Here is a 72,089-nt window from a genome sequence, read left to right on the forward strand (position 1 = left end):
GAGGTTAAATGAGCACATTGATTTTCAAACTATCCCAGCATGTGACTCATGTATTATCCAAACAAAATAGAAATGAGCACATTGATTAGAAGATTTATAATCTCTTAACTTTCAAGCTATTATTGCATAAAAGATTTGTAAAAGAATTTAATCATACCCTTAACCTGTCTATAAAGTGGAGGAGTAATGAACTTGAACTTTGGAGCTTTAGCATGAAGCTTATCATTTTCTCCTTTTGCTCCACTTCATTAATTCAGACATACATATATTGCCATTACCTTTGTTCTTGAAGGATGTTGTTGAAGGAGTAATGAACTAGAACTTTGGAGCTTTAGCATGAAGCTTATCATTTTCTCCTTTTGCTCCACTTCATTAATTCAGACATACATATATTGCCATTACCTTTGTTCTTGAAGGATGTTGTTGAAGCTGTAACAGTTGTTGTTGAAGCCCTCTTTCCCTAAATTAGGTATCCAATTAGCCCTACTTTCGTCAACAGAGATCGAAACCAAATTCACACAAATCAATCGCGCAATATATCATACTGTAAAAAAACTAACAAACAAAAACTAAACCTATAACACCTAAACTGTAAGGCCCCGTTACCGGTAGCCCTACTTTCGTGATGGATTTACTCATAAACGCAGTTCTAAATATCAGAGTTAATTAAAACATTCGCGGAATATAAAATCTTTCATAAAACATTTCATAACAAAACACCTCTTGTCTTAAAACAACATCTTGTCTTTCAAAATAAACAAAACATTAAACTTAAACGTCTTGAGTCTTCCGATGCCAGCCCCTTATTCAGTGCCACGTGTCTCCTCAAGTGAGCTGCCTCATCCTACTCACCTGCGTGCATACTAAAAGTCAGCTACGCTGAGTGAGTTCTAGTTAATCACATAATCATACAATACCTTCTTACATTTCATACTTAACCTCTTAACTTTCTTACATACACACGTAAGTGCATATACTTTCATTCTTACCTTCATACTTCCTTTACATACATAATCATACGTTTTAAAGAGCCTTTCGCCCTATAACCTCATAGATATTATAAGGGTCTGGTCCATAACATCACAGATATTATAAGGGTCTGGTCCCTAACATCACCGATATTATTAGGGTCTGGTCCCTAACATCATAGATATTATAAGGGTCTGGTTCCTAACATCACAGATATTATTAGGGTCTGGTCCCTAACATCACAGATATTATTAGGGTATGGTCCCTTTGTTTCGTGTAACTGTACCGTACCTGTTCATACATACTTTCCTTGACAATACGTGCAATCTCCGAAGTGCGTTCACGTACCATCATCATAACATACATACATTATGCATACATCATATATTCATACATACATCCTATCTTTCATCATACTTATCAATCATATCTTAACTACCACCTGACGGTACATGCAATATCCGAAGATCGTTCACGCACCGTCAAACAATCATCATACATAAATCATACAAGGCATACACTTACCACTTAAGATAAGTGTATTAACTATCACATCGAGTATGCACACAGCCCCGAAAACATAACAAGGAAGTGGGGCTAGAAACTCACCTCAATGCGGTTGCGTTCACCGTTTACGGTTATTCCCTTCTTGAGCTGTGCACGACTAACTGTATAATAATTATACGTTTCAGTAAACTATCACTACACATATCGCCTTTCTAGTTTAATCATTACCCTCAACGAACGGGGGTCCGGGGGCAGCGCCCCTGGCAGCGGGGTTCTAGGGGCGGCAGCCCCTAGCGGGGTCCAAGGGGCAGAGCCCCTGGCTGGGGTTAAGCTGTCTTAACACATTTTCCATTAGCGTTTTGAATCATTGAATAATATGTTACTTAAAAGTTCAAGGGCTTATTTGTAATTAAATCATTCTTTTTCTAAGTCCAGTGACTGTTATGTCATTATGTTAAACTTCTAATTCGTTACTTATCCTTAACGAACTGACTTACCATGACGAACTGGTTCTTGTAAAGAATTGGAACCTTTAACGAACTGGACTCTTAACGAATCAGTCCATGTAGCGAACCGGTCCAAGTAGCGAATTGGACCTTCTAATTCGTTATCTACTTTAACGAACTGGTCATAACGAATCAAGGGTGATTCGTCACCCCTTTCCCTTAACGAATTGAACACGAACTGTAATCAGTTCGCTATGTTCCCATGGACGAACTAGCTAGCGAATCACCTTTAATTCGCTATATTCCTGTAGCGAACTAGAGTTAGGTCAGGAATGTCAGAACATTCCCTGACATTCCCCCTTAACCTCGTACCGCTTTCCGGCGCCGCCTTTCCGGCGCCGTCATTGCCGGAAAGCCGCCGGAAAAACGCGATTTCGCCGGAAAAACGGGTTTTAGCTCGTTTTTCACCGTTTTTCGTCCCGTTCAATCCAGATCTGAGCTAGGGTGACTCTTAAGCTCATCATAGGTTCGGTTTATACCCGAATCCAACCGGATCTCGTGACTTAAACGATTTAACGGTGTCGGCTCGTCGTTTCATGATTATATCTAACGGATTTAAGCTCAAACAATAAAATACTATCATTACCTCGGGTCGGTTCTCGGTTTCCTTCTTGATATCGGTTTAGAGAGAGAGAAAACTAGAGAGAGAATCTTAAGTGTGTGTTTTGGATGGTGTAAGGGATATGTGTAAATGAATTAAATGGAGGATTAAGGGTATATATATTTTTGATCATGGGCTTAAGCCCATGGTCTTTCCTTCATTCCTCCATAACCCAAGTCCATAACCCATATCCATTTACCCAACACAAGTCCATCTCGTATTCTATTCAACTAAACCGATAACGACCCGCTATAAAATAAACGAACTTTATTTTATTAATATAACCGAAAGTAGGATGTTACATAAACCAAAATATGAATTGTTATCTGAACACCCTATAAAAGTCAGGCGTCTAAATGTTATCAGATTATTACACAAGAACCTTTTTATTTTATGGATTAAAATCATAAACTATTAGATGAAAACCATGAAATATTTAGAGAAATTGATCTACGAACACACGATATATGGCGTATGATACCTATACACGTCGATTATGGATTCAAAGAAGTGAATCGAGCAAGTCACCGGTAAAAATGCTTGAGTCCCTTGCTTCATTACCACATATTCTTCCACCATATTTGCTTTTCCCTTCAATTAGTAACTCGACTTATCAAAAATTATGAATAACACAGATATAGCAACAAATACGCAATGCTTATGAAGAGAAGAATTGAATATGATTATATGAGATCCTAACAATATTAACAACTTCAACTCACAATTACAACTAGATAATCAGTAAATTTTAGAAACTAATCAGCTAATTTAAAATAAAATCAATGAAAATTACCAACTACTAATCATTCTTGAATCTATGAATAACTTACAATCAAATTAATATAGAAAATCTCACCTACACATTTTCACAAACACTTGGTGGGCAGACTTTTTAAAACCAAATATATATTAAATTCTATGCATAACTCAACTTCCCGTTTACAAAATCAAAAACCCTCTATTAAGATTTAATCGAGCAGAAAAAAGTAATGTGTGGCTATGAATCAACAGATTTTTAACAATACCTTGGTTTTGAACAGATGGTTCCAGAGTCATATGGTTTGGTGGTGGTTCTGCCAATTCATGTAGGGTTGTTTGTGTTGTCGAATTCCATTGATCTTAATTGTGTTTGTTGATAGTGTGCATATCGTGAATTGGATTTTCTTGATAATCCGAAAATCAGACATTGATGGAAGAAAATTATCCAATGATATATGAACTGACCATACCAATAATCATAACTGCAGGAGCGTACGTGGGAGGGTAGAAACTGACAGGAGCCTACGTGGGAGGGTAAAATTGGACCAGGTAACCACCATGAAAACCGTTACATCAATATCAATGGTTAGGATTACATCAGGTATTTTCTATGGCTCAAATTGAAGTTCACTCTTCTCTGGCCATATAATATATAATTCCACATACACTAATTAATAACATGTGATTGAATATATTTTCCAGCTGCTCTGAATCGGGGTCCTGACACCCGTGTACCGTCCAACCCGCTGACCCGTCACCCGTGACACGAAAACGAACCGATTAACCCAACATCGTCAAACCGATCTCAACATTTCCGAACCTGTTTCATTGGCTTTAAACACGATACGGTTATAAACCGGCGGATATGATCGGTTTCAACCGGTTTCAATGAAACAGGTTTCACTATCAGTTTTGATCATTTTCAAACATGTTTCAAATCAAACCATTATTTTTGTGCATATCTACTAGTAGGACGTACCGTTTGATGCTCTATGTAACCTTTATTGTAAGTCCCGAATCTGGATCACTACAATATGATATCAACCAAACGAGTATTGGTGCGGAATACCAATGCACGATGATTCAAGAACACTAGAAATAACAAGTAAACGAACACAAAGTTGCTTCAAAACACACGTATATCATTGAATACGTCGGGTGCTTAAGCACTTACAATACTTAATAATACTAATAATGAACAACCTCTCTAGTTCTGCTCACTTTCTGCTCTCGTGAACCCCTTCAAACCCTATACAATAAGATCTATTTATAGGGAAACTAACAACCAAGCCCAAGTAAAGCCCAAAGCCCACAGAGAACACCTTAGTGTTCTCGGTTTACATAACAACCTTAACCCAAGCCCAATACTAAAACCAATAAACATATAATATAACTAAGTACAAACCACCAAATATGAACCCAACATTTATAATGTTTTCTAAAACTGAACTTAACAAGAAGATTGAAGAGTTAGTATAAGAGTTGGTATTGTTTTAATAAATAACATTCACTTTTGTCTTTTTTTAGTTATTTAGTTTCGTTTTAGTCCCATTCTCATCCAGTCACTTAAACCCAGGGTCGGCTTTGAAAATTCACATGCCCCAGCCAAACCGGAAAAAAATTATGCCCCTTAAACCTTAACGCACTAAATAGTGTAAACATTTATTTTTAACCCCGAACCTATAGTACGAGAATAACCTTTTGTAAATAATAGATCAATGATCTACCTTCAAACATTTAATCTCTTTTGCAAGTTGTAACATTGATATATCACTTGTTGGTGCAAAACATTTGGACCTTTAGATTCTTTATTGATTTACCATTTATGTGTTACGTTTCTTCTTCATGAAGAAATGTCAATGCTAGGTTTCTTCTTCAAGAAGAAACGTTACTTTGACTATACATATTGTATGTAAAACTTATATTGTTTCTTAATCACAAAGAAACATTATTCTAACTATAATCATTTGTATATAAAATCTTATGTTTTTTAATCCTAAATATAAAAACTGGAGTACATTCTAAACTTTGAATTGTAATAAGTTTGCTTATTTTTTTATAAAAAAGATAAAGGGATAGATATGTAATTAAGTGAAACATGAAATTGTAAATTTCATCCTTTAGAAATTTGTACATTCATGCATAATTTAATGCAGTAGTGGCTTGTACATTTTAAACCGTCCATCTGTTTTGAAAATAATTTATATTGAAACGTCAACAAAAATAAACACGTTTAAATAGGTATGTTCAAAAAAATTTTAATCTTATTTTTGTGAGACATATATGAAGAAAACCAAAAGAAATGAAGTTGAGTAAAAAGTGGGTAATCATGAGGGATCAAAGTTGTAACTATTTTCTTAATTAACAAAATTTAAGTATAGTTAAGGTACCATACTTGTAATTATTTTGATAAAAATCAAATGAACGTGGATTCTATGTGTGTAAAAGACAAGTGTATCCCTACTTAGACATGAACCTCATGCATTGACTGTTGTAAATTATTTAAAATTGAGTGTCTTAATTTGCCCTTGTTTGGTGTATTATATATTGTCTTAATTAACAAAATTTAAGTAAAGTTAAGGTACCATACTTGTAATTATTTTGATAAAAATCAAATGAACATGGGTTTTATGTGTGTAAAAGACAAGTGTATCCCTACTTAGACATGTAACTCATGCATTGAATGTTGTAAATTACTTAAAATTGAGTGTCTTAATTTATCCATGTTTGGTGTATTATATATAGTAAAGATAAAAAGGGGCAGATGGCAATTGGGTTTTCATCCCCGTAATTGGATAGCATAAAGGTTTTATTAGTTGGACAAGAGACTACTGTCGTCAAGGATCAAAAAGGAAAGATAGAAATCTTAAGAAAGAAAGCACTATGGTTCGAGTTGAGATTATTTGGGTTCAACACCTACTCCTTCAAGTATCATCATTATTCGGTTTGAATTTATTATTCTAATCATGAACTTGGCTGTTGAACTTATTTATTTTCGTTTCTTTGATTTTAAGATGCTATGCTAAACTTTATAGACTTCCTAGGCTTATGTTGAACCATTGTTGAATTTTGATTTTATTTGGAATTTGCTTTTCGTTATGGGTTTATGAATCAGAAAAAGTTTAATATTATTTAATCGATGTATATGTGTGCTTGGTTTTATTTGATAAGTTTTATTGTTTCACAGTTTCTTTGGTAAATGTCTTTCATATAATATGATTCTGTTAGTTTATTTACCATGTGTTCTAAACTAGTTTGTGATTGATTTATAATAAAATCATAGAAACAATATTGTTAATCAAATAAATAAAAGTGTGCTGCTAATATAAAAAGTTGTAAGGTGATAGATTATTTGATAGGTCTTTGTTGATTAGGATTGTTAGATATAGTTCTTTGTAAGAAGTTCGTTAAGGTTTGATTTATCAACTTTGTCTATTGAGTCGAATGAATTTATTAAACTACCTTTGATTTCCCCGCTGCAATGCAGGATTTCGTTTAAAGGTATTCGTTCATAATTAGTTAGATAACCGTAAGGAAGTCAAATCTTAAAACTGGTGTTTTTATGAACTTAATAAAAACCTTCTTGAGAATGGTCAGGGTCCTGTTCGGGTTTTCTTTTAAGTGATTATTTTATGATCCCAGATCTATAACAAGTATTTCCGATTAATTGATAACTGAAACTTTGGGGATTCTAGCCTAGATGGTTTTCATCTTCATCTGATTTAAATAAATTAAAGTGTCTTTGTTTATTTTACTTGTTTTTTTCTTAATTAGTTTAAATTTAGTTTTTAATTAAACCCCCCTTATAATAATAATTAATAGTCGTGTCAGTTAGTCGAGTTTTGTTAGTTAATTTACGTAATTTAAAGAGTCTCGTGGGTTCGATATATGGACTTACATAGCTTTACTATAGTCAATTGGTTCACTTGTCGGTTAGTAGTTTAGTCATGTTGTAGAGAGTCTAGAGTATTACTTAGTGTTTAGATTAGTGTAATTTAGTTAATAATTATTAAACTACTTTTAGCACATCATCGCCTTTCTGAACACCGCTCTGATTGAAATAAGAACATGATGATGATGATGATGATGATGATATACAAACAAATTCTAAATATTAATACTGAATTAAAAATTGTAGATTATAGAATGTGTTTGACATCTGCCTTATTTATGGAGCCTGAATTGGTGCCTTCAAACATTAGACCATGTGTAGTCATAACTCTCCACATCCAGGCATTATGCGCCACGTGGCGCTCAGTCAAAGTTATGGTTTTTTACAAATACAGACTGTAGTCATAACTCTCCACCCCAGGCATTATGCGCCACATGGCGCCCGGTCACTTTTACACTTTTTGTTTTTTTTTTTTAATTTTTAATAAGAATAATCAAATAACAATAATATTTTATTAAATAAATATTGCATGAAAATTAAAAAAAAAACTATTCGTCGTTGTTGTCGTCATCGTCATCGTCTTCTCCCTCGTCGTCTTCGCCCTCTTCGTCGTCGTCGTCCTCATCGTTTTCATCGTCGTTTTCATCATCTTCACCATCGTCGTCGTTGTCTTCATCATCGTCTTCATTGTTGCCCTCGTTTTGATCATCGTTTTCACCAGGCAGAGGCCGATACATCCAAAGATGTTGGACCAAATCCTCTTTTAGTGCGTTATGTATCTCTCTTGACCGCACGGAATCCGAGTTTTCGAGTCGTTGCTCCATACTTGCCGGAGTCCGTAGTGGATCCGGGTCCGGTATGAAAGTTGGACATATTGCTCTTCCCTCGTCCTCGATGATCATGTTATGCATTATGATACACGCATACATAGCACATCTCATTCTTTCTAAAGACCACAGACGACAAGGATTTTTAACATAATGTCATCGTTGTTGAAGAGCACCAAAACACCTCTCGATATCCTTTCTCGCAGACTCTTGCACTTTCTTAAAATACTGTCTTTTTTCATCCATCGGGTCTCTGAATGTTTTTAACGGTTATCGCGAACTCTGGATATATTCCATCACCCAGATAGTACCCATGATGGTAGAAGTTATCGTTAGCCCAAAATGAAGCGACGGGAACGGTCCCAGATATGTAACTCTCCATCACAGGAGACTGTTCTAAGACGGTTATGTCATTGTTGGAACCGGGAACACCAAAGAATGCCGACCAAATCCAAAGGTCATATGAAGCGATCGCTTGAAGGCTGACCGTTGGTCCCCTTTGGTCACCTCGTGTGAATTGACCTCGCCATGCAGTTGGACAATTAGCCCATTCCCAATGCATGCAATCTACACTCCCTATCATGCCGGGGAAACCATGCACCCTTGTATGTGCCTCGTAAAGACGTTGTAGATCGTTAACGTTGGGCTCTCTCAGATAATGTGGTCCATATAGTTTAAATATTCCTATATTTTACAAAACTTTTATAAAATAAATGATCACAGTAAACAAGTGATAAACTATTTAAAAACAAAAACAAAACGTACCGTAACAAAAAGACTCCAAGGTGTCCCGAGTTGTTTTTTCGGCCATCTTTAAATACTCGTCGTTGATGTCGGTCCTGTTGCCGTAGGCGAGCACGCGTACGGCTGACGTAACCTTCTGAATAGCCGTGAATCCTAGCGTCCCTCGAGCGTCAGGCTTTTGCTGAAAGTAATCAAACTCACGCTCCAAATCATTGGTGATGCCCATAAATAAATTTTTAGACATCCGAAAAAGACGCCTAAAGGTCTTCGGGTTCTTGTATCTCGACGAGTCGCGGAAGTAATCCGCCAACAACCGGTTGTTGGCTCTGGCACGATCTCGTTCGATATATGCTCTTTTTGAAACGGGGGGTGGAGAGCTAATCGCACTCGTAACGAAACTCATATACTTTGTCGCTAGCATAATCGCACTCGTAACCGCATGTTCCTCCTCCACGTCCTCGGCTTGTTGGTCGGGCCCGAAAAACTGTTTATATATAGATGGAGGATCCATATATAGTGAATTTTGTGTAAGGAATTATAGAGTTGAAAGAGAATTTTTATAAATATGATGAGGTTTGATTGGAGATGAAATGGTTTAATATATAGGAAATAATTGTTTTTTTATTCTCCAACAGTAAACAAGCAACGGTCAACTTTTGATTTTTGTGCCTTTTGTAGCGTTTTATATAAAACGCGTCCAAAAAAAATTTACAAAACGCAGGGGGGGCGGTGTACCCCCCGCGTTATCCATCACAAAGCAATCCAAAACGCGCCCAGTACGGGTGGTCTTACAACGTTTGGTAAAACACCAATCAAACTAATTCCTCAACATAATAACCTATACAAATTAGACTAAGCATAGCTTACAATAATGACACTTAAACCCTTAACATTATAATTATAACTAATAATAAATTTTAGTTTAACTCACTTTATTTAAATTTGACATGTCCTTGTAAGTAAAAAATTTAGGCGGATGTGATTGTGTTTTGGCTAGGCCCCACGTCAATCACCTTCTTAATTACTGGTGGGCTCCTAGCCAAATCGATATCACATTCGTCGGAATCGTTCTCTTACAAAGTGAGGCCAATTTGATAAACAAAATTGGGCTTTAGGCTTATTCTTTTACTTAAAGCACAATGTACTAAAGAGTTATTAAATGGGCTATAAAAAATGAATATAAGTCTGCCAATGAGAGGAGGTGTGAGAGATCTAATGATTGTTTCCCTAAATTGTGACTCTACCATAGAGGACGTGGCACCCGTATGACTTTTAAATCACATGGTAACATCGTCGTCACCTTATATAGGTAAGGTTCGTTGCTTTATTTTATAGCAAATTAATATTTGCCTCATAAAATTAATTTCATGGCAAAGGCTGGAGAATTAATATGAACTGATAATTAATTTAGTACACATGGTATGTGTTGGCAGTAATTTTGTAGGTTGCGGATACTTACAAGAAGAAATGATATGGCAATACAGAATTAGCCGATACATAGGTAGTAACCATAAGTGCCCCTTTTCTATCATGGTCATGTGTAGCTTTGATTATTTATTAAAAGTCATATAATAGCAACAATGGCTAGAGCTTGAATTTGGTCCATTCATAAACAACATTGATGATATAATACTATTCATCTGATGATAATATTATATGGGAAAGATTAAAATGCAAATGGAGATAAAAATGAGACGTGTGAGAAAAAAATATTGTCACACAAAAAACCTCTTAAAAATTCAAGAAAACTAATAAAAAAATTAAACTCAAAATATAGATAAAAAACGAAAAAAAAAACCAACATGTTTTCACCGTCTTTCGAGTTAACCCCCCTCCCAAGAAAAGACACAATGTCGAAGAAAAGATTTTTGTAGAATGTACTCCAGTTTTTATATTCTTTAATTTCTTTTGAATTAGTTTTATAATATTTTATTCAGTTAAGAAACTAATTTATTATCTAATTTCTTTACTTCGATACTAAATATATTCAATAAATATACGATATATAATCATTTGCAAACATTCATTACTTGATATTTTAGATTTTAAATTTTCATATAGTATGGACAGAAAGTATGATATATAACTCTTGTTTTAGAAGAAGCTGATCCTTAAGCATCGTCTGAACTCGAGAGCATTATCACACAAAAAGGAGATGGTACAAGTGAACTGAAGAGGAGACGGTCTTGTGACTAACACGAGTACCATCGGTAGTGATATAAAGTAGGGTTTGGAGTGAGATGATTGCCGTGAATGATACTATACAAGTCTAACCCACTTCAATATGAGTTTTCCACCCTAGAAAATTGGTGGATGTGAGTTTGAGGGCTGTAGGAAAGGTGACCACAATTAGGTCTTTCATCAATTGGTTGATGATAAAGGGTGAGTTTTCGTCGCTGCCCATGGTGGTGTGCCGTGTGCGGCTAGTGTGAGGTGAAGACGTATATAAACCAAGTTGTGATACCATATAAAGAATTCATAACAACAAATGGAAAATGATGAATTTGATTGATTATATTGATTCAAGGTTACAACAAATAGTTGAAAACAACATAAAGAACATGTTACATTCTCGGGCTTAACCAAAATTGACTAGCTAAATACATGTGGTATATTAGTTCTCAGGTTCATTCCGTAACACAAATGATGTATAAAGGAGTGGTACTGCAAGATAAAAGATGGTGAAAACGGTAATTGTGTATACTAGTAAGCCCTACACACTGATTTGAAAGGGTTTACGAGTAATGGAAGGGAACATAAGATTTAAAAAGTTGTTTAGGTATATAACATACATACGTAGTATAGTTTATACACATATACATGTTACAACCCTCTCTAGGGATAAACACATTTTTTTTAACATTTTGGTACCACTAGGCCACATGCCTTTTGACGATTTCTATATAAATGACATGTCATATCTAATAGTGTTAGATCTACGGTTTATGACATTTTTTAATTCTTGTTTTGAAAGCTATGAGACCATTACGAAACCTCCGCATTTGAGCGGGCTATGAGCTTCTGTGGCATGGCATTTAGGTGGACTACAATGGGGAGGGTTATTTGTTGAATGTTAGCTATAAAGTGCATCATATATTTTGATAACTTATACATAATCTTTATTTTTTTAATGTAAAATATCAAATTTAGTAATTTGATAAAATAACAAAGATATGTTATATTTTAACACTTTTATTAATTTATTTTTATTATTTAATTATTTTTCGTGCAATAGTTTTGCTAACAATATATTGGGCTTTATAAATATTTATTTTTAAAATAATTTCATTTGGAAGAAATAAATGCAACACACGCGATGATAACATGTAAATGTTAAAATATTTTGGAGTAACGGAGAAAGAACGAGCGTGTTGAAAGATTAGTACATATATGGTATGATATATGAGATTGAAATATTTGTTTCCTATTCTGATTGATGTTGTTTCACTTTTTTTGTTATTAACTTTACTTCTCTTGTGAACCGTCACAACCATTGTGGTCCTCTTCGGTCTAAAGGTTCATAAAAGTACCCATTTTTGTCATATAGATAAGTTAGTTGGTTTGATAATTAATGCTCACTTTATAATTTCATTTAATTCGACCAATCATAGATGTTATGCCAGTTATACATGTGTTATTTTTTCTTTTTCCTTTTGTTTGGCAAGCTGTTGTAAGTTTTCGAAAAGATCTATAATAGTATCTCATAGAATTCATGATTTATTCGAGAAGAATGATAACGATCAAATAAGTCTGACAGTATGAACCTTCAATTTAAACATTGAAATGATCGAATAGCCGTGAGAAATTCGGCTTGCCCCATTTCCCGATTTTAATCCCTTTTCCTTTCCGGCGAAATACCTTATTAGCTTAGAGTCGCTTACAATGTCTTATTGGGGGTATGAAAGTGATTTATGCTAAACAAATACTCTTTTTAAAAATGACAACTTCACAACTTCATTTGAATTTATGATCATTGTTTTCTATTTTAGAATTTACTTCTTGGTGTCAAAATAAGATATGTGATATAAAAATGGAGGATCTATTATCTTCTTTTATCTCGTTTCTGTTTTTCAAAAAATGATCTTAGAGGTTGTGTAATGCTTACTCTCAAACTTTTCGTTTACATAGTAGTAATATTCTTTGTTTCTCTCTTCATCTTAGGATTTGATGTGTGTCTAATGAGTGCTCTTTTTATGGGACGCACAACTAAGCATTAAATATAAAACGGAAACTCCTAATGACTCCACACACAACCGGCAAGTGTACCGATCACAAGTAGTATAGACCTAAGAAGTCCGAGTATCGAACACAAAGACACGTGAGAACGCTTATGATCACTAAACCCTAGACAAGACCTTCCTAAGAATAATATTTTTTAATAAATTAAACTACTTGACCTAAATTATTTTGACTAAATTAATTAACTGGACTGGCGGAGCTGACATACAAAACTTTCCTAGCTTAGAGACTTAACTGACAATGGAGAAAACGTCTACCTAGGTAAGAATCAAATTGACGGTCTAACAAACTAATGGATTGAATGACCTCACGACACCGGTATCTAAAGATGACACAACTAAGGTTCGCTCAAGAAAGCTAGATCACCTCTCGGTTTCACTAACAAACCCTAACTTACGCTTAATTGATTTTAAGAACAAACCGGGAAACAATGCTAAGGTGTTCTAATGTCGACTCTCCTCTCGGACTCATTGACACACGACCCTAATGGAAACGAATACTACGCAACCAAGGATAGAGGAACAATTTGATTTAATATAAACTAGACCAACGAATCACTCACGAACCCAAACCCGACAAGAACCAAACCCGCTCTCGCGCAATCCTAATCCTAACAAGCAACGACTATGAGACGACTTTACTTCCTATCAATTCTCGGTCTCTAAGAAGATGCTTAAACGCTGAATTATATCAATCAATAATCTCAACAAAACCCTATGGTTGTACCTACCGCAAACAAACTCTAAACACAAAGTAAAGAATTGAACATGCAACTATCAATCAAAACCAATTCAATTAATCGAAGCACGAGATTATGAGATAAAACCAATAAATCAAAACCATAAATCACAACCTAATTCATCATTAAACCAAAATTTCAATAGCAATTCAAGTCATATTAATCAAACAATCCATTTAGTTCACCAAAACTGAACAATAATCATCTAACCTAGGTAGAACAAAGAAATTTAGCCAATCATAATCAATGAACAGTAGATAAAATAGACATAAATGATAAACATGTTCATATAAATCTGATTACAAAAGGTTAGAATGATTAAAAACCAAAAACGAACTCACAAACGTTAAAATAGTCAAAACCGACAACCGAAGGATAAAAGATAGAAACGTAAGCTTGTCCTCCTTGGTTTCTCCTCTGGAGCAGGTGTGGTGGCTGGAAAATATTATCTAAATTCGTTCATAGGGTATTAGCCCTTTATATATATGTTTATACACCTCATTCCTAATATAAAATAGGTTAAAACAAGCCCACAAGGCCCACTAGAAGACAAAATAGATGGGGTAGCTGATTCCTGAACATTCTTGGCAATCTTTGGGACATGTGGGACGTCTCATAGCGCCGCATGGATGCCTCACCTGGTCGCGTAGCGCGGCCAGGTCCTGGGTGCTTGTTTATGTATTTTCTGACTCGTTTATCTTCAAACGCGCATACTGGCTTCATCCGAATCCCGTTTGATCTGATTCTTTCTTCATTAAACTCGTTTTTTTTGCTCTCTTCAACATGGACCTATCATATACACAAACATTTAATTTCATGCAAGAAAAAGTTATATTCGTTAACGGTTTACGCACAAAACAACACAGAATCGAGATAAAACGCTGTGTGTTTTGCAACACATTAGGATTCCTATCCAACGATCTAGACATAATCTTGGGCGTGAAGAATATATTGTCTTTCTTACTTTATTTATAATTTTCTTCATATTTTTATTTTCTTTTAGCTATTTCACACACTTAACTAGAAAAAAAATAGAAAATCATCAACGGAAAGGGAGGGATTCAGACCCTCGGTACGAATAACTCGTACAACAGATTAGCAATCCGCCGCTTTCGTCCACTCAACCATCTCTCCCAATTGAAAAAGATAACTACTATGTTACATTACACATCAAGTAAGGATTAAATTATGTATTTCTTTCACATTCTTTATCGTTTTCGGACTATCAATTCCTGACACAACTTGTAATCCTGACACGAAAAATACAAGTTTTGGATCGGCTGACACGACTCGTTCGCTTAAACATGTCAACCCGAACCCGACCTGTATAAAAAATACGTCAACTCGAACCTGACCCATTAAAAAGTATGTTGACCAATTAACCTGTTTAAGAATTTTTGAGAATATAATATTTTGATTTTAGAGATAAAAAGTGTCAAATTTCAAAGTTAAAGACTTTGATTTATACTTTTTTATATATCTAAAGTTTAACTTTTAAAAGTTGGGTCTACAGGACACAAATAAAATTATGGGTTGCGTTAGGGTTGAAAAATCTCAACACGCCAACCCTAAACCTATCTACCCGCCAACCCGACACGATTGACACCCCTACATTTAATACATGTATAACTTTCGCTTTATGACACTTTTCTAAAAAAACTTGAAAAACTATAACGGTGAAGGAAGCGACCATCTCTTTTTCGATAATAATTATCCACGCTCTCTTTCATCTACGTCATTGTTATTGTGACATTCGTTATTTTCGATTTGCACTTGTATTCGTATGTGTATTGTAAATCCGATCCGTTTAACTTTTAAAAAACTAATTACATTTTAAAATATTTTTATTCACTACTCACTTGCAACATTTTTATTTTATTAGTCTCAACCATCCATTCTCTTATTATTTTCATTCTTTTGTTCTTATCTTGAACCAAATATGTGAACCTAAATTTGTTAATCAGGAATGAGAGAAAAATACACAAAAAACAGTTAGATCTATCACAAGTTATTAGAATCTATGTTTTATATGAAAAAAGAGTAATTGATTGTTATGTTATTATTAAGTCATTAGGTAATTACTCATATTCGTAAATGAACGTAAAATGAGTTGACTCGAAACATGATCCGAACACAACACGAATTTAAATGGGTAGACACGACACAAATAAAAATAGGAAAATTGGATTTTAATAATCCCAACTTAATGCAGTTGGCCAATAATAATCCAAACTTTGAAAATAGCTGTCACTGGTCCTAACTTTCACACTATTTGTTTTCATTGATACTTCGTTAAAAAAAACTTAACGGCGTTAAGTTTTTTTTCAAATTTCAAACTGATATTTTAGGGCTTTTGATCGGAATGAGAATACGAGTCGATTGATGTAAAACTTACCTCCAAACTGTGGTCCAAACAACTAAAGGATGCTTCAATTCGGGTGTGAAAGTTGGGACCAGTGACAGCTATTTTCAAAGTTGGGATTATTATTGGTCAACTGCATTAAGTTGGGATTATGAAAATCCAATTTTCCATAAAAATATGGGTTGGGTTAGGGTTAAAGAATATCAACATGAATTTAAAAGTCAACGGAAATGAATTTCGCATTTCAATCCGTTTCAAGTAAATGGTTTTAATGTTTTTCAGTGGTTCTGTGTTATTTTATCTCAATAAAACCATTTTCATCTTTATTAAAGGTTTTTGACATTCAAACACATATTTATATATTTTAGGTTTGTTTGGTTGTTTTTGGGAAAATTTACTTATTTAACCTTCTATTTTAGTTTGGATATGGAAATTTTACTTTATTTTAGTTATATGGCATTCGACATGTGGTGACCATCCTCAATCTCATACCAAGTCAAGGACTAAACCAAATCTGAACACTCGTTTAAGCACTTTAATTAACGTTTGAGCAACCGAGTTGCATGAAACACGTTATATATGAGTTTTCCTTTGCATTTTAATTCCTATATGGTTTATATGGAAGTGTGAAAACAAACATTGGCTTGAACCAGGTTTTAGATCAAAACCGAGTAAAATCAAACACTTGTCTTAATGAGCTAGTCAACGTTCAAAACCACCAAATGTTCAACCTATATTTTTAGTTATGTTTTAATTTATATTACTTATATTACTTAGGATTGTGGAAGTATTGGAACAAATTTTAGCTTGAACCAAATTTTGGATAAAAACCGAGTAAAATCAAACTTTTCATTTTAACGAGCTAATCAATGTTCAAACCAACAAAAATCATCCTAACTTCTTAGCTTGTGTTTCATTTTGTATTATTAATATTTCTTATGATTATGGTGAACCAAATTCGGTCTAATACCAAGATCGGGTTTATTTACACCAAATACTCGTTTTTAAACCCAAGTTTGGGACTTTAATTCTCTAACTTGTTTAAGTTACTGAGTTTTATTGAAGTAATTCATATATTTTAATATTACGGTAAGCTGGATTTAGAATTGGTACTTTATCAAGTCTCGAACTGACTAAATCGAACAAACCGTTAAAAGTTGGATCTTGATGCAAACATTAGCGGGATCGTGCACATGTACACTAAACCAACTTTCCTATGTAAAACTTAACAAAGGTTGAGTAAAACTAAGCATCAAAGACCCGGTTTCATGTAAATCTCATTTTATTTTATCCTTGCTTTATTTATCAACATTTTGTAAAATATAATTTAAAATCCCGAAAACCAAAGCCTTGGTTTTATGAACTATTATATCATTTATATTCCATCCTTACTCGATATTAACTCAAGGTCTTTCAATCTAGGACATGCGCGCTAAACCGAACCATCGGGCTAGCTTACTTGACAATTTATTCTAAGTTTTTATTCATCAACGTCACCTTTTTCAAGTGAGTAGTTTCATCCATGTTTTCTCTTTTATACTTCGGGGGTAGCTTGCATACTTACTCAAAGAAAAATAATTTAAGACTCAGATCCTCAAACCACAAACTCTGGGTTATGTGTTGCTTAAATAAATTGTCCGATTGTATGTTATATGCCTCATATGATTAATTGCAAAATGTTTATTGCTTTTGTTGGTTGGCCATTATCCTCATCCTCAATAAATATGATCAAACACTCCTCCTTAGAATTTGGTAGTTTACCTATTAGAAATGAGCCTCATTTACTCATGATTTATATACCTCAATTAATTGTCGTTTTTAATTATGGTTTCATATATGAGTTATGGACTTTTGACTTATATTATATATTTAAAATAGTGAAATTGCTCATTAACATATGTGTTGACAAAATATATTTTATTCAATGCTACATGTTTGATAATTGGTTGATTGAAGATTTGAAGACGTTATCTTATTTTGGACCTTTTAGGTTATTAGTTAAATGAACTATTTATTTTTTTGTATTTTTTTATTTGAATGAACAAGTTTTATTGTTATTTGACGTTGAATGAAATGGATGAGTTGTTAAAATAATGTCAATCTAATAGTGTTGTGTGCATTGAACAATCATAGTCGCGCCCCGACATGTTCCGCCGATTTAATCAGGATGTGATAGTTATGTTATTCTATCACTAACCATCATTCAACAATGAAAATATCCATCATTCAACTATTTTATAGTTTTAGTTAACTATATTATTTAATATATAATATAAAATAAAAATAACATTCTATTAAATAAAGATAAAAAATACACGACATGCATAAATTTAACTTAAAAAAACTAAATTAACATTTATATTTCAACATTAAAAATTATTAGTATGCATTTATATGATTTTTGCATATTAATAATCAATTTGAGCCACTTTGAAGCATCTCAAAACTTAGTATGGGCCATTAAAAATAAAAACTTGCGTCCCCAATTTATGTATACATCAAAACTTGCATCTCATCTCTCCATCGGCCATCTAGTGCGCAACCACCAGGGTTGGTCGAAAAAAATTTGCACCGACACTAGCATCTACCCCGGAATCATCGGGATAGCCATGTTGTGCTGGATGATTTTCACTCAGCAGCACCGCACCCATTCCGTGGGCCCTTCGTCCCCCCTAGGAAGTACAATATGATGGTGAATTACTTTATCATAGGGCACTTGCTTTTGTTACTTTAAATACCTACTCATAATGAAGTGTGTGACGAAATGCGTTCACAAAGGTGAAGGGATTGTGGTGGAATTCCTGACACCCACACACTTATTAATTTTTTTTCCATATTTTCTGTTCTGTTTGATAATTCAACAAGACAAAAACAATGTTATTAGATGTTGTTATCTTGTATTATATATGGTAGTTTAAGAGGGTGTTTGGCTGAGCTTATTTTTTTTTTTGCTTATTGCTTTTTGGAGGTGCAAAATGTCCAAAATGCCCATTCAAAAGCACCTAAAAGCACCAAATTGAAGCTTTTTTGCTTTTTGGAGGGGCATTTTGGACATTTTGCCCCTCCAAAAAGCAATAAGCAAAAAAATAAGCTTAGCCAAACACCCCCGAATTCTGTGGTCGGTGCCACTAAGGATTTTTTAATATTTTATTGGAGTTTATTAATTTCGTTCTTTTTTTAATGGTCAATTCAGATCACTAATGGACCACTGACCTACCCGATTATCTCCATTCCACTCTTAGGAGAAAAACACTTAGGTTATACGGTGTGGAAACCGTTTTGATGCCGAATTGTTGAGGTGGCGGGCGGTGCCGCCGGCAAACACCACCCCGTTATTGTCGGGGCCTCCTAAATTCACAAGTCGGTAAAATTTTGGTGGAGATTTCCCCGATGAAATTGCCGCCCAACTTCAACATCTTCTCCCTTTTCAAATAGGTGTTAATTTGTTGAATCCACATATATAAAAACATGGAATATTGAAATTTGAAGATGAGATCGGAACTTACAAGCCATGGTGCCATGGGGGTGGGGTTATGCAAAAGAAAGTGTACTTTTTTAATACTATATGTTTCAATTTAATATTTTAATTATAATTTTTTTTAAACTTTTATAATTATTTAAATAAGTTAAATAACTTTTAGTTAATAACTTTTTTTTGATAATTTTCTTAAAAAAACTAAATACATAGGTCTGTATAATATTTTTTTATGAACATCTTGATATAAATTTAACGAAAACATATTTGTTTTAGAAAGAAAAAAAGTAAAAAAAAAAATTTGGTCTTATAAACAACCTTGACATGTGTTTTGACCGATGTTATTTTAATAATTATTTTATTGAAAATAGAGGAAAGTAGTGAATTGGTAACAATTTCCTTGATGTTGTGAAAGAAAGTAGAGTTAAGTGATGTGATGTAGCGCTAACTTGACACTATAAAGTGAGAAGCAAAGTGATATCTACACCTTATAGTCTTATAGGTGAGAAAACTTACTGGCTCAACAACCCCCTCTTTTTTGTCTCAAGTGATACTTGAACCTAAAACACCCACATTTTAAATATAATTATTTACCTTTTAAATAAGTTTATTAAATAAATTAGCTTCGACTAGCCGTAGCAACGCCCGATTTTTATCAAGTTTTGTTTTAAAAATGTTTTTTGGGTTTTGTTCTAGATCTAGTGCTGTAATAAAGTCGATGTTTGATGGCGGTCTCACTACATTCTTACTAAGAAGTCTATAAACAATTTGTACATGCCTAAAACACATATGATAATAGTTATATATTTTAATTAGATGCGATACAAGTCTTATATTAAAAAAGAGAAAAGAAGGAGACAATCAAGCAAACAAATGAACATTATTAACGATCATATCAATCAACATTTCGTCGCTAAAATAACATCCAGTCTGAAGTAAAAGTCAGATATGTGGAGAGTATTTGCGAAGGAAGGGAAAACACACCAGATCCACAACCCTCGGAGCAGTGAGTCCACCTCGTTCATCCATACTTAACATTTGTTTATCATTTACGTTCCATTCAAAGCATTGTATGAGTGCGGAAATCATCACCGGGAGTTGTCTCATAGTCATATTAATACCGGGACAACTTCTCCTCCCACTTCCAAAAAGCAAAAGTTGAAAGTTTTGGCCCCTAACATCTAAAGAGGTTTTAAGAACGCCATCTTCTAGAAACCTCTCTGGCTTAAACTCTAAAGGATTCTCCCAGTACTTGTGGTTTCTTCCAATTGACCAATTGTTAACAAACAATATGGATCCAGCAGGAATGTCATATCCAGCTTTAACACTCACATTTTTGTTTGTCTTCCCTATCAACATCGGAATTGGTGGATGAAGTCGGAAGGCTTCTTTTATGATTGCTTGAATGTAATGCAGGTTTGGCGCATCTGACTCCTTAACTAACCTCATGTTTCCCACGAGTGCATCGATCTCTTGTTTTGCTCTTTCCATGACTTTAGGGTTATTGATAAGTTCTACTAACGTCCATTCCATGATTACAGGAGATGTATCTGTTCCAGCTGTAATAAAATCCTACAAAAATAATTTTATTTAAATATTTTTAACATAACATACTTTAACATAATTATTTACACAAAATTTCGGGTTCTTGTTAGGTTTAACATGTAAACCCGTAAAAACGACTCGTTTAACAGCTTAATAGTGACAAGAACAACTACGATTATAAACGAGATGATCACATGATAGAGAAACATAAATAAAACCTAATAAGCTCCCATATATGACTAAACATCTGGTTGATATGCTTTAAAACATCAAGGATAATTAAATTTACCAAAATCAAGGCTTTGATGTGGTTTCTAGTAATCTTAATCTCAGTTTTCTCATCCTCCAAAACATCCAGCAACAAGTCTAGAAAATCCTTCCCTTTGCCATATTTACCCTTCCCTTCTTTTCTTCTCATTTGCTCCCTTTGAGATATGATCTTTTCAACCAAAGCATCATACCTTGTACGTATATCCTCGTACCTCTTCTTAAACCCTTGCAAATCTAACTTCCTGCAAAACCATATAAAATCCGAAACATTAAACTCTCCGAATATCGTTGTCACTTCCCGTACAAGGTTTTTAACTTCTTCCGCTTCACTTTTGTTCGCGGAACATCGAATACCCATCATCATTTGACATATAACATTGTTTGATATCTTTAACAACTCGTTTGTCATATTCACACTCTCGTTTTGTTTCGCTTTCACCGTTAACGTTCGTAGAACCTCGTGTATTTCACTAGTTCGGATAGGGAGAAAATGGCCAAGATTCTGGATTCCCAGAAGCTCGACAGTTGATATTTTCTTTATAAATTTCCAGTAAGGTCCGTACGGTGCAAACGCAAAGGCGACACCGTACGTGACATGATCAACTGCTAAAGTGTGTTTTCTATTAGAGAAAGCTAGGTCGTTTTTCTGGAGCAATTCTTGGGCTAGTTCGGGAGTGTCCGCAATGACACACGACACCGAACCGAGGCGGATGTGGATTAGGGGGCCGTAGCGGGCAGAGAGGCGTTGGAATGACTGGTGGATGAGAGGACCGAGGTGGTGTAGGTGGCCGATAATCGGCAAAGATGGGGGGCTTGGTGGGAGACGATGGTTTGGTTTCCTTTTGGAGAATAATAATACGAACAATGAGGATATGATCAAGACTAAAGCTATTACTACGGGAGTAACATGTTGCAACATTTGGAATGTATTCATGGTACGATGTATTGATTGTACTAGGGATGTTGATCTATGTGATTTATTTATAAGATGAAAACTTGTGTGTTAGGTACATGCAGGATACCACCTTCCTTCACCTAAAACGTACGTAGACGTAAAAAATGAATTCAATGAAGAGGTAGATAATGTGAAGGGTGATTTGACTATCCACGTTCTACAAAAATTAGTTTCAAATATAAATTAATTTTCTTATAAGGCTATATATGGTATGCACTGAATGAGCTATAAAATGGGGTGTTTTATGCCTTGTGACGCTCAGCAAGCGAAGAAAAGGTTTTTATTTTACGGGTGTAATGGTGTTGTAGTCTAATATGTTTGTGTGTGTATATATATATATAACACACACATAATAATATAATAATAATATTTCAAACAAACAAGTTGGCGACAAAAACATCTCGCCCAGCCCAAATTCGCCGCTGTTGTCGCCCCGGGGGCAGTGTTCTCGCCCAATTTCGCCCCTAATCTCCCAAATGTGTAGCCCACTACACATAACCTAAATATATATCAAAAGGGGAGGGTTAACATACAATAATAAGTTATCGTACATTAGGTACGCGAGACTATGCGCCACCCGATCCCAATTGCAATTAAAACTACGCGGTGACATAATTGTAATTAAATCAAAAAATACTTCTCGCACAACCGATCGTCATTTGCTGCAAGCCTTCAACCATAATCAAATCATCCACAAAACTAAAGCATAATCAAAATTGATAAACCCATTATCACTATAGTTTAATAATATTCAAATTGATCAAAAATTGTTGATTTAATCAATTGAATTGATGTGTAAGAGGCTTTAGAATCATTAATCGATTATGAAATTGCAGAATAATACACTTAATTGAGCTATGATTAGGGTTCATGTTTAAACGTTCTGCACAAAACTTTAAACGTTCTGGACTTTTTTTACAGAACTTCTAAACTTTTTGTACAAAACTTCTAAATTTTTTTGTCTAGAACTTCTAAAGTAAAAAGTTTAGACCAAAATGAACACCAAAATGAACAAAAAGTTTAAACGTTCTGACCAAAATGAACACTAAAAATGAACAAAAAGTTTAAACGTTCAACTAATACGTTCTGACCAAAACTACAAATTTAAAAGTTCTGACCAAAATGAACACTAAAATGAACAAAATGTTTAAACGTTCAACTAATATATGTTCTGACCAAAACCACAAGTTTAAACGTTCTGACAAAAATGAACACCAAAATGGCATAAAAAGTTTAAACGTTCAACTAATACGTTCTGACCAAAACCACAAGTTTAAACGTTCTGACCAAAACGAACATTCAAAAAATTAATCGATTGAAGCTTTAAATTGATGATCAATTGGATCAATTTCAAGGTTAATTGATCAATTAGGTTGATGTAAATCGATCAATTCTCATCGATTTTGATTATCATGTACAAGTATCTGATGGTTTGTGTGAAATTTGATTATATTTCTGATCTTGGTCTGCAATTTAGGAGTCGATGTATGATCGTGGTTGATGAGCGAAGGATTTAATTAGGGACGGAATATGATTTGAAGAAAATTACAATCTTGCCACCGCGTGTTTTCATAAATCGACGTTCCAGACACTCGCGTACCTATTGTACGATAAGGGATTATTGTATTGGATCCTTTATCTATATCAAAATAGGGCAAAATCTATAATTTATGCATGCATGGTTTCTATTTGTCCTACACAACCCCTTCAATCTACATACATATATATACGGAGTTCTCTAATTCAATATATAGTGATAAACACAAAACATTTAACAGCAAAACCAATGGATATACCGTTATAAGGTATACACCAAAAGTAAAACATCTGCTAAATATTTATAAAAAACATGTATGAAAATAATTTGAAAAATCTCATTACTTGATATGCTCTTCAAGTCCAATTACTGAATTACACAGGATCTGCAAGAAATCCACTAATCTTTTACACAAATTTAATGTTAATAAATTGAAATACCCGGATATCACGAATCAAAATAACTACTCTCCAACTTTCTTTTTCACCTTTCTATGGGATTCACGGTTTCAAAACGGACTATTCGGATTTATTATGGAAGTAGGGTATATTTGAGGTTTAATCACTTAGGGATATTTTTTTGTAGGTGTGTTAAGTGATGACTCGGATAATGTAAGAGGAGGTGGTAAAAAACATTAATTATGTGTTACTAGCTGGTAAATAAGGGTGACGTGTCAAGAGCTCACGTGGCACATGTTATTTCTATCAATTGATATTTTGCGAACCTTAGACCATCCATAGTCGTCGCATAATATCAACGTTTTGGGCTATAACGCCGGGGGCACACCGGCCCCCCGGACGTTTTGGGACTTTTTTTTACGCGTTATACACAAAACGTTGCAAAATGGCTCCAAAATCAAAAAATCTAGCCGTTGGGCTTGGGTTACTGTTGGGGAGCCGTTGGGATTTCATAAAAAAACATTTTTATTAACTAAATCTATACTAAAAACGAAACCAAACCTCATTTTTTTACACATTCCTTTCTACCACTTCTCTACCAAATATATTTTTACACAATTATTTCTATTACAATACTACCAAATTGTTTCCGAATAACAAACAAAACGTTCTCGTTTTCGGTCAATTTTCCCGTCAAGGCAACACAAGCAACCAAAATCCACAACCGAACTCATCTACCGCCCCGATGCCATGTAAGGCCCCGTTACCGGTGCCTCACATTTGGACGTTGGATTTACTCATTAACATAGTTCTAATAATCAGAGTTAATAAAAACATTCACGGATTATTAAAATATTCATAAAACACTACACATTAATCCATAACTTGTCTTATCAAATATATTGTCTTTCAAATCAAAACATAAATTATAAAACGACTTGGGTCTTCGCATGCCAGTCTCTTATTCGTTTGCCACGTGTTCCCCTCAAGCGAGCTGCTTCATTCTACTTACCTGCGTGCATACTAAAAGTCAGTTACACTGAGTGAGTTCTAGTTAATCATACAACATACAATACATTCATTACTTCATACTTTCGTACATACTTTATATTCTCGTGCTTCGTTCATAATATATATACTTACCTTCATACTTTATTCTAAATTCTACTTTACATTATTCTATTCTTGTAGGTTCCCAGCCGGATCTACACAGGAGTATCTCGTAACACGAGGGTGCGGAATCCCCACGTAATACGATACGAGCGTAAGATATATAATACGTTGAACCGATAAACAAACACACGTCACAATACTAATAAACACGATTGTATTGCAACACTTCAACACGTGATATCAATAATCACCAATACACGTTCGGAAAAAACCTTAATCAAAATAAGCCGAAGTGAGGTTTATATAACCTTGACAACTTCGCCTAACATACAAGGCGAAGTTGTCATAACTTCGCTTATCTCCAAGTTCGCCTACATCCCAGGCGAACTTGTGTAAATCAATATTCAAAACCAAAACAAACAATCTAACACGATTACAGATACATACAAAACACGAGATACTAAACTACTGACATTATGCATCAACAGACTCCCCCTTGGCAGTAGCTTCATATCTCTATCTTCATTCTCGTGTCTAGTAATCCCAAAAATCTCGTGTCACCCGTCTTCAAGCATGAACGCCCTCTCTTACACATACAGAGACCACCCTCTGGTACTTCTTGGCTTCATCTTTCCACGCAGGAATATAGAATATCTTCTTATCGTTTAGTACCTGCAAATCAGCTTGAGACAAATTTACCAAGTGCATGGGATCATACACTCTCAGAATTTCCTGTTCGTCTTCATCTTCCATAACCGCTTTAGCTGTTTGGCTATCAACGTACCACCACTTGAGACTCTTTAAAACATCCTTGGGCATTGTCTTCATCGGCACTTCTTTCAAACACCGAATCGGCTTATATTTCATCACCATCCAAGATTTGCCATCAGCTCGCATTCCTCTTTCCTTATCTTCAACTAGCTTCCCTTTCTGAGGCTTTAACAACTCAAACTTCTTCTCTTTCACACTTTATTTCCACACAATCTTCCCAATTATTCTGGCCATATTGTCATCACTCCTATTAATCAATCTCAATCTAGCCAAATCCTTCACCTCACACTCAGGCAAGGCATTGAGAGATCTCAACGTCCTCTTAAAATACTGAATCCCATCAAAGCATTTAATCACAAATAACTTTAGCTGCTCATCATACAGCCATCAAATAATACCTTTCTTCGACTCAACATACCCTTTGATATTGTAACTCTTTTTGAACATTGTTGGAACCGCTGGCTTCTTTGTCTTAACAAACCACTGAGCGTAGCCTTCTTTCCATCTCGGCTGTTCTTCCCACTCAGACTCATCAGACACATCCATATCTTGACCCACATTTACCTTGTCAACGTCTGGAATATCATGTTCTACACTATCATCCACAATCTCACCTTCTTCTATCTCACTATCAATCACAATCTGTTCTCCTATCTTTTCAATCTCCTCAATAGTTAACACATCATCGGTTAAATCATCACCATCACCCAACAGTTCCTCATCATCAACAACCACGCATTTTCACCACTTGATCCACCTGCCGTTCCAGTTGACTCCCCCTGAGATGTGGAAGTCCCAAGAGTTTGTTCAGTTCTTGGCAACTCACCACATGCACCTTCCGATGCATTGGGATCATCTTCTCTATCCTGTCTCTTCTTGGTTCTCAACTCGTCGCCCTTGCAGCTCGTCTCCCCCTGAGATGCTAAGAACTGTTTTAGAGCATCAAATAGTTTACCGTGTTCAACAAGGAGGGACGATTGGATCTGATTTTCTGCTACAAGTCGCTGGATAGCATGAGTCTGGATTAGATTGATCCTTGACTGTTCAGCAACTACCCGTTCAAGAGCCGCTATCCTTTCAGAATCAGACAAGGCAGCATCAAAATCAAAACGCATGTGAGAAACGTCTTGAGCATAAGGTGGAGGTATTCCCAGACTGGCTGGAGTATCAGAAGCAGGCTGAACAGTAACCGCGGGTGGTATTGTGACAGATAACCCCGCAGTAGCAACCAACGTTGACTCAACAAATCTTGCAACAACCTCCGATGGAGTAACAGTAGGAGGTGGCAAGGAAACTATCTCCGGAGCAGAAAACTGAAACGTGGTTGGTGGAATACCAAATGATGATGACGTTGTTACCAAGGGAACACTGGAGGTAATCGGTACTGTCACAGTCATCGAAGCAGGAACCATAGTCATACCAGATAACGAGGGTGGAGAGAAACGAGCCACCCTTGAGCTTTCACCAACTCCGGAACCCTCACCAGTTCCGACCTTCTTCGATCGTCATATCAACTGGTCTAACTCCTCCTCGAAGTCAGATTCACTTTCATCCGAGTCTTTCTTTCTCTTGCCATGTATTCTTTCTTGTCTGACCAGAATCTGTTGTGCTTCAGCGATATCATCAGCGGAGGAGTCAGAGTCGGTTCTCTCAGAATCTGCTACAGACGTAGCTACCATCGAAACATTCACACCAGATGTCTCAGCTACTGGGGCTCGAACCTCAGCAGCTGGATCAATTTGTTCCATGTCAAAGAACCCTTGGCCACCAAAGGCTGCTTCAAGATCGACCTGTTCTTCCGGAGCTGCAATAGGATCAGCAGGCAGTGCTTGCTGTACAGGTGGTTGAGGAACATCAGCCTGTTGCGGTGCCGGGTCACGAAATTCATCTCCTAGAGGAGCAATATAAGCAGGGTTCACCAAATAACCAAACAATGCAGTGTGTCGCGGACGAAGCTCTGGTTTGCTACGAGCACTTGACGACCTGCATTGCGCAAAGATTCTCTTACTTACACTCTCAACATAACGGATAGGGCGTCGTTGAGGCAGCGTAGGGGCTACATGATTCAAAATCATCTGTAAAAATCTCGGGTACATTAAAAATCTTTCCCTGGCGACCGCGCGTCTCTGACGATCAATTTCATAAAACACCATCTGACTAAAGATGTAGGGCTTATTGTAAGTCAGGGCTGTCATTTCAGATTGTATCGTTGCCCCCATACCGTCAGTTCCAGCTTTACGACCAGACATGCACACTATCATCACGTGCATCAGAAAACGCCACTGATCTAATAAAAATCCCTTTCTCCTTTGAGTGTCACCCAACGGACCCGAATAGCCCATATGTAGAAATGCACCATCTCTGAATGGAGCCGGAAAATCTGTTGGATCATCTGTAGTTTCAGCCCCGAACTGCAAGGCGACTCTGATTTGATCTGCCGAGAACTGCACCACCTGATTGTTCACTGTAGCGCACATAACCGGAGGATCAACTCTACAGTCATATTCTACCGTTCGCCAAAAGTCTTCAATATTTGTTAGAGAAATGGGAAGAGTAGTAGTGATGGCGTGAAAAATACGCGAGCGAACAAGGAAGGATATGATCTCGCGATAGTCGTCGTTACCACTAGCATCCGGATCCAAAGTGATATACATGTTGTGACCCGGAAAGAACTGTCGGTTGTTGTCACCACCTTCGTCACCACCAGCACCACCAGCCCCTGCCACAGTAGCCATATCTGCACAACAAACGGTCTAAGTTAGAACATTTACGAAGCAGATCGTAACTTCGCCTTTTACCATGAGCGAAGTTATGATAACATCTCATGTGCAGGCGAAGTTAGCCATATGGCGAAGTTGAGTACAACTTCGCCCTAAACCTTAACTTCGCCTGAGAACATCTAACCAGAACTTTTAAATAATATTAGCTTAAGCAGGCGAAGTTAAACCTAAGGCGAAGTTGAGGATAACTTCGCCTAACCCTAACTTCGCCTAAGAACAACCAGACTATTTAATTATTTAAGAAAAACTTGAGCATGCGAAGTTAGACCTAGGGCGAAGTTGAGAACAACTTCGCCTAAACCCTAACTTCGCCTGAATCTGAAACGGCGTATAACTGAGGTCCGATCATGGTTTTGTTTGGTGTATTTGAGAATGAAAACATGAAAAGATGTTTCTATTGAGATCTAGAAGACCAAATGGGTTACAAACACAGTAAAAACAGATAGTTTATCGAGTGTTTAAAGGTTAGCACAAACTATGTCACAAATCGAATCACCAAGGCCTCTGATTATCACCATTAATATGAATTACATGTTATACCGATCCTACATACCTTTAACACGGACTAGAAACAGATAATAATGAGGTTCGAATCGAGGTACAAGTACGCCGAGGGTTAGAAGAGAGTGGGTTTGAGTTCGCCTAGGTTTGAAGGTTTGTAAAGAGTTTGACCAAGTTAACCCTTTATATAGGTTTGAAAATACATGGGCGAAGTTAAGATTAACTTCGCCCCTGTGACAACTTCGCTGGTCAACTTCGCTGTGATAATAACTTCACCTGATCCAACTTCTTAATAAACAACATTGCCTTAAATTAGATTAAAGAGTAAGGGATCAAAATTAGTAACCAAGTGTTTATTAAAACGTACCATGGTATAAAACATAAAATAAAGTAAAGATAATTAATTAAACGGGATCAAATTTTAGTCTTGACGAGGACCTGCATGTTTTAGAAAAGATCCGAACAGGAATCATACTAATTAAGTGGCTGTCACATAGATCCATGTTCAGCGGTATTATGACATAAAGAAACAGGTTGTAAGCAGATATAAAACTTAGTATGGTTTTCATCGCTTTTGTGATATGGATTAGGTTCAATTAAGCTCAAACTTTAGATGGACATCACATGAGAGATTGTGATGCCTCCTATCTATTCTCAAAGCGTATTTGGCTTTTCCCAAGTCACCCCGAGTTGACCTCGACCCGTAGTGTCTGATTAAACAGTAAGTACATATCGATCTTTAGAGTCTTCTTCCCGTTCTCTTTCTTGCCTCGTGATTGATATTTGAAACAATATAAGCTACAGAAGGCTTAACAACATTTTTTTTTAATAAAGATATTAATACAGCTTCAAATAATAGACGACTGCAACTCCCGAATCTGGATCACTGCAGGTACTTGACACACCATCTTCTCGGGAATCAGAACACTCACGGGCTCGTGTATGACTGGGTAATCACTTTTCTGCCTATCATTCGGAAAGATGTATATGGAGACATGCACAACTCAGAATGATTCTCCACATTAAATTGAGGAGATTTAGTTTGTATCACTTCTACTTTTACGCACCATAGAAAGCTACCATAACTTACAATGGCTGTTCTAGAGTCTTTTAGGCCTAATAACTTCACTAGTTAAGCACACAGAATTAGCGTTTCTATCACTTTCCATGGTTGGATCAATTTTCTTTTAAACATTGTATTGAAACTTCTTACGAAGTTATAGACTTGAAAAATTATATCATCTCCCCAAAAAAAATTTTAAATTCTATCACCCCGATCAAGTCAAAGTCTTCAGGTAAACGGCTATCCTAAAGATCCAATGGATCAGCTGGACCGACCACATACGAGTATGTGTCCTTCTAACTAAGTATGAACTACTATTTTTCAGCGAAAAAATAAAAACCCATCATAAACCGCCCCGGTCACTTTCAGTCATCTGGTTAATGGCTATCCTCATAATCTACTAGTAGAAGTAAGGACCAAACATATCCGAAGATGTGTCATTCAAACTTAAGCAACCGACATAATTTTAAGCGATGATGTTTTTTTTTTAAATAAAACAGAAAACAAGGTTACCCGGGATTAATCATCCCATTTAGCTCAACAAAATTTTGAAAACGGGATCAGTCAAACGCTTTAGCAAAAAGATCGGCGAAATTATCCAAAGAATCAACTTTTTCAAGCACAATTAATTTCTTCTCAGCACAATCCCGTATAAAATGATGACGAATGTCAATATGTTTAGTTTTGTTGTGTTTGACGGGATTGTTAGTTACTGAGATTGCAGCAGTGTTATCGATGCAAATAGGAGTTTGAGTGAAATTCAGACCGTAATCGCGCAATTGCTGTTGTATCCATAGAACCTGGGAGCAGCAGTTTGATGCTGCCATGTACTCTGCTTCACAGGTGGAAATGGCTACTGAGGTCTGCTTCTTGCACTGCCACGACACCAATCTTACTCCCAGAAACTGACATCCACCGGTTGTTGACTTCCTGTTCTGATTGCAACCACCATAGTCAGAATCTGTGTAATGTCACACCCCCAAATTTCCACTAACGGAGTTTTACCGTAAGGCGGGTGACAAACCAGGATCCGAACACATTAATCACACCAAACGATATCTACATGGTCTTAAAAGTTTTAACAAATCAAAATAAAATGTTCAGAGTACTTAAGTGCTAGAGCGGAAGCTAAACAAAGTGCGGGAGCCATCTCCCAAACAAGTTTAAATAATTCATGGCGCTACAAGCGCAAAACCAATATCAAATAAATGTTTTCAAACTTAAACCAATGCGAGTCCATGCATGCAATGTTATCCTAATCCAAGTGCTTGCTAGTGAACTGAGGAAAACATGCTAAAAAGAGTCAACACATATGGTTGGTGAGATCACAGGTTTTCAAAGTAAGTTATGCTCTATCAGTTCATAAATATTTATAAATAAAAGTGGCCCATGGTTAACTACACTTAGTTAACTCGTTGCCGCATAGTGTTATGTGTCCATCACGACCGAAGCTGACTAGTTATTGCCTCAAGTCAAGTATTGCCAAAACTTAACAATGTTTGGTCAAAGTTACACCCCGTTCGACCTCCAGTCGAGAATAATGCAGGGTGAGGTTTGTCAAACCCAATAGTACTATTTAAATTTACCACGCCAGTTAACCTTAGTTAACGGTCCGATGTTCGTGAGGACTTTCCATGGCAAAGAAACACTACGTTATAAGCAACCAAACGGTTGTGTAAAGATTTAGAGCAAGTAAAGTAAAACAGTTTTGCATGTTTCCTCCCCCAAAGGAAGAGTATAAAAGTGGGGCCGTAAACTCACCTTGTTGGTGCTTCGGGTATTACACAAATCCGACCGAAGTAAATGCGTCACGTGCTAAGACCCTAAAAATGCAAGTACGTAAGTAACTTGTGGGATGGTTCCTAGAACCACTAGTATCCAACAATCTCCCATTGTTTTTAAAAAGACTTTTGACCAAAGTTTGACTTTTGTTGACTTTGACTAAAGTTGGCTTTGACTAAAGTTGACTTTGACTAAAGTTTTGACCTTTGACTAAAATATTGACCTTTGACTAAAAGGTTGGACTTAGAATGTTTACCTTATAATTCTAGTCACACTTAATCAATCATCAAGTATACACACTTAGCCATATTCCATGCAATTCTATGATCAATACACTTTCACAACATCACAAGCAAGACTAACTATTTAGTCAACTAGTTCTAAGTTGACTTAAAAAGTCAAAGTTCTAATTTACCACAACTAACATATCACAATTTGTTATCTCAATTCAACCAACACCTTTATCACCTTTAACAATTTATACCACCTAAACCGATTTTTCTCATCAATCAAAACTCACAATTAAATTACCAAATATATCACACATGTACACATCAGTATTAGGTTCAACATATATTTTTCTCACAATTTTTGGATTTACCAATTCGTCCAGAATATTCATATACTACAACAACATGATTTATATTTCTACAACAACATAGCAGTAATCAAAAATTTGTCAAAAATTCCATATTTGTCCAATTGATGCAAGACCAATTGGACTAGATTCCTAATTCAATTTACAACATCCTAGAAGTAGAATTATATCCATATCTATTTTTATCATCAAGTTATGAAATTTACAACTCAACTCAGAAATTATTATCCCTAAATCAGCTTTGCATCCTGATTTTATAAATTCATAAAAAGTACTCAAACAGAGTCCAAAAATTAAGATTCCAAACTTTCTGAAAACTAGATTCAAAGTACATGTTCATAGAATCAAAAATCTATCAAAAACTCAAACATATCATCAAGTTATCCACAATGCAATCAAGAACATCAAGTCTGCCAACAAGCAGTTTTAGACACAATCCACTACAAATCACAACTTTTCTATCCTTTTGATTCAAAATCATCAAGAAACATTTATGATTCAAAATCATCAAGAAGCATTCTTACCAAATCAAATTTCATGTCTTATTTTTATTCATTTGATTTCATAAGAGAAGTAAAAACACATGTATTTATAAAAGACTCAAAAATACTAATCAAGACACATACAAAAATCCTTTTTACTTGTCAAACTTTGATCATCCCCTTTCATGATCCAACCATTTGGATACAAGGTTCATATGAATTAAAAGAAAAAGAAACATATAAACATAATAATCTACTCACTTTGCTTGATCAAATGCTTAAACCCTTGTTTACCAAAATCACCAACTCTTGTGTTATGGAGAAAATACTAGAAGATGATTGTTTGTATGAAAGAAAATGAGAGTATGTGTGTGTGTGTGAGTATCACGGCCAAAGAGAGAGGAAAAGGGAAAGGAAAAGGTGTTGACATCCAATAGTTGTAACCTCCTTGTTATTAACAACCCTTTATGATTGATTTAATGAATAAAATTACTTAGGTTAACTTTTATTAACTCATGTGTGACATGCTACATATTTTAATAAACATTTCCTATGTAACATAACCTAAGGTTCCATTTAAATAATAAACATGTTACATGACATACAATATAACCTATTTAATCATTTAGCTTACTTACAATCACATCATCATGTAATAACCATAATATAACATATTAATCACATAGCACATTATACTTATCATACATGTTATATGACATGTTTATTATAACATGCAAGACGAGTTTATTATCCTAGTTATAATTAGTCACTTATCCTTGTTTAAGTCACCAATGACACGTTGACTTAAATATACGCATACATGACATCACATGTACAAGAGTTCATACTCATAGTTAACAGAACTAACTGAGTTTATAGACATAGTCAACAGGATTTAACTGGGTTTAGTTAACAGAGTTAACTTAAAAATGCCGGATGTCACATCATCCCCTTGTTGAAAGAATTTTCGTCCCGAAAATTAATGTGATGCCACCACTAGACTGGGACATGAAAGAGATAAAAAAAAATTTAGGTTTGTCACATCATCCCCTTGTTAAAAGAATTTTAGTCCCGAAAATTTAAATCATACCTATGGTTTGGCTTCAGGTTTGAATAGGCGTGGATACTTTTCTTTCATCTGGTCTTTGCGCTCCCATGTGAACTCTGGTCCACGCTTAGAGTTCCAACGAACGCGAACGATAGGAGTTTTACTGTGCCTACGGGTCTTTACGTCCTGATCCATGATTTCCACCGGCACTTCGATGAAATGTAACTGTTCGTCCACTTCTAGTTCCTCCAAAGGAACTATCAAGTTTTCGTCAGCCAAACACTTTTTAAGATTTGATACGTGGAAGACGTTATGTACCCCGCGGAGTTGTTCCGGTAAGTCCAACCTATAAGCCACTGGACCGATTCGTTCCACGATTTCGAATGGCCCTACGTAACGCGGGCTCAACTTTCCCCGTTTTCCGAAACGAATGACACCCTTCCACGGTGCCACTTTTAATAAAACTTTGTCCCCGACTTCAAATTCTAAAGGCCTTCTACGCTTATCAGCATAACTTTTCTGACGATCACGTGCTGCTGCCATACGGTTTCGGATCTGAACTATCCTCTCCGTTGTTTCATGAACTATTTCAGGGCCAGTTAGTTGGCTCTCACCCACCTCCGTCCAGTAGAGTGGTGATCGGCATTTACGCCCATACAGAGCTTCAAAAGGGGCTACTTGTATGCTCGTATGGTAACTGTTATTGTAAGAGAACTCAACCAAAGGCAAGTGCGTCTCCCAACTGTTCCCAAAATCGATGATGCACGCCCTTAACATATCCTCCAATGTTTGTATTGTTCGCTCGCTCTGACCGCCTGTTTGTGGATGATAAGCCGTGCTCATATCCAGTCTTGTACCCAACGACTTTTGCAACGATTTCCAAAAGTTTGAGGTAAACCTAGCATCACGGTCCGAAATAATCGATATCGGCACACCATGACGGGAAACAATTTCTTTAATGTAAATGCGAGCCAGCCTATCCGTCTTGTCCGCTTCCTGGATGGCTAGAAAATGTGCGGATTTGGTCAATCGATCCACTATGACCCAAATCATGTCGCAACCGCTGGGTGTCTTGGGTAGTTTGGATATGAAATCCATGGATATCTGTTCCCATTTCTCCATAGGAATTTCGGGTTGTTGAAGTAATCCCGGCGGTTTCCTATGTTTTGCTTTCACTTTGGCACATGTCAGACACTTAGCCACGTACCCAGCAATTTCCTCTTTCATACTCGGCCACCAGTATAGCTCTTTTAAGTCATGGTACATCTTATCTGATCCCGGATGTACTTAGTATCGGGATTTTTGTGCTTCGTCCATGACCAGTGTTCTTAGATCCCCATAACGCGGTACCCAAATTCGATCATGGTAATACCGAATGCCATCCGACTTAACCTCTGAGTTCCCGTCTACACCGCGCAAAGATTCGGCATCGAAATTCTCGGCTTTCAGAGCTTCTAACTTGGCATCCTTGATCTTTTCGGGTAAACCAGAGTGAATCGTTAGTTGTAAAGCCCTAACCCTCCTGGGCTTCAAAGTTTCTTTTCGGCTCAAGGCGTCAGCCACCACGTTGGCTTTACCCGGATGATACTTCATTCATAATCTTTAAGCAACTCGACCCATCGTCTCTGCCTCATGTTCAGTTCTTTCTGCTCGAATATGTGCTGGAGGCTCTTATGGTCAGTGTAGATCGTACACCGGGTTCCATAGAGGTAATGCCTCCAGATTTTTAGTGCAAAGATGACGGCTCCAAGTTCTAAGTCATGGATCGTGTGGTTCTTTTCAGCGGTCTTCAGTTGTCGAGACGAATATGCGATGACCTTTTCCCGTTGCATAAGCACACATCCAATTCCTTGCAGTGAAGCATCGCAGTAAACAACAAAGTCTTCTACTCCTTCGGGCAGTGATAGGATTGGCGCACTACACAGCTTGTCTTTCAGAGTTTGAAATGCTGTGTCATGTGCCTCGGTCCACTTATACACAATGCCCTTGCGGGTTAAGGATGTGAGTGGTTGAGCAATCTTGGAAAATCCTCCAATAAATCTGCGATAATAACCAGCCAATCCCAGAAATTGACGGATCTCGGTGGGAGTTTTCGGGTTTGGCCAATCCTTGATTGCTTCTATCTTGGACTGGTCCACTTGGATTCCCTCCCCACTTACCACGTGGCCCAAAAATTTTACTTCACGCATCCAGAACTCGCACTTCGATAATTTGGCATACAGTTGTTCCTTCATGAGTAGCTCCATCATTAATCGCAAGTGCTCTTCATGTTCCTCCCTTGTCTTCGAATATATCAAGATGTCGTCTATGAACACAATGACGAATTTATCCAAATAAGGCTTACAAACACGATTCATGAGGTCCATGAATACGGCTGGGGCGTTTGTTAACCCAAATGGCATAACGGCGAACTCATAGTGTCCATAACGAGTACGAAACGCTATTTTCGCAATGTCTGCTTCCCGAACTCGGAGTTGGTGATAACCCGACCTAAGGTCGACCTTCGAGTAGTAACTGGATCCTTGCAGCTGATCGAACAGATCATCAATACGTGGCAAGGGATACCAGTTCTTGGTCGTCACCTTATTAAGTTCCCGATAGTCGATACACATGCGTAGAGTTCCATCCTTCTTCTTCACGAATAGGACTGGAGCTCCCCACGGGGATGAACTGGGGCGTATGAAACCCTTATCTAGCAGTTCTTGCAACTGCTTAGACAGTTCCTCTAACTCCTTCGGAGCAAGGCGATACGGTGCACGAGCTACAGGAACAGCTCCTTGTGTCAGGTCGATTTGGAACTCCACTTGTCTGTGAGGCGGAAGGCCAGGTAGGTCTTCGGGGAAAACCTCAGGAAAGTCTCTAACAATAGGGATCTGGTCGATTGAGACCTCCTCCTCCACAGCCTCGTCAGTACCTTTGTCGGTGATTAGGGCTAAGATCGCAGTATGGCCTTTACGCAGTAACATCTGTGCCTTCATAAGGGAAATGATCCCAACTGTCGCACTCTCTTTCTCACCTTGAACAATGAGAGTTTCTCCCCCAGGGAGAGGTATGCGGACGATCTTCTCGTGGCAGACAACCTCGGCTCGGTGCTCGGACAACCAATCCATCCCAATAACAAATCTAAGCTACCAAGTTCAATCGGCATAAGATCTATGGGAAACAAATGACTAGACAATTCTACGGTACAACCCTTCAAAATATGGGACACTTGGATGGTTTTACCATCAGCTAACTCGATACTTAGACTCTAGGGCAGATGGGGTGCTATTAACCATTTCACAAAATTTAGTTGACACGAAACTTCGATCGGCCCCGGTATCAAATAAAGTTAGCGCATAACAACCATTCATTTTATATTTATCGGTAACAGTTACGGAGTCGTTAGAAGTCTCACCTGAACCACCACCAATAACGAAGGCTCTTCCCCTGCCTTCACCTCCGTTGTTACCATTCCCATTGTTACCATTCTTCCCGTTGCCATTTGCCCCTCCGTTACCAGCATTCTTCAGTTTGGGGCAGTTTCTCTTAAAGTGACCCTCCTGTCCACACTCAAAACACCCTTTCGGGGCCTCTTGAGGTGGGGCTTGTTTCTGGGGGTTGTCTACTCGGCAAAACTTGGTTTCGTGGCCATGTCTGCCACACTTGTTGCAACGGTAATTATCACATTTCCCCGCATGATGGAAGTTACACTTGTTACACTTTGGGAGTTTCCCCTGATATCCTCCCTGTTGTTGGTTCTGGCTCGGGTAGTTGTTCCTGCGAGGAGACTCAAACCGTCTCTGTTGATTGTGGCCTGAAGAGGTGCTCTTGTTGTTGGAGTTGTTGTTGCCACTACTCTCCCACTTGAGTTTATCATCGGATGTGCCAGTAGCAGACTTCTTGGACGGAAGAGTGCCTTGTTTGACGGCTTGATCAATTAACTTATGAGCTATCCGGACGGCATCGTGAATGTTGGCGGGATTTGCCGACGTCACCATACTCTGGATCTGCGGAGGTAAACCGTCAATATACATTTCGACCCTCTTATAAGCAGGATCGACCATTTGAGGGCACAGTATCGCTAACTCATGGGATCGTGTCGTATAAGCCTCAATGTCGGAACCCTCCATCCGCAAATTCCAAAACTCATGCTTAACTTCTGCACTTCACCACGCGGGCTATACTCGGTCTTGATCAGATTTTTGAATTCCTCCCATGACATAGCATTGGCCGCATTTAGACCCAACAACTGAACTTGGGTATTCCACCAAGTAAGTGCTGACTCCTCGAGAGTCCCTGTAGCAAACTTCACCTGGCTCGCAGCCGGGCAATTACACATAGCAAATACCGATTTTGCCTTCTCTATCCAGCGCAGCAAACCGATAGCCCCCTCGGTGCCTTTAAACGCATGGGGTTTACAATCCATGTAGTTCTTAAAGGTGCACCCTGCGGCTCCTAGATTTTTGGTTCACAAAGTAAGTGTTAGTGCCTGAGTTTCGATAGGTCATAATGACAGCAAAGTGTATACTTACCCCCTACAGCCTGCCCTGGAATCTGGGCGGCTGCAATCGCTGCGGTCACATGCTCGTTGATGAGTGCCGCCAGTTCTGCTGGAGTGAGATTGATGCTGCCCCTGCCATGGCCACGTCCACATCCCGACATAATCCTACGCAGTCATGAACATAGACCGGATTAATGCCTTAATTCTAGTACATCAATAACAATCAAACAACTAATTTATGAACATCACAACATAATTTAAGAAAAACAATACTTGAAAAGATAACTTGTAATCCGATTACAATCATTCAATCCAAACATGATAGTTCAAAAATATCCTTTGTTGGATGGGAACAACCCTCCCACCTAGGTTCATAAAAGAAAGAAATCCAAACGAATACCAACTGACGATATCACTCGTCAGATACTCCCGATGACCCGCTCACCTCGGGCTCCTCCTCGGGGTCTTCCTCCGGATCCTCCTCGGGGTCCTCCTTTGGGTCTTCTTCAGGGTCCTCCACTGGGTCCTCTGGAGGTGCCAGCCGGTCCTCCAGATCCCGAATACGGTTACGAGCAATGTTCAGTTCGTTAGTCAGATCTATCACCCTGTCTGCAAGCATCTGCATCTTCTCACCTAGCCTCTCAACTTCAAAGGTTAACTTGTAGTGCATCTCTGACCTCCGATCGCAGAGCTCCCTCAAGAAATCCATCTTATGCTTGGCTCCACTCTGTTTCTGCGCTAGCTTAGCAATGTCTGACTTCATACCCTGTTTCCCACACTGCGCCTTATCCAGGCCAGAAACAAGTGCAGCTATCACCCGCTCAGAAGGGCATGGCAGAGCGGGTAGAGTAGGGCAAGAAGCACCTACAACAGCTAGGGGTGGAACCTCCTCCTTCTCAATCATCATGGTCACCACCTCTAAGTTGACTTAAAAAGTCAAAGTTCTAATTTACCACAACTAACATATCACAATTTGCAATTATCTCAATTCAACCAACACCTTTATCACCTTTAACAATTTATACCACCTAAACCGATTTTTCTCTTCAATCAAAACTCACAATTAAATTACCAAATAAATCACACATGTACACATCAGTATTAGGTTCAACATTTATTTTTCTCACAATTTTTGGATTTACCAATTCGTCCAGAATATTCATATACTACAACAACATGATTTATATTTCTACAACAACACATCAGTAATCAAAAATTTGTCAAAAATTCCATATTTGTCCAATTGATGCAAGACCAATTGGACTAGATTCCTAATTCAATTTACAACATCCTAGAAGTAGAATTATATCCATATCTATTTTTCTCATCAAGTTATGAAATTTACAACTCAACTCAGAAATTATTATCCCTAAATCAGCTTTGCATCCTGATTTTATAAATTCATAAAAAGTACTCAAACATAGTCCAAAAATTAAGATTCTGAACTTTCTGAAAACTAGATTCAAGGTACATGTTCATAGAATCAAAAATAGATCAAAAACTCAAACATATCATCAAGTTATCCACAATGCAATCCGGAACATCAAGTCTGCCAACAAGCAGTTTTAGACACAATCCACTACAAATTACAACTTTTCTATCCTTTTGATTCAAAATCATCAAGAAACATTTATGATTCAAAATCATCAAGAAACATTCTTACCAAATCAAATTTCATGTCTTATTTTTATCCATTTGATTTCATAAGAGAAGTAAAAACACGTGTATTTATAAAAGACTCAAAAATACTAATCAAGACACATACAAAAATCCTTTTTACTTGTCAAACTTTGATCATCCCCTTTCATGATCCAACCATTTGGATACAAGGTTCATATGAATTAAAAGAAAAAGAAACATATAAACATAATAATCTACTCACTTTGCTTGATCAAATGCTTAAACCCTTGTTTACCAAAATCACCAACTCTTGTGTTATGGAGAAAATACTAGAAGATGATTGTTTGTATGAAAGAAAATGAGAGTATGTGTGTGTGTGTGAGTATCACGGCCAAAGAGAGAGGAAAAGGGAAAGGAAAAGGTGTTGACATCCAATAGTTGTAACCTCCTTGTTATTAACAACCCTTTATGATTGATTTAATGAATAAAATTACTTAGGTTAACTTTTATTAACTCATGTGTGACATGCTACATATTTTAATAAACATTTCCTATGTAACATAACCTAAGGTTCCATTTAAATAATAAACATGTTACATGACATACAATATAACTTATTTAATCATTTAGCTTACTTACAATCACATCATCATGTAATAACCATAATATAACATATTAATCACATAGCACATTATACTTATCATACATGTTATATGACATGTTTATTATAACATGCAAGACGAGTTTATTATCCTAGTTATAATTAGTCACTTATCCTTGTTTAAGTCACCAATGACACGTTGACTTAAATATACGCATACATGACATCACATGTACAAGAGTTCATACTCATAGTTAACAGAACTAACTGAGTTTATAGACATAGTCAACAGGATTTAACTGGGTTTAGTTAACAGAGTTAACTTAAAAATGCCGGATTTCACATCTGTAAGTCCCCCCGGGGCGTCGCCGATCGATACGAGATCCGCACGAGGTCTAGGAGTGCGGAATCCTCCTAGACTCGTTTATTGGTGTAAAGATGAAGAACACAAACACGTACACGAACAAATACAAGAACGGGATAATCAAATCTGCAGATTCTTATATAATAATCAAAACACTCACATACCAAACATGAAAACAAATGACACGGCCGACCCGAGGTGAGCTCTACCTCGGGCCGTCCCACACGGCTCACTCTCTCGGTTTCTCTCTAGCTAATTAAACTTATCACACAATACTCTGATTTCTGGATTACTAACCCTAAACACGACACACATATATATATATATAAACTTCACGGGCTTGGGCCTGTAGGCGAAGTTGTTACAACTTCGCCTATGGCGAAGTTGATATAACTTCGCCTATGGCAGAAGTTGTGCTAACTTCGCCTATGGCGAAGTTGTTATAACTTCGCCTATGGCGAAGTTGTTCTAACTTCGCCTGTGGCGTTCCGCTGGTCAGAATTGCATAGCGACGGTCACAAAATGCACCAACAGACTCCCCTTTGACCGTTGCTCTCAATTCTAACAAACACGAAAGATCATCTGTTACAAAAACATGCACCAACAGACTCACTCTTAACTGATGATCTTCTGTTTGCCCTTCAACCAGCCGTGTCTGAAACTGTCATGTAGCTTCACAAATCTACCAATCACCCAGCGTCTTCCATATCAGATCTCCCTTTCAGTGTAAGCTTCTCCGACTATAATGATTGAGGTCTTCGAAATGCATGCATCATCGTGCCAATAGATCATCTCAACCAATCACGTGAGTCCATCTGACTTCACCAACACGTGAAGTTGGGCGTCCTCCACAACTTCACCAACTCGTCGGCATACGATAAGGTTTAATCTTCAACTACTCAACATCAAGTGATCAATTTCATCACAAAACCATCTTGACAGAATCTAACACATGACCATTAATTAATCTGAAGCATCTTCAATCACCAGGGATAACGATCAAGAACATAAACACTTTAATTCCCGATTAAATCCAACTTGTTCCAGAATTTTCACTCTAATAAATGAGCATCACGTTTCAGGATCCAATTCTCGAACGCCTTGAAAATAACATAAATAATATGCTCTGACCGCAATCCAGTAATGACGAAAACCTTCAGTTCAATTTGACTTTCTTCAGTTGGTCAACCTCGAACAACAACAATTTCATTGCCCACAAACACCCAAATATGTGTCAATATCCAGTTTCAATCAATATCCCATTCTCAAACTCAACTCCATATCCAGAGTTGACACGTATTTGTTCACACGTAAGACCAAGAGATAACAAGTTTCACTCGTTGACGGAACAACGTCTTCGGTCTCACAATAATCGTGTACACCTGGCCATACAGAGGAAAACTCCAAATATTTTTTTTTTTTTTTTTTTTAACTTCGCCGAGAAGTCAACTTCGCCTGTTCATAACTTCGCCTGGCTATAACTTCGCCTGTCCATAACTTCGCCAGACCTTATATCTTCGCTGAAACCCTACGAACAGTGACGGCAACTTCGCTTGATGAACAATAACTTCGCCTGCGGCGCTGTTCGGCCATAAACGCACAGAAACGTGCCAGAAACACCAAAACGCAGATCTCGAACCATAGCATAAGAGCCTAAGGCTCTGATACCACATGTAGTTCCCCCCGGGGCGTCGCTGATCGATACGAGATCCGCACGAGGTCTAGGAGTGCGGAATCCTCCTAGACTCGTTTATTAGTGTAAAGATGAAGAACACAAACACGTACACGAACAAATACACGAACAAATACAAGAACGGGATAATCAAATCTGCAGATTCTTATATAATAATCAAAACACTTACATACCAAACATGAAAACAAATGACACGGCCGACCCGAGGTGAGCTCTACCTCGGGCCGTCCCACACGGCTCACTCTCTCGGTTTCTCTCTAGCTAATTAAACTTATCACACAATACTCTAATTTCTGGATTACTAACCCTAAACACGACACACATATATATATATAAACTTCACGGGCTTGGGCCTGTAGGCGAAGTTGTTACAACTTCGCCTATGGCGAAGTTGATATAACTTCGCCTATGGCAGAAGTTGTGCTAACTTCGCCTATGGCGAAGTTGTTATAACTTCGCCTATGGCGAAGTTGTTCTAACTTCGCCTGTGGCGTTCTGCTGGTCAGAATTGCATAGCGACGGTCACAAAATGCACCAACAATTCAACAAGCACACGCATGCAATATAAAGAGATGAATTGGGAATGCGCAAGATGCGAATAAGGGAAAAACAAAATTTCATTCCAAAACATAGAAGTTTACAAATTTACAAATGATGAGGTAAAAATTACAAAAAAAAAAAAAAAAAAAACAAGAAGGGCTTTTCAAGTCTCTATATCAATATCAGCCTCTTCATCGTCCTCATCATTACTTCCTCCCTCAGCATCTGGCGCAGCCCGCTCCTCATCTCCAAACTTACCATAATCAAGCTGTTCGTCTTGAATATAGTCGTCTTCTATTATGATAGCGTCAGGAGTAGGTCCTTTGGCCACGCCAGAGCCGCTAGCAGAGGTAGCGTTGCCCGCGCCATCATCATTGCCACCAGTCCCTTCACATTCATCAAGTAATTTCTTTAAAGCGCCAAGATCGGGCTGGTCAGCAAGCGCGGCTATCTGCAAAGTCACAAGGAAAAGTATGAGTATAAAAGATTATGAAAATAAGTCAAGTAAACTCATTAAGGTTAAAATACCTGCTCAAGGATGGGAATTGGAGTATTCAGGTACTTCTCCCCCGCCTCAGGCATGTCAGCGCAGACAACGTTGAGCTGATAAGGATAGTCGGATGGATTCTTCTTTATCATGCCATATTCATAGCCATCCTTAAACCCTTCAGCTCGATCCACCAAGCGCGACGCTGCATTACAATCCATCACAAGGGTCTGAAACTCGTCTGAGTATTTCATCGCATAAGCGCAACGAGTCACACCCTGTGAAATTAGCCATTGACGGTCCTGCGCAAGGGAAGAAACAGACGTCTCAAGAGCAGGAATCTGAGAGTTTAACAACTCAACAGTTTCCTTGGCTTGTTTTAGCTCTTCTTTGTCAGACGCTGCTGCCGCCAAGGCTTCATTCTTTTCCGCTCGCGCAGCATCGAGCTCTTTCTTCAGGCGCGCAACCTCACTCTCCAATAAGGATTTGTCAGTATTAGCCTGCGCAATAGTTTGGTCACGCGCCTCTGCTTCCAACTCCAAGTCACGCGCTCGACGCGCGTACTTGGCCGCGTCTGCCTCTGCCGCCTGCAGCTTCTCCCGCGTAGCTTGCAGCTCATGCCCGCGCTTCACAAAAGCAGCGTTGGCACTTGCCCGGTTCTCGCTAAGTTCTGCTTGGAGTTTCTCAGCCCACTCTCGGGCATCAGAAAGATTCCAAGCAGAAACCTTAGCCTCTCGCTTGGCCTCCACAAGAGCATCACGCACTTTTATATAATCATTGCGAAGCTCTTGGGAGGCAGCAAAGAACGCAGACCCAGCAAAAAGGTGGTCATTAAGCAAGTCCACGCGAGCGCGGTCCTCTTGAAACCTCCTTTCAGCCTGAGGAACAGAGTGAGCCCAGAAGTCTTCACATACGCCCATGGATTGAAATGAGCTATCTTCAGTAATATTCCAGCTCGGGCGGTATATGTGATCGTCTTCCTGCAAGCACAAAGCAACGCAAAGAAATGTTTTAGTTATCTAAACACTAATTTGGAAGTCTGCACAGCGGAGCAAAACAAACTTATACCTGAGGAGAATCGGCGGAAAGATTAGCGCCAGCTGATGAGCTCCTGCCTGCCCCACGAGAAGAAGGCTGCGCCACGAAATCTCGCGGCGCTATAGGGCTTGCGCGACCACCATCAGAACCTTCAGAATTAACCTCCTCATCATCCTCTACAACAGGTCTCTTCTCCTGCGACTTAGAAAAATCAAAAATAGTCTCGCGAGGAGGGCTGCGCGCAGGAGGAGGTGAGGGAGGTCTTGACGTTGTTAGATCAGTGCGTAATATGGTCTCCTGCTCCTTAGTGATCCCAATGAGAGGAGATTCAATACTTGTTGGAGCAGGAGCAGAACTAACGGCGCCAGCGCCAGCAGTGCCACCAGCAGCTTGTGTGCCAGCTATAATTCCTGTTAAAAAACCAACAAGGAGAAATGATTCATGACTTGAACTAAAGAAAAATCAGACGATAAAAGCGCAATAAATACCTTGGCGCACCGCAGTCCGCGAATTAAGCATCGCCATGAAGTCCATTTTCCCCCTTTTCGAGGGCAAAACAGGGGACTTCAAAACAACCTTTGGCATAGCCTCGGCACCTTGCTGCGCCTGAGGTTGAGCCACCAACGTTGCCGGCTCTACAAACATTTGAGTGAACAAAGCTTCATTAATAACTCTATCGGAATCACGCTCATAAAATCACAAAATATAAACAAAGTATTACCTGTTGGAGAAGACGGAACAGCAGGCGCAGCGCCGCTTCCTTGTCCGCCGCGCGAAGAGATGAGGTGGCAGCACCATACCTCGTGTGGACTGGGGGATTGCCCACACCTCGAGGCAAAGAAGACGAGGAAAACTTGGATGTAAAACCCTTGGTTTTCTCAAGTCCCTTCGCTTGAGTAGGAGGAGGATGCTGGGCAACAGAGGCATCATCTTTTTTCTGTTTTTTACTGGCCCCTGCGCCAGTCTTGCCTTTAGCCTTGCGCTTGAGTTGCGGCGCTTCAGCTTCTTCCTCCTCCACTTCCTCTTCCACAAGCTCCAACTCATAATTCTCGAGCGCATCTACAATACGCGCAACAGAAATGGTAAAACAAAACGCAGGTATTCTAAGGGCCTAAGCACAAATACAAAGGCTCACCAGGCGCATCGCTGTCAAAACAAAATTCTAAATCGACAGGGATGAACATATCATCGAAGCGATCAGGGAAAGCAACTTCCCCAGCGCTCAGCGCGACAGAGCCACCCTCCGTATGCTCGTCATAGGCGGCGTGGATGTATTCCTTGCTTTCTGCATAAAACAAGACAAATGATATCAGCAAAACGAATTATACTCGCGCAAAATTAATGCAGTGAACAAACAACCCACCTGAGCCATCACTTGGATGACAGGCTCAGTCCCGCTGTCAATCCACCTCTTGCTCATGCCAACCCCCACCAACGCTTCCTCGCAAATTTTCCTGGCGGGGGATGGTTCAGCAAATAACTTGTTAACCCATGCGCCCGTTGGGTTCTTAAGAACATTGTCATCCGCGGGCGCAGAAGTGATCGCGCGCATAGTCATGCGAATTGGGATAACACCAGCCTTGATGAAAAAGAATTTTTCAGCCCAGTCATGAAGGCTTTTGAAAGAAACAGTGCAGCACTTAACCTTCTGACTGCGCGGTGTGAATGAGAACCAAGAATCTTGGATCTTTGGCTAATAAAAATATTGAAAGCGCCGAGGGGTGGGCTCCTCGCGCTGAGCTTTGCACATGAACTCAAAATGATTCATGCGCACTAATCCACAGGGATGGACTTGGGATATGTGAATCCCATAAAACTGAAGGAGCGCACCTATAAACCTTGTCATCGGAAGACGAAGGTTACAGTGAGTAAAAAAATGAGAATATAAAGAGATGTAGCCGGCAGGAGGATCTGCCGCCGTCTGCCCGGCTGCCGGAAGCAGACAACCATACTCAGGGAGAAAACCCTGAGAAGCAAGGAGACTATCAAAGTCAGCTTGTTTCAACTTGCAGGGAATCTCGTCCCATCTCTTCACTGCCTTATTCTTCCCTCCCTCCTCCGACGAGGCCTCGGCAACCCGTTTACCCTTGCCGGTCTTCTTCAAAGTAGACATAACAACTGATTTGACACGGCGTTTACTAGGGGAAATTGTGGTGTCTGGGTTATCAGACATACAATTGTGAACCAAACAATATGCTTACTTTAAGCACGGAGTTCAGGGACAAAGACGAAAGCTTTTAATCGGAATGTAAATTGAAGAAGCAAAAGCTCTGAAAATGACAATGGAGATGAAGAAAAAACCGTTCAAAAGGTTTGGTTTTATAGGCCCAGGAGGGAGAGAAAAAAAAAAGTAATAATCAGATCTACGCTCACGCGCCCCCACTCGCAAGCGTAGGCTAACATAAGCGCGACACGTGTTCCTGACACTGTATGAGGAGACGTGAAAGGCAACTGTAGCACCTCGAGCACATGAAAGGTCTGACACACAACGCCTCCACCTCTGATGCATGTCAGCACCAACCAACCACGTGTATTGACGATTCGTTTTAACCAAAGGGATAGAATTTCGTGCAACGCACATATGAGAAATGATAAAGAAAAGACAAACCCTATTAAAAGAGCAAACTATTAAGTCTAATATCTATCTTACCTCGCTCGCGCGAGACAAGGCACACATTAGACTGGGGGGGCTTGAAGAGGTATGCACCCGCCTTAACATTAAGCGGGGTGGGTCAACCCACAAGATATAGACAAGAGGCTTGAAATCAGGATGTCATGAAGACACAAAGCCAAAACCTATGCGCGTGGCGCATATCACATATGCTCACGCATATCACATATGCTCACGCATCGCATTTGCTCACGCATCGCATATGCTCACGCATCGCATATGCTCACGCATATCACATCTGCGCGTGGCGCATATCACATATGCTCACGCATATTACATATGCTTGCGCATATCACATGCTCACGCATATCACATCTTCGCATGAAACATCTGCGCGTGAGAATAAAGAGAAGACCTCGCGCATCCCCAGGATAGGCGCATATCACACATGCACACAATCAACCACGTCCTTATCCAAATCAGGATAAGGACAACCATGATTGTGCTCATCAGACAACCTTCCAGAAAGTATCTTTTAAGGAATAAAGAATATGCTGATGTTGACAACTGCCAATGAAGGATGGACAACTCAGCAAAGCCCATGTGCTACCACGTGATGGCACATGGGTCAGGTGAAATACCTTGGTCAGAGAATAATCAATAAAAAAGCACCAGGTGTCCTAAGTACACGTGGTGCGAAGCAATAGGAGGAGGCCAAAAAGGCCCTAATTGGGTCTGAGCCCAATCACTGGAAACCCTAATACTATAAATACCACACCACCTCCACAGTGGGAGGTAAGCAAGAAAATATATTCTAAGTCCTTACTCATTTTCACATTCTCATTATCTTCTCCTACAATATCTTATTCTCACACCGGAGGGTTACCCCAAAGAGGACCCCTCTGTCCCTTTCTGAGGGGTAAGTTCACGGTGCTGTTCGTTTTGTAGGTGGAAGAACTCATATTCCGGAAAACCATCGGTGATATAGCACACTCACACCTGAGGAACGTAGATCGAATACAAGTAAGTCGATCCACGCTTCTTCAATAGGAGACACCATCTAGAAAATCAAATCATTCCAAGGTCTCATACTTTGCATAAATTCATATAAACCCAAGTTATATAATAAAACAAATAACTTGTAATCATCACATTCCATACCATAACAAACTTAAAAATTTAACACGATAACTAAGATCCTAAAAATAAGATGTTACATGTTAGAACCCTAGGCTCTCATAGCATACTGAATAGTGAAAACCTCATGCAATCGCCTGGCACCTACAAAAAACATTAAAAACAATCACAATCGCAATAGACTTTGTTCCATCAAAACAAGTTTCGCACAAAATAATCTTATGTGGATATTATAAATGCATTATATAAAAACCGAATGTTTAAAGATTATAAAATGTACTTGAAAATGTAACTAACAGAAATTGGACGCTTACACATAGAGTAAAAACAATTAATCTAAAGAATACATGAACTTGTTCCGAATTTAAAAATATGATGATTTAAACAAATGGAGTCAAAACCTACTAACTTACTTTTATAGGGTTGTCGTCGAGTCCTTTTGTTTTAACTTTGCAAAAGACTTATTTAATGTAAATGGCTTCCACTTTAAGGATTAAAATGATTATTCCTGCCAAAGACTTGTTTAATATAAATAGCCGGCCTCCACTTTGAAGAGTTTTCCAGAGGGTTAATGAACCACAGTTTCGATTAGTATAAAGAATATGACATGTAACATAATGTTTAAACTCATGTCATTTGTTTAAACAAGGCGTTCACTCGAAATGTTGGTTGAACTTATAAACCAGATCAAGGCTATCGATTCGTGACATCAAATTAAATAATTTCATATATATATTAGACTAACAAAAATAACACTTAATTATAGTATTGGTGAACTTACAAACCTTCGGTTACTTGTTGGTGAAATTCCGTGGAAGAAACCCGTAGTAAGTTAGGTTTTACTATGGAAATTTAGCAATGGATTACGTAGCTAGGATATTTAGTGACAAATCACAAGTGGGTAGTTTACAATGATTTGTCTGTCTGTGCATGGCGGACCTAGCATGCAAGATGCGGGTTCACAGGAACTCACCGAGTTTCGAATTTTTAATAGAACGCTTATATAAAATGCTGAGTGAATCCATAGACAAATTCAGCTTTGGTCTAGTGGTAAGGAATCCTTCTTCCTACAGTGGCAACTCGGGTTCGAGTCTCCTCTTATGCATGATTTTTTTTTTGTTTTTTCTAAAGTTCACACACAACCATCACTTCACAAGAACGCCTTGTAATTTATGATTTCAATTTTTAAATGTTTTGGTTTTTATTTTAAATATAATATCAACTTATTGCTGATAGAATATATATTCATTAGCATTTTTTAATTACATACAAATATGTTGTTTGAGAATTGCTACAAAGGTTATAACTATGGAATACACTGGATGGGATGTTCATGTAAAAAACCATTAATCCTAAGCTTTAGTGATGTTTCTTCCTTTAGTAATGTTTCTTTACTTGTTCTTTTCAGGTAAAAGGTTTTTAGAATTCTCGTCTTAATCAATATGGAACTAAACAAATTTTGCATTTTTCTATAGGCTTTCAAAACGGTTAACGCAACAGTGACTAAAATATAAGAATAATTATGTTGAAATGTATTGAATTAACTTAGACAATTAGCTAATGACAACGTTTGTTTTTTGTTATTATATCTTATTTTTATCTATGTAATGAACCTTTTTTGACCCAAACCGTCGAATCGACCCGAAAGTTTTTGTCTCTAAAAATATAAAATTAGAATGTATAAAATCAGTGAACCCACCGGGAAAAATTCCTTAGATCCGCCACTGTGTCTGTGTAGTGATTGATTACCAAAATATTTAGCAGCGGATTATGGGCACATATATAGTTATAGATCATCACGGATTAGCAACGGATCATCACGGATTAGCAACAAATCATCGACAAATAATTTTTTCGGTCGATTACCGGCTGATTTCCGTTTTAATTCCATTTTAAAAATAATGCCATGGATTTTTTTCAATCTCAAATTTGTCGCTAAAATTCTTGTTGGGTTAAAAACAATACATTCTTCTTTTTTTTTTTCTTAAACTTTATTCTGTCAAATGAATAGATATGATCATATGAATAGATGAAAAATCTCTCACACACAAGACCACACCCAATCCCAATATATGTTACTTATGGGCCAGCCCCGGTGTTGACTGCTGAAAGCCCAAAATCTTAGCTTTACCTTTTAAAACATATGGCCCGACCCTGGAATCCAGCTGGAATTTAGGGCCGTCCAAACCGTTTGACGCTTGCTCGAAAATTTCTTTGAAAATGCTCGCTCGTTTTTCGCTCAATTGAAAACGAGCTGCTCTTCTCGGTTCGGTTTGTAAACGAGCCAAGCAACGAGCAAGGGTCTGCTCGGTTCGGCTCGAATATTTTTAATTTATTTTATATATAATTATATATGAACAAATATATATGTATATAAGACAAAACACATAAATATAAGCTTACAATTATTTTTACCCCTTTAAATTTTTCATATTCCGTCAATTTTATAGTTTTATTTGTTCAATTCAAGTTCATAAAATACTAAAAGTTTGTTTACATGATCCTTATATCTCACTCTAAACTTAGTTATAATAAAAATTTACAATATATTACATGTTTGTCTAAAAACTACTAATTTATTTATAAAATATATTATTTACAACATTCAAATTTGTTTCTTATTGAATTTTTTAAAGTGAAAAAGAAATAAATAACGCTCGAAATCGCTCGATGTTCGATCGAAAAATGCTTGATTCGATTTTGGCTCTTTTCGGTTTTCGCTCGGTTCGAACAGCCGCTCGGTTCGGTTCGGTTGTAAACGAGCCAAGCAACGAGCAACCCTTCGCTCGGTTCGGCTCGGCTCGTGAACAGCCATAAGCTGGATGATTCATGATTTTATTTACACATGAAATCTTGGTTGAATCTTGAATTATGCAAACTAGTTATTAACTTTGAACTAAAAATACACTTAAGTCTCTAAACTGTTATTGGACTTTATTTATTGTTGCGTGTGAAGGTCTTATTAGGCATGCTTTAGTAATTGTTCAAATTAGATGCTTATGGAGCCGGGTCTAATAATTTAACTAGACCCACTTATGTTTTTTTTTAAACAAGTTAGTTGTTGTCATAGTTTTCTCCTATATATATATATATTTATGCAGCGTACTTGTAATCTTTGATTTTGTGTTGATAAAGAGAAACTCTAGTTGTGGCCCGTGGACGTAGGCCCCCGCTGGAGCCGAACCACGTTAAAATTCTTGTGTCTTTATTATTCTTTTGTATTGTGTGGTTATATCGTTTGTGTGTTGTTTTCGCTTCCACATCGCCTCTTTATTCCTAACATTTATTTGAACCGACAATTGTTTAAAGTTGACGCCGATGTGCGTTCACATGTAACTCTTCTTGACTTGGATCATCCCTTTATTGTCATGTCCATCATGGAAATGTAAACTAGCATGGTTTTGCAAGACTCCACAATCCCCCTCTCCCCACCACACATACACACATATTTTTATTCGAAGCTACCTTATTTTTCTCTTGCATTGGTGAGTTACCTTGAATCATAAAAGTTGTATGCTTAACTCTTCTTATTGACATTGGTATGGGAATGGACGAGGAATTTTTTAAATCATTTTAGAGTTTGAGTTACCTGGCAATTTTTAGAGTTGAGTCACCTGACAATAACCTTAGTCTATACATATACAAATAGTTTGTCCTATTGGACTTATATCATGCGACTTCCAATCTTCTAGTTAACTTTTCTATATATCAACTTGCGACATGAGCTTAATTTAGTCACATCTTGAACTCTTAGCAACCCTCTAGCAGTCGGTTTCAAATCCATGTATTTGACTTTGTCAATTCAATAAAGATAAACTGCAATTAAGACATTCTTACGACATGTTTTAAATTCATTAATAATTCGTGTATATTGTCAACTCCGACAACTTTAGACTTAGATCTCAACTTGAATCTAGTTCTATTAATTGTCTTTGAATGACACAATTATCATTTCACAGCAAACACATACCCGTTATGCCTTTAGTATGTTATCTACCATATATCTCACCAAATTGGCATTAGAGTCGTACTAACTAAACTCCTCAATACCATTATGTACTTTGTTAGTCCATGTCTTGTAATATTAATTTGGCTTTACCGAATTCGATATTGTCAACATTTCCCATATACCATTTTTAAACGTAAATAAACATGAACATATCGCAATGGTATATTCATTTTTTTTAAATCATATTTCTAAAGTTTTAAGAGGAAAAATAAATGTTTGTGGTTGAAAAAAAAAAGACAATACTGACGTGTAGGGTACAAAGCCATAAACTAATTATCTAAACTTCAGGAAGCCATGTTGAAAAGTTATTGAGGCGTACTCGTATACCCTCATAGGCTTAAAAATTTATGATGTTGTATCATAGGCTTAGAAAATTATAGAAAGGAAATAGTAAATTTGTGAGAGCAACTATCATAGCCTTTTATATGTATTTAGTGTGGATTCATGTTAAGTTTTGAGTTCATTATTAATTTGGTTTGGTTAAATTAGCAAATTTGGATTTTTGCCATACTTTTAAGAATATAAATTCAGTCATCTTTATACAAGATACTATTCTATATCTCATAACTTGTATTAGGGGAGGGGGCACTTAGTGATATTACCTATAAACCGGTCAATCATGTAAAGTCACCTCATTTATACCCTCAAGTACTCACAAATCAAAAAATCACTTGTATCACCTATCACAAGTACCCTAGAACATTTTGTTGTTTTGTTTTTAATTTAACTGTTGGAAGTTAAAGGAAAATTGTGTGGGCTTATGTGGCAAAGATTTACCACATGGGTTTAAAGTCATGCATGAGTACATAGGTTGCGACGGTGTTACCACACGGGTTCGAATTAAGCTTGCCATAGGGTGTCACTTCCCTTCTTAAAACTTCATTAAATTCTTTTTATCTGAATTTGTAATTTCGATCACATTAAAGTTTACACCATAATTCTCAAGTCTCAGATCGATAATCAAACACGAACCAAACAAATAACTCTTGTTTATTGATCAGAAAATATTACTCCAAAAACTGATTACAATATCTCTCAAACCCTAACTCGGTTTGACTCTTGATGAACCCTAACTCGGTTACATCTTGTCCACCCTCTATAATGCCTAACCATAACTCGGTTTATATAGACTAACCTAACTTGCTAGTCAAGTGTAAGGCCCCGTTACCGGTAGCCCTACTTTCGTGTTGGATTTACTCATAAACGCAATTCTAAATATCAGAGTTAATTAAAACATTCGCGGAACATTAAAAACATTCAAACCATTACATTCCATAACCATAATTCTTGTCTTATCGGGCATTCATAGTCATTTAAAAACAAAACATAGTCTTTTAAAGTAAAACATCATAGCAAAATCTTCAGATGCCAGCTTCGTCCAACTCTGCCATGTGTCCTCCTCAAGCTACCTGCCTCATTCTACTCACCTGCGTGCATACTAAAAGTCAGCTACGCTGAGTGAGTTCTAGTTAATCACATAATCATACGATACCTTCTTACATTTCATACTTAACCTCTTAACTTTCTTTCATACACACATAAATGCATATACTTTCATTCTTACCCTCATACTTTCTTTACATACATAATCATACATTTTAAAGAGCCTTTCGCCCTATAACCTCACAGATATTATAAGGGTCTGGTCCCTAACATCACAGATATTATTAGGGTCTGGTCCCTAACATCACAGATATTATAAGGGTCTGGTCCCTAACATCACAGATATTATAAGGGTCTGGTCCCTTTGTTTCGTGTAACTGCACCATACCTGTTCATACATGCTTTCCTTGACAATACGTGTAATCTCCGAAGAGCATTCACGTACCATCATCATAACATATTATGCATACATCATATATTCATACATACATCATATCTCTCATCATACTTATCAATCATGTCTTAACTACCACCTGACGGTTCATGCAATATCCGAAGATCGTTCACGCACCGTCAAGCAATCATCATACGTAAATCATACAAGGCATACACTTATCACTTAAGATAAGTGCATTCACTATCACATCGAGTATGCACACAGCCTCGAAAACATAACAAGGAAGTGGGGCTAGAAACTCACCTTAATGCGGTTGCGTTCACCGTTTACGGTTATTCCCTTCTTGAGCTGTGCACGACTGACTGTATAATAATTATACGCATCAATAAACTATCGCTACACATATCGTCTTTCTAGTTTGTTCATTACCCGCAACGAACGGGGGTTCGGGGGCAGCGCCCCTGGCAGCGGGGTTCTAGGGGCGGCAGCCCCTAGCGGGGTCCAAGGGGCAGAGCCCCTGGCTGGGGTTAAGCTGCCAGGTCAGCTTGGAAAAATTTTATTTTCATTAACTGTCTTAACACATTTTCCATTAGCGTTTTGAATCATTGAATAATATGTTACTTAAAAGTTCAAGGGCTTATTTGTAATTAAATCATTCTTTTTCTAAGTCCAGGGACTGTTCTGTCATTATGTTAAACTTCTAATTAGTCCCAGTCCTTTAACGAATGGGGTTCATAACGAATGAACCCATTCGTTACCTTATAACGAATCAGACCTTATTCGTTTGATCTGGTTAGCGAATTGAACTCTATGACGAATTGAACTCTTAGCGAATCAGTTCAAGTAACGAATTGGACCTTCTAATTCGTTATCTCCTTTAATGAATGGCTATAACGAATGGGGGGTTAATTCGTTATCTTTTCCTTAACGAATCAGGACACGAACTAAGGCTAGTTCGTTATTTTTCCTTAACGAATCAGGACACGAACTAAGGCTAGTTCATTATTTTTCCTTAACGAATCGGGACACGAACTAAGGCTAGTTCGTTATCTTTCCTCAGTGAATCTGCTTAACGAATCACTCTCAGTTCGTTAAGACCCCATAGCGAACTAGGGTTAGGTCAGGAATGTCTGAACATTCCCTGACATTCCCTTTAACCTCGTACCACTTTCCGGCGTCGCCTTTCCGGGGCCGTCATTGCCGGAAAGCAGCCGGAAAAACGCGTTTTCACCGGAAAACGGGTTTTAGCTCGTTTTTCACCGTTTTTTCGTCCCGTTCGATCCAGATCTGAGCTAGGGTAACTCCTAAGCTCATCATAGGTTCGGTTTATACCCGAATCCACCCGGATCTCGTGACTTAAACGGTTTAACGGTGTCGGCTCGTCGTTTCATGATTATATCTAACGGATTTAAGCTCAAACAATAAAATACTATTGTTACCTCGGGTCGGTTCTCGGTTTCCTTCTTGATATCGGTTTAGAGAGAGAGAGAACTAGAGAGAGAATCTTAAGTGTGTGTTTTGGATGGTGTATGGAATGTGTGAGAATGAATTAAATGAGGGATTAATGGTTTATATAATTATGGATCATGGGCTTAAGCCCATGGTCCTTTCCTCTTTCTTTCATAATCCAAGTCCATAACCCATATCCATTTACCCAACACAAGTCCATCTCGTATTCTATTCAACTAAACCGATAACGACCCGCTATAAAATAAACGAACTTTATTTTATTAATATAACCGAAAGTAGGACGTTACATCAAGACATTACCAAATATAATAAACCCTAATTGTAACCCCATAAACCCATTATATAATAATGAATCACACGAGCCCAATAGGTCTAACCCAGTCACCTACACGTGACGGGCCTTTTAAGTTGGGAATTACTTCCAACAATCACCCCCTAATTTCCGACTTGAAATAGGTGGTCCTTCAACTCCGAGCATGTCTCTTTTGCCCTGTTTGATTTGACCCATGAACTTGACCTTTTCGGTTTTCACAACCATCTTGGCTTTGATCTCCCCGGAAATTTTCTTGATCCATAGATGTGTTCTTCGGCCCCCCAGAACTCGACTACCTCTGTGACCCTGTCCCCAACCGTTCACTCGGCCGTATGAAAACTCATAACTACTCCTTTGGCTGCAATCCCGGTCATCTAATCGAGTGAACAACAATCTTCCTTGATCTTCTTTTGTTCCAGAATCAAAACACGAGCACATCGTTCAAATCAAAATCTTACAAACTTGATTGCTTCACACAACCGACTTCTCGTCTCGTTCTTGATTGATCCACACAATCGCTCTCAATTTCTGATCAATTTGTCACGGATTGACAACTTTCTTCTTCACCGATATCACGCCGTACCACCCGAATCACTCAGGTAAATTTCACACCCGTCGTAGGTGATCAATTTTTCACGCAATTTGAATCGCTCATATTGATGTCCCGTAGTTGCCTCGCACAACCCCCTTTGCTCCACTTCGTTGGAACAAATACAAACCAATCAATCCGTCCTGAACCTCTTTTCAGAACCAAGCACGCTTGTTCAAAACTTGGTTAAAACCTAACTCGTTTAACCGTATAAAGCAAACTCTAAATTGAACCAACTTGTTCAACCCAATAAAAAATCAAACTTTAATGGTTAAACCAAACTTGTTAAACCAATAAAAAAAATAATAAACCAACTTGTTAAAATTATTTTGGTGAAATTCTCGTCACCAAATCAAGCCCACTAGATGTTAAATTCTTTTTTTATTTTCTCTTTTGTAACCAACTGTCACAATAGATAACTTGTTCTTTAATTGCAAAATAACTTCAACAAAAAAACAAAGTAGCACGTCTCCTTCGTCCAAGCAAAAATAAGCAGCCACGAAACCGGAAACCCTTCCTAGATCCGATTTCCAAAACCCCGAAAAACCGGAATCCTCTTCTTCTTCTTAAGAGTACTGCCACTGTCGGAACTTACCGAGCAACTGGTCACCGCTAGTAGCCAGTCCGACTAATCCTGCTACAGATTCGAAACTCTCCGTTGGTTCTTCCGATTGTTGTTGCCGGACAACAACAACCACAACCCGCCACAATAGGTCCTACTAACTTGCTTGTGAAAAGAATCTCTGATTCGAAAGCCCATCTCGGTTCCGATATGCGCGGATGATAGTTTCTCCTCCTCAAGCCACCACTCACGCCAATCTCCATTACCTCGATTATCGATTTCTTGAACTTGGCTCTGATACCAATTCAAGTCCCAGATCGATAATCAAACACGAACCAAACAAATAACTCTTGTTTATTGATAAGAAAATATTACTCCAAAAACTTATTACAATATCTCTCAAACCCTAACTCGGTTTGACTCTTGATGAACCCTAACTCGGTTACATCTTGTCCACCCTCTATAATGCCTAACCATAACTCGGTTATATAGACTAACATAACTTGCTAGTCAAGACATTACCAAGTATAATAAACCCTAATTGTAACCCGTTAAACCCATTATATAATAATGAATCACACGAGCCCAATAGGTCCAACTCAGTCACCTACACGTGACGGGCCTTTTAAGTTTGGAATTACTTCCAACAAATTCAACATAATAGAGAATAGGTAATTTTCAACATATGTTTTGGGTTTGTTGCTTTACTTCCGTAATATAGCATAATACATAATCTATGGATTTATTTGTATCTACAAGCATTAAATATGTAACTTAAAGAACTACGTAAGCCGGTTAGCCTTGTGCTAAATTGCTCGCTTGTTGCCGGGAAAAAACACATTGCTTCCTATCGTCTCTTCACCGTGAATCATCCACAATGTGTTGAGAGAATAATCCCATATGGGAGAAGTTGCTATATCATTGTATGTACCAATAACACTTTTTACACCATCATCTTCTAATAAATCCATATCTTGCCATATTTCATCCATTGAATTATACCCGTCTTGTCCTTCACTAGTGCTATTTACGCTAGTTGCAGTAGACTTCGACTTATGGTTGATAGTCACCATTTCTAAGCCCCCAGTGTCATAAAAGCTTCTTTCTTTGGTTTCAGTAATTGGCATGGAATCAACAGTTGGATTGCAAGTAATTGAAGAATAGCTAGATGAATTTGACACTGATGGAGATGAAAATAATGCCCTTTTCTTCTCTTGTGCCTTTTTCCTCATATGCATCCTCCAATAATTTTTAATCTCGTTATCGGTTCGCCCGGGCAGTTTTCGAGCAATCCTAGACCATCTACACATTAATCACATACATATAAGTGAACAACGGTTTATAAACACTAGAAAAACGGATATAATTTAGTACAACTTGTTTTTTGTCATTTATTGTCAGCAATCATCATAAAGGCCACTATATGATGAGTGTATGGGGACTTTGTCCCTCTTGAATTCCAGCTAAACATTGGCCTCCCAGTTATTAAATTATTATCAATTATTTATTATCATATAAATTAGTTGTTTAAATATTAGGGAGTAAATATCCAATTACCTTAACTTATAATTAATTTATAATTGCAATATTCAGCCTCAAACTGCTTCAACACCAAGACCATTCAAAGATGCAAACATGCCGAGCATATTAGTCCAAAAATAATGGTAGAATAATTCGGGTCTACTTTATAAGTTCATGAACTAAATGAAAAGTAATAACAGAGAATATAGAATAAATACGAAGTTCTGTATACTTGTTCCAAATCAATATCATATATTAGAAAGATATTTATAAACTAGAAAATAAAGAAATATCTATTAAAAATACAGAGAGAGTTGGATTTTAATTATTCAAACTGTAAGCCTGTACCTGATAATAACTACGCATACCGCCGATGTTAAAAATAACACTTCTAACTTAAACTTTGAAGAAAAAAGAGAAAATCTCTAAAAAAATATCATGATTAATCTTTAATTAGAAAACAAAATGCCTATTAAAGAACAATTCAAAATAATTATAATTATAAAATAATAAATAAAGAGATAAAAAATCAAACCTATTTCCCCATTTAGCATGAAGCTCAACAATTTTCAGTTCTTCTTGAGGAGTCATCTTGCCTCTTTTCAAACCAGGGTGTAGATAATTCACCCATCTCAATCTACAACTCTTGCCACTTCTTTTTAAACCTAAAAAAATTAAAATTTCAAGAAAAATAATCCCCAAAAATACATATTTGGGTAGGTTAGACAGAAAAGAGATTAATACGGTCTGTAAGAATAATATAACTGTTTACTTTTTTGTTTACACATAATTTTTTATAACCAACAAAATGTTTAATCCTAATAGTAATCAAATATTACTACCTATTTTTTCATTTTTGTATCTCCCGCCACCTTCAAACCTGAAACTTTTGCTATGAAATCCCAACGTCGATCTCCGAACGTGTTCACAAAAGAAACCAACTGAACATCTTCTTGTTCAGTCCATGGTCCTTTCCTCATCATTATCAACATCATCATCTCATCTTGTTGCTCCATTTTCTATCTTTTTTGTATATATGTTCTTGTGTTGGAGGTGAAGTGAGTGGGACTAAATTAGAGTTCTTATTTATACTAATGTTCTTATCATGTTGTTTAGTTAGTGGAGAGATAAATCTTGTGATAGGGTTGTGAGTATGACTCAAGACTTTATCATCACCGTCCATTTGTTGGTGGAGGTCTTCTGATAAGGGAACCCTACAAGGTCACAAACTTGGTGACGTCAGCCCATTTATAAAAGTTTTTATTATGGGGGTGGTAAGGTGGGGTGGTGTTTGATTTTAGTCTTCCTCCTTTCACCAGAATGGTTTGATAAGTGGATGTAGTTTTCATTATGCTCCTACAAATCACTATCTGGTTAATGATTCGGTGTTTCTATTCGAGATGTGTATGAATCGGTTTTATTTGACTAATACGGGTTTTGAGTTTTTGAAAGTCGTTTTACTTCAGTTCTTTTGATATTCGGTTTTCAATTGACAATTGGTTCATTTCGGTTTTGATTGTTTTGGTTTTCAATTTAGCTTGAGAATTTTGGGTTGATAGAGAAACGGCCTATAATAGGTTTATTTTTTTTGTTAGAAAGGTAAATTTACATACTTTCTAATTCTACTTATCTAAATCTACATCATTTTGTTCATCACGGGACTTGAACCTTCACCCCTGAGTAGTGGACACATTTATCAAACATCTTGGTACCACAATCATAACAACAATCATACCCAGTAAAAATCACACATAACCAAACTATAGGTAAATCGAGTCTAAGAAGAATGGGATGTAGGTAAAGCATATCCCAATCATAAGTTATAAAGAGGTAGACCTGTTCCAAAACCATATATAAGAAGCAAAGTGTGATAGTATAAATCTAACCAAAAAGTACTATAATACAAACATATAAAATATCATAGAGATACAGAGGCGAGTAAAAGGAAACATGCAAAAACGCTATTAGAAGTAAAGAAAAAGCTAAAGCTAAGTCAAAACAATATTACCGTTATAAAAGTCCATAACTTCAGTCCTATGTCTCCACAAAGTTTTACTTTTGACCAAGTTCTTAGAAAGGTTCAAGTCTAGCAAATTCTGCATTATCTGCTCACTCCAAGTCAATTTGTGTCTACCAATACTCCCTCTTCATATATAATGAGGGCTAAAAATATTACAGTTTTAGCCTCTAAATTAAAGTTTATAATATTTTGGTTACTGATATTTTGTTAACAAAATAAATTGACTTGACAGAAAAAATTGAAGGATAGCATGAACAGAACTTGAACTAGAATCTTTCATTTCAATGATTAAATATATTATGCAGTTCGGTTTACAACTTGGCCATTGTTGGAGATTATTGTACTTCCACGTTAGCTTAAAAATTCTTAGCACTTGAATGATCATATACACTATTTGGTATAGGTGTTGGTGATCAGCCCTTACTATTCTTTTCCATGAGCCCAAGGACAACATCGAATGTGGCCTTAAAAACTTATGTGATATTCTCAAGGGACAATTCCCAAAATAGTCTCCGAGAAGAGAGAGATTCCATAAATAGTCCAAAAGTTTTTACATTCTTAAAATAGTCATTCGAAATCTATCTCCCAATTTCAATCTATCTCCCACGTGAAATTGGGATTCGTGACGTAAGATTTGGTTGTCGTATCACAGAGTGACACGTGTCAATTTAAAGATAAAGTTTCAGAGAAATCTGTCTCGGCCGATAGTTTTGTAGTCAAAATAGTTTTCTGAAAAACCAATGTTATAGAATGAAAGTTGTCCATCACGTGAGGTTTCAAAAAGGATGATTTTCGCGTTTTTTTGAAATTCATCTCCTCGGACGCATTCAAATGAATTTCGTCAACTACGTGAAATTTCAAAAAAGTAGGAAAAAAAACGATACTTTTTCAGTGAACATAGTCTTGTCTAATGATTTTCAATAAAGTAAAAAAAACGATTAATTTACAAAAAAGTTTAAAACAAACGATAATTTAGCTATGAATTTTATCTCCTCAGTTGATTTTCATTAAAGTTTAAAACAAACCCCCACCCACCTTGTTCTTCTTCCACTTCTTTTTCCAACGATTCATCTTCATCAAAACCCCAAAACCTCACATCCTCTTTTTGTTGAAACCGAGGACCACCAAGTGATTGTTACATATTAAAGCCGACAAGAAAGCATATCCCCATGGATGACCTTTGGTGGAGCCTTCCGAGGGTGATACTAAACCACAAGAAAAAACCAATGATGATGTTGAAAAAACCATTCAACATGACGAAGGCATTCAACATGATGAAGCCATTCAACAAGACCCAATTCACACGAAAAGGATAACTTTCATATTAAAACCATCGAAAAAGATGAGTTTCATATCAAAACTCATCGGATCTGACAACTCTGATTTCAACGCAAAAAAACATGAGTTTCATATCAAAATTTATCTTTTTCTAACATCTATTCTATTTAGGCAAAAACCGATTAATTTCATCAAAAATCTATCGAATATACATAATTTGTAACAAAATCTATCTTTTCTGACAACACGTCTTTTTATGCAAAAAAAAGACGAAATTCAAGCGAAATGCGTCGGACGCGACGAATTTCAAAATACCGCGGAAACCGATGACTTTAAAACCTCACGTGACAGACAACTTTCACAAAACAATGGTTTTTCATAAAACTATTTTGACTACAAAAGTACAAAACTAGCGGCCGAGACAGATTTCTCTGAAACTTTATCTTTAAATTGACACGTGTCACTATGTGATACGACAACCAAATCTCGCGTCACGAATCCCAATTTCACGTGGGAGATAGATTCCGAATGACTATTTTAGGAATTCAAAAACTTTTGGACTATTTGTGGAATCTCTCTCTTCTAAGGGACTATTTTGGGAATTCCCTATTCTCAATTATGTGGGTCCAAGAACCTGCAAAAGTACACGAATACTACACAACAGACATTAGATTATAAGTTTATAACTTATAATTAAGTTTACTTATAAATATTTTCATACCACCTAAAGTTACTTGTTACATGCGATCTAGCATAAACTCGGTACAGTAATTAGAATGATGACGTGTCTACCTCATACTATTAGGGAATTCTGTGGTGGGTTGGTGACGGTCACCTGAACCGTGGTTTCATGTGCCAAGATCTGATCGATACCAACTCTAGTCATTTTGGCTCGTATCCACATATATAGTCATAGCTTCAATCTAGTGTGGATGACCAAGCCTGGCAGAGCTTCTACTACCGTGTCCTAATTAACATGTATGTCAATATGTCATCATCAATAGAAAGAATTAAAGTCATCCATGCATGCACACACATATAAAATTTTACACCCTTTCTAGATAGCGTTGATGTGTCACAAATGTAGAAATCAGAGACAGATATATGTAGTACGTGTGCGTATTAAGTATATGGGTTTGTTATTTTTTATTTTATTTTTCTTATATAAAATTAGCTACTTATAATCACGAACAAAACAAAGATAAAAAAATTTCAATATGAAAAATAATAATAAAGTAGTTAATAAAACAATTAAAATCTAGTGTAGCAATTGCCTCTCTTGTTATTTGTTATACAAATAACAAATAAAAAATTTTCAATATGAAAATAATAATAAATTAGCTAATTCCTTCTCCTTTGTCATCATCAAGTTTTTAACCCCTTGGACCTTGGTCAATCCGTAAATGCAATCGAATACAACACTAGAGAAAGAAAAAATTTTAAAATAGAGGTACATAGAGTGGAGTTAACTTAAAGCATTGAAGACTGTATATATAGAGGGGAGCTAGTTATCTTAAAGCGTGGGTTCAAAACACACTAAAGTGGAGTTATCTTATTTATAAATTATGAAAAGAAAATGGATTGGAAACATTGGGAATACCTTTATTGGTGGGGAAAGTACAGAAGAAATTGAAAGAGCAAATGAATTAGGTTACATGAGTGGGCAAAATATTTGAAGTTGGTGGTTAGATGTTCTTCTTCAATGGCTCATTTTGGTCAGTGGTGGTCCAAGTTTCCTCATTATGGCATGCTAATCTTTGGTTACATGAGTGAGCAGAAGAGAATGAAGCATTGCAATGATTGAATATGAAAGGAATATGTATTCAATTACTTTCCTTTTTCCTAAAGTGGTTAACAAAGAATAAGAATATTCAAATAAAGATTAATCATCCAATACTTGTGATATATTGTAGTATTCATAATGGCCTAATGGGTCTTCCAAACATCATAGTTATTGATAAATTCACTTAGTAATAACCAAGTTTTCCAATATTTTGAACCTAAAGTCACATATTGTTTTCAAAGTCACTCAAATTTTATTATTGTTTCAATTTTGCGTAATTATATGGTCATGTTACCACTATTTATTAAAATTTGTAATGTTTATTTGAATTTTATAATTAGTGAAGTGGCTTTTTACTAAAAAATTGAATTAAAAACCACTAGCTTGGTCTACTAGTAAATGTGTATAACTTTTAATCAATGATTAATCTATACTGTATATAATACATGAGACATTGGCAATTAAGACACCTCAAATTTTAGTAATTTACAACGTTTAATGCTTAAAGTACACCTTATATAGTATGTAAAATATGGACAAACTTGTCTATTATAAAATATGTCTTGAAATAGTTACAACATTGTCCTTCAACTTTACTCAACTTTTTTAAATTTAATAAATAGTTACAACTTTGGACATTTATCTTTACCCATGTATTCCTTTTAATTTTAATTGTAAACTAACTTCTCACCAACGATTTTTCAACGACCATAACTTTTTCATATGTTAATACTTTTTAAAAAATTTGTATTATAAAAATGAGCATTTTATTGTCTTTAATTTGGCTATGGTATTGCTATAGTTTTTCAAATAAAAACAATTAACATATTACGTATGGGTGTTCACAATTCGGTTTTAATGGTTTCTAAGTTTACCGTGAGCCAAACTGTTGGTTCGAAATTTGGTTATTGAAAACCGAAACGGAACCGTTAAAACTTTAAATTGAATCGTTACTAATAGTTTGGTTTCACACATTGAGCTTCAATAATAAGTTTATCTCCCGGTCCGGTTTTATATGGCTCATTTTCTGTATAAACCATAAATCAAACCGTTTGCTATGGTATGAACATTTGGAAACCGGCTGACCAAAAGTGATGATTGGTTCAAACGTTTGCAAGGTTTCAAACAAACCTGAATATCCACAACTGTTACATGATTACTATGATTTTTGTTTCCCGCCACATTGCTCCGGCACCCGTCTAGTAGGTGGAAAATATATTTGTTGTTAAAAAAAAGTAATATCTTAAACTATTATTTTGGTTCATGTGATTAGGCTCATTTAGCTCTTTCAGTCCAAAAATAAGTCTTTACACATTTTAACTACTGATGTTTGAATTTTGTAATAATTTCAGTCCTTGAAACTAGCTCAATTGAATTTACTTTACACATAAAACTTACTTGTGTAAATTAGTAACATCATTTAGGGATGTTTGGAATTGCTTATTTTATATAACTTATAACTTATTAACTTTTCAAGTTAAAAAGGTGTTTGAGAAAATGGGTTATTATGAGATGATAAGTTAATAAGTTATAATATTATAATTATGAGAAAGGATCAAATAAGAAGTTTGGTTTACCTAAGAAGGCTAAGAAGGAGGGTATTTTAGTCTATTACCTTAATATTGAAACTCACTTAATTTAATTTCAAAAACCCAATTAATTAAAACCCACTTAAATTTTCACTCATCTCCTACAACTACCACCGCCCACCGCCACCACCTTGCCGGAAAAGTCTTCGGAAATTTCGCCGGAAAATAAAACACTTTGAAAAACACAATGAAAAAGACACAATGTAAAAAACACAATGGAAAAACACTATGAAAATAAAAACACAATGAAACACAATTAAATAACACAATGTAAAAAACACAATGCAAAAAACACTATGAAAAAATAAAACACAATTGTATAACACAATTTTGTAAAACACAATTATGATAAAACACACATTGTAAAAACCCACGAATTTTTTATTTTATTTTTATAAAGCAATATGGTACTCATATAAAAGATAAAAAAAACACTCGTTTTTATGGTGAAATTATTTTGAAAAAAAAAATGTCGTATAAAAAAGTTATTGACGTTTTAAAATGATGGGGAATTTGACATATGCCTTGCATGTGGAGAGAAAAAGTCAACAAATGTGTTATCCCTATTATGCCCTTACCCTTGTTTTACACTTGATGATATCTCTAATCTAATCCCAACCATTCAATTCTCAAATGAATGGACAAGATTATTTCTTATCATTCTTAGGAAAACTAATTTTCTTATTATAACTCAACCCATATAATTATAACTTATTAACTTATCCTAAAAATTATAAGGTAAAATAAAGAATTTCAAACACCCCTTTAATAGTTTGAAGGTCATGTTTGTTAGACGTCAAACCCTTCGCTTAGCAGATTCACGATAAGATAAGGTACAAAATTTCAAACATGTTACTTTCCTTCATTTTATTAGTACCAACTTGACAAGGATAGGCACAAAGGAAAATAATACACAAAACATTTTAATATAAAAACTATTATTATTGTTATTTGAGTAATAATAATAATAATAATCATCTTTTGATTCGATGGTGATGTAGAAATTTGCACCGAACAAATAGTGGTGTCAAAAGTATGCTATCACCTCACATCATCTAAGAATGAGTGGATATCAAAGAAATATTTTTTGTTATATAATTGATATCCCATTTCTTTTCAAACAACTAAATTATCTTATCTCTGTAAGATTTCTTTTTCTTTTTCTAAATAAACAAGGTGCAATAAATAGTTTTATTTATATATTTCCTTGAATGGGAATGCTACGTATGTATACAAAAAACCATACAGAATGGTTGTCGGCTCTTGCAATATAGTCCTTGAGAGGCTTGATGCTAATTAAGTTCAGAATTTTTATTTATAGATTAACCATTATTCAACGTGTTAATTAAGAACTAGATATTATGCAAAAGGAGATGTCGATTATGGAGTGGGAGAAGTCATTTATCAAGTCTCCAAATGCGTAATCACGTATAGGGAAGATCAGAAGACGTTGCTTAATTTTAAAACTTATAAAAAAAATTTGGAAATGAAGTTTAAAGCCGTAAACGGACTATTCGGGTTAACCCAATATCCCTAACCTTTATCCGAGACCTGGACCATTTTAATCAGATTTGATTCGGGTTAAATTGGTAACAGTTTAATCAGGTACGGTGCGGTTTGTTTTTACTTAGGACAAGTAATTTGGTACTCAAGCTATGAGCCCACTGCTTTGTGTCCATTGGGCTGGTTATGGCTTAAAAATAAAGCTCTCGGATTTTCAAAAAGCATAAAAATATTTCATATTGTGTTCTGTTGCCAGTCAAAATAATAATAATAATAATAATAATAATAATAATAATAATAATAATAGTAATAATTTCAGAGGCTATGAGTCCAAAAAAGTAAGATATTTTCAGGACGAGAAATATATATCCATTAAGTGATATGTTTATTTGTTAATAATAGTAATAATTATGATAATAATAGTTGATTTCATGAGGCATGGATGGCGTACAAAAGTTGGGTCAAAAGAATTTAAAATTGTGTGTGAAAATATATGTACTTCAAGAACATGAATAATAAATTGATTCATTTAATTACTTTTATTAATGTTCCCGTTTTGTGGCCAGATGAAACACATAATTCAAAGTGTTTGAAGTTTTTGTAACATGTACTATTTTGTCAAACTAGTCGTTAAGATTGTGTTTGGTTTTAAAATTTAAGAATAATAATAAATATATAAATAATATTAGGAATCTGAAAGTAATATATATATCCCTTCATTTTATAACAGTTCAAAGAACTTTTTTTTTGTAAAATTTTTAAGGTTAATAACATAAAACGATTACAATAAAGTGTCAGACAAACGGGTAAAAAACTGTCCCACAACCCCTTTTTGAATAGCAAAGTCAATCATACTAAAAACGAAGCTTTGAGACCTAGGAGCCGAAGAGGTTCCGTGTACCATACGCTGAACCCTACTCAAATAAATCACAACCTCTGGGGCCAGAAAACCAAATGTATCAAAAGCAAATGGGAGAAAGACATGTTGATTCTCTAAACAAGTTTTCTCGTGTTTAACAATTTTGCTCGATTAAGCCTTCAACGCAGCCTGACCCACAACAAACCCACGGTCTCTTAGCCCAACAAAATGAGACACTCTTGTAAGATCCATACAGGCATGTTTCCCCCTGCCCACCCGAACACAAGAATATCAGTTGGTCGTAAGTAGACCTCCATTCAAGAGGATTCGTGAGAAAGTTAACAGGGGCCTTACGGTGCATTGTAAAGATATGTCTTGCTTTAAATACAGACAAGAACTTTTGTAATAAAAAATATGGAATAGAAGAATTTATTGACAAATTGGAATGGAAGAGGTATTTGCTGAAGCATATCCGTTTGACGCGACTTTGAATTAAAAACTTTGCATGAAACTTGCGTGTGAAACTAGACTTTCGTGAGAAAATTTGTATGCGGATCTTCAATTTTTCAATAAAATAGTGGAAAAATCATTAAAGTTTTGAATATGAAGAAAAGTAGCGAATTCAGTCACAATTTAATAAAAATTGTGTAACATAATAAGAAATTTAGGTTTCTGATGTGAAATCAAAAACAAATATTGAATACAAGATTGAATGACAACAAGAATCGCTCAAAAAATGGAGATCGGTGAACTGGGAAGAAAAATACGAACATAAACATAATTGAGTATCAATATCAAGATGAAATCACAGTAAACAAGGATTAAAATGATCCTGGTGAAATGTTGATGAATCAATAAACAAAACTAATGAAAACAGATGACGAATTGATTTGGGATCAATGAATCGATCGAGCAAACCTTTTGCTTTGATACCATGTAAATTGAGAGAGTGTGTGATTGGGCATATTTTACGATTTGATTTTTTAACTTGAAGATAAAATTACTACGGTTTTTATATAAAACAAAACGAACTTTCATATGAACTATATGAAACTATACAAAAAACTAACATCCGTATAAACTATATGAAATTATGCAAAAGTTTCGTATGCCATCGTCAACATTCCTTGACATGTCATTTTCTCACATAGTCTTCTATATGTTGCAAAAAGTCAATAACTTATTTTTTACATTTGTTATGTGATCATTATTAGACCAGTTGATCAATGGTAGCTCTCATGATATTTTTGTATGAAATGCCGTAAGTTTAAGGGGGTGTTTGTTTTTTCTTCAAACATCTTCAAGGGAGCTAATGTCTGCACGCGCGCAGACATTACCCTTGAAGACTGTTTGTTTTTTTCCTTAAAACAGATCTTAAGTTATCTTCTTTCATCTTAAAAGAAAAGCAAAGAAATCTTGCTTAAAACATCTTCGCAAAAAAATCATACTCTTATCCCTTTGAAGCCACCCTCTCATCCACTCCTCCCACCACCGTCCGCCACCACCACCCACCGTACGCCACCACCACCATCCCCCACTGCCACCGTCCACCACCATCCACCGCCACTACCCACCGTCCGCCGCCACTACCAGCATCCACCACCACTACCCATCGTCCGCCACCACCACCACCACCACCATCCATCACAGCCACCACCAATCACCACCGTCCACCACCCACCACAACCGTTCATCACCACCACCACCCACTGTCGGACGCCATCACCGTCAACTACCACCGTCCACCACCCACCAAAACCGTCCATTACCACCACCCACTGTCCACCACCACCATCCATCGCCACTACCCACCGTCCGCCGCCACAATTTTATTATTATATTTTCTATGTAACTTGAATAAATGACTTCTATCTTGTGAGATAAGTTTGACAGTTATGCAGACAGTATCAGCTTATAAAAACAAACAGTCTTATATTTTCAGCTTGCAGATCTTCAGACCACATCTTCAGTTGCAGACATGAAAACAGATGAAATCAGCTTGCAGACATTTTATGTCTGCAAAAACAAACAGCACCTAAGCCTCATCAGGGACACTTGATTTGGGTTGAACTACAGGTTCTTCCAGTTGTAGACTTCCCGTTGGATGGTTGAGTAGGATCGTCTTTCATTAAAAGAATGATCCATTTATCAAAATTATGCAAAGTATCGATCCGGACCTTTACTGTTAAAAAAATTATCATGTGGTCAAACACTTGATGCACGTCTAAAACATGACGTTGACTATGTTTTAGCTGTTTGAAGTTTTGTTTTTAACATTTCGGTTTATCTGAAAATGAGGGTTGTATCATATACAAGTTTAATTAATGTGCGAACTATGCAAATCAAGTTATACATACAATATAGTGTAATTATGGTGTGGTGTTATTACATAATTAAAATCTATCTATTCTAATAAAAGTCTACCTATTTTTGCCACTTGTCATCCCCATAGCTTTCCTCACATACTTTTCACTTATTTCAATATATGGTACTTATATTTTAAGTTATGTCAATATATGAATTCAAATTTGTTTTTATTATATGTAAATTCTAATTGATTCATTCATTAACATTAATTGTGAAATAAGAAAATAAGGAAATATTAAAATTGACGTTACAGGTTTGTTAGAATATAATTTTAAAGTCATAGTAATTGCAAATTAAAGCAAATAAATGTGCATTATTGTCGAAGTATTTGGATTTGTATGATAAACTATAAATTGTTTTTTAAACTGGGATTCAAGCAACATTGCATAATTTTTTATATAAGATTGGTTTCGAATTTGGATTTAAAATCTTCTCATATGCATTTAAACTCGGGAAAATGTATATTTTCTTAATTTTCCCCAAACGTTTTGTATAAATATTGCAAAACATAGAGACTACTTATTATATATCTTGGTGTTTAGCATTAAATTATTGAAGTTGAATTATATATTTATAATCTATATGTATACCGATTTACTATATGAAGTATATGTCATTTATTTATATGATTTTTTTTTGTAGTATAAAGAGTTTTAGCAATAAGAAATCAATATTTAGTTTTCAATATTTTCTTTTATAATTCAGACCAAAATGCTTCTACATATATTTTCACATTAATTTAAAAAAAAGAGTTAATACGGTTAAAAGTCATTTACCATGCTTCCAACAAATCCGAAATCTTTGTTTTTTTTCTATAAGTTTTTTAAATATTTATATATATATATATATATATCGATTAATTAAGTATTACAACAACTCCCATAATATTAACAAATGACAGGGGATTAGTATTCAAAATTTAAAAATCCCTTATCCAATACTTTCAACTATTATAAATAAAAACCACTACATTCACTTTATGCAACTTTAAATCTTTTATTATTCTACTAACTCAGAAAAATACCTTTTATTTGAACATACCTTTAAGGGTAGTATGTCTTTGTCATTTTCCATTAATATGAAATGAAAAAAATCATTTTGTTATATTTTAATTTCGGTTTTATATGTTGCTTGATTATACAATTGTTAATTGTAAAATATAAAATCAAGTAAATATTTGTCATACACAGAATATTAATGACACCAAATTTAACATGATCAATCAATTTCAAATTCTAAAAATTATAAGGATGACTATATTATCAAAGTTCAGGTAATCTGGTTTTTTGGATAATCATGTTTTGGAATAAATATGAGCACATGATCTCAAATGACATTATATATATTAATTGATTAACATGTATGATATTTGATGTGTAAGAATATTTTTTTGTTAGTTTCATGAATAT

The 72,089-nt window shown here is 36.6% G+C and overlaps 2 protein-coding genes across 2 annotated transcripts; both read right to left on the reverse strand.

Annotated features, from left to right (window-relative positions):
* Window positions 1–20,455: 20,455 nt before the first annotated feature.
* Window positions 20,456–22,369, reverse strand: LOC143557978 (cytochrome P450 93B2-like). The gene is made up of 2 exons (XM_077046916.1): window positions 21,455–22,369; window positions 20,456–21,192 (listed from the first exon to the last, which is right to left on the reverse strand). Exons 1-2 carry the CDS (start codon window positions 22,367–22,369, stop codon window positions 20,563–20,565), a joined length of 1,545 nt encoding a protein of 514 aa, XP_076903031.1. The 3' UTR covers window positions 20,456–20,562.
* Window positions 22,370–58,435: 36,066 nt separating this feature from the next.
* On the reverse strand, window positions 58,436–60,451 carry LOC143557985 (transcription factor MYB48-like). The gene is made up of 3 exons (XM_077046921.1): window positions 60,162–60,451; window positions 59,817–59,946; window positions 58,436–59,062 (listed from the first exon to the last, which is right to left on the reverse strand). The coding sequence occupies exons 1-3, from the start codon at window positions 60,295–60,297 to the stop codon at window positions 58,567–58,569; spliced, it is 762 nt and encodes a 253-aa protein (XP_076903036.1). The 5' UTR covers window positions 60,298–60,451; the 3' UTR covers window positions 58,436–58,566.
* Between the last annotated feature and the right edge of the window lie 11,638 nt (window positions 60,452–72,089).

This window comes from Bidens hawaiensis, unplaced genomic scaffold (genome assembly GCF_021521415.1).
Source record: "Bidens hawaiensis isolate Kalapana, Puna unplaced genomic scaffold, B.hawaiensis_p1.1 tig00019312_1, whole genome shotgun sequence".
Classification (NCBI taxonomy): domain Eukaryota; kingdom Viridiplantae; phylum Streptophyta; class Magnoliopsida; order Asterales; family Asteraceae; genus Bidens; species Bidens hawaiensis.

Coding starts and splice junctions, on each gene's coding strand:
- LOC143557978 (XM_077046916.1), bottom strand. CDS start 22,369: ATGAATACATTCCAAATGTTGCAACATGTTACTCCCGTAGTAATAGCT. Junction 21,193..21,454: donor ACATCAAAGCCTTGATTTTG/GTAAATTTAATT, acceptor TTATTTTTGTAG/GATTTTATTACAGCTGGAAC.
- LOC143557985 (XM_077046921.1), bottom strand. CDS start 60,297: ATGGAGCAACAAGATGAGATGATGATGTTGATAATGATGAGGAAAGGA. Junction 59,947..60,161: donor TTTCATAGCAAAAGTTTCAG/GTTTGAAGGTGG, acceptor TAATTTTTTTAG/GTTTAAAAAGAAGTGGCAAG. Junction 59,063..59,816: donor CATGCTAAATGGGGAAATAG/GTTTGATTTTTT, acceptor ATTAATGTGTAG/ATGGTCTAGGATTGCTCGAA.